Raw genomic sequence first — 72,089 nt, 5'->3', positions numbered from 1 at the left:
TCAGAGCCTCGGCGTCAGACTGCTCATAGTCATCATAATGATAATGCGCTGTTGTACACTCTTTCCAGCACCAACACTATTCAGGCTCCAGGATCTTAGGCTGTTTCCTTGGCCAGGCATTCGGAGACAGTCCTGCCTTGCTCCTCTTAAGTGGAGATCTGGCCGGACCGTTGCCACTGCAGTGGCAGGGCGGGGAGGATTGTGCGTCGCATCATGCATGACATCATTTTCAACACACAGAGAATTGGCATATCAGGACAGGTGACCTGGGGGCAGTGGGGGGTTACTGTAAGCAACACCCCCTTTTTGACCGTATACACTTCTGGTGAGCGGAGAGGGGTACAAAGTGCTCACTGGGTGCCGCGAGACCTTGTAACAATTCTGTGCAGTATTATTATACCCAATAGATGAACAATATCAAGTAAAACTCAAGATCTCCTACCAAAAGAAGTGGTCTGCGTTTTACAGTAGACAAATGCACATCAGGGGGATAGGGTCAAAACCAGTTTTTGATCAGCTTATCTGGATCCCTGCTCCACCTCCAGAATACTTCATCCAACCACTTTTCCCAGCATTTAAATATGTAACAAATGGAGAAAGCTCCAAAGAGTGTGAAACCGTATTTATTCCAAACAACTGCAATATAAAATCATACATAGTTAAGGGTGTATTGGACTCTCACCAGAGTTGTAGTCTACTAAGCAAACTGTAGACAATGGGCAGTGGTAAAATGGTAAAGTAATAAGCCAGGCATCCCCCGATAGAAGCATTTACCAGCTAGGTTGGCTTCAAATACATCCCAGAACGACCCTCCTCAAAGCATATGAATTTTAATAATGATAAAGGACGGACTGGAGAGGAAACAGACAGAGAAGGTGGGGATACCTCTCATGCGATGCACAGCATGGGAACAAAAAAGGGCCACTTCATCTCTGGCTCTTAGAAGCTTGGAGCATGCAAAGGTTACCATGATAAAGTGTCCAGGGATCCCAGACCTTATGGATCATCAGTGAGGTTCCTGTAGTCAGTGAGATTTACAGTTTAAGCACTGTCTAGCATGGTTGGGAATATCTGGAAAATGGAGTGCCTTAAAAAAAATTATTAAACTGGAATGGGATGGGGAAAAAGTAGGTAAAATGAGAAGAGCATAAACTTAAGATCAGAATCACTGCACAGCCAGGCATTCCCACCAGATACAATTAAAGAAACCTGTTTGCTAGCAATTTCTCCAGAAGATGGGGAATGAGGAAGGATACATTTCATGCAGTCTGGTAGGTATTAAGCAGTGACATGCGGTAAGGTCAGTAGCTGGAGAGGCACTGCTTGCATCAGTGACAAATTTAAGAATCACTATTCTCCCTGCATACCTGCAGCTGCATCCCTGACTCTCTGCACCTGTACTGCCTGGCTGCTTTCATGCTGGGTCTCACTTCAAGAGGCTGGAGCGCAATGAACCTCTGGCCAAGTGCCCTCAGCGAGTCTCTCTGAACAGCGGGTTGCTGACCACCCTAGCTCTCCTCTCAGCACTTCTCCCCAGCATCTACATGCCGGCTGCTGCCTGCTCCCCGCACAGCGTTTCTACCCAGCATCTACATGCCGGCTGCTGCCTGCTCCCCACACAGCGTTTCTACCCAGCATCTACATGCCGGCTGCTGCCTGCTCCCCACACAGCGCTTCTCCCCATCAACTACATGCCAGCTGCTGCCCGCTCCCTGCACAGCGTTTCTCCTCAGCATCTACATGCCGGCTGCTGCCTGCTCCCCACACAGCGCTTCTCCCCATCAACTACATGCCGGCTGCTGCCTGCTCCCCACACAGCGTTTCTGCCCAGCATCTACATGCCGGCTGCTGCCCGCTCCCCACACAGCGCTTCTCCCCATCAACTACATGCCGGCTGCTGCCCGCTCCCCACACAGCGCTTCTCCCCATCAACTACATGCCAGCTGCAGCCCACTCCCCGCTTCTCCCCAGCATCTACATGCCTGCTGTTACCCGCTCTCTGCACAACACTTCTCTCCAGCATCCACATACCGGCTGCTTCCCGCTCCCTGCACAGCGTTTCTCCTCAGCATCTACATGCCGGCTGCTGCCTGCTCCCCGCACAGCGTTTCTCCCCAGCATCTACATGCCGGCTGCTGCCCACTCCCCGCTTCTCCCCAGCATCTACATGCCTGCTGTTACCCGCTCTCCGCACAGCACTTCTTTCCAGCATCTACATAATGGCCACTGCCCGCTCCGCACTTCTCCCAGGGGCAAACACAGGAATTATAAGGGGGGGTTTTCCCATAAAAAAAAAGAATTAAAATTATATATATATATATATATATATATATATATACTGTGTGTATATATATATATATATATATACTGTGTATATATATATATATATATATATATACTGTATATATTTATATATATATATATATATATATATCCATTTGAGTTAGTTACCTCTATTGCGTACCTGTATTATGTGAGGGCATCCAGCTAAGTATTGTTTTTTAAGTGGTAGTTCCAGACCTATTGCATATATATATGTGATAACTATGACTACACCACTAACTGCTACACAATTTCTGCTTTCTGATACTACAGCCCATACCAGCAGTTATTAGTTTGTATTACCAAAGATAGATAGAGAGAGAGAGATACTGACCCTTCTTAGTAGGATCTCTGGAATTTCCCTGAGTCGGGTCTCTCCCACACGCTGCCTGCTCCTGCCTCTGAGTTGCATGCCATCTTTCTGCTCAGCGATTGTGATCAGCAGGCTCAGGGTTGACTCTGGCAGATGGGACAGCACAAATGGAGATGGGGGCACCCGGATGTACTGCACTCAGCAATGACACTGACGACAGCTCTGTTGTCTGCACCGAGCCATCTCATTAAGAATGTTATCTTCTGGTCGGAGCTGGGGATAGTATCTGCTAGCCAGCACTGATCGGGGGGGGCTGGGTACTCAGAAACCCCCCCTGCATGCGCTACTGTCTCCCCAGCATCTACATGCCTGCTGTTGCCCGCTCCTCGGCTCCCTGCACAGCGCTTCTCCCCAGCACCCACAAGTCAGCTGCTGCTTCCTCCGAGCATGAAGGACCCTGGAGACCATGTCCAGAGCCCACGGTGCCAGGGTCTACACACTACTGGCTGCACGGTCAGGGGGGTCCCAGGGGAAAGGGGACCAGTTTGTTGAATACAAGACCCTTAAAAGTCCCCACATTCTTAACTGGTGGGTATGAAGGGAGAGATAGTGAGAGTCCAAGCCGGCCGCCCTCTCCCCTCCTTCACCATGACCAGTACACTCGATCAGTGGGGCGATGGCGATTAGGCAGTGGAGATAATGATAATACCTTAGCCACATTCCCTCTGTGACTCTGGTCCAGTCCAGCCCAAGCCAGTGGGAATGGTTAGTACCAGGGGGAGGTAGCCATACATCTTCTACATCATTGAGGGAGCGTGCCTTGAACCCATGTCAAGGCACGCATGTCAGAGCTGCCTCCACTGTCCCTTTTTTCAATGCAGTGAAACTGCATGAGGTGCGACCCCGTCCCTAACTCCTTCCCCAACTCCGCCCCCAACTCTGGTTGCCGGAGGGAGGCAGAGATTTCACTGCCTCTCCTCTGTCTCTCTCTATGTGCAGGGGAAGTGCTGCTAATTCATACCCCAATGTAAATAGCTGTTTTTCCACTGATCTGTGTTATAACACAGATCAGCGGAAAAACAGCTATTTACATTGGAGAATGACAGGTGAGGTTCTGCCTTCCCTGACTGCACGTCCCTGGTATTAAGTAGCAACAAAAGAGAAGTTTATATACATTTTGTTTTGTACAAACACATGTGAAGGATATGACAACTCCTGACCATATGTTGGACCAGTCGTTCACATCTAGATACCCTCCCAGATTGAGCTCCCACCGTGAACGTAACAATTTAGAGAGTTGTGTACTTCCAACTATGTGGCAACAGTTTTGGTAAAGCCCCTTCCTGTTTCAGCAGGACAGTGCCCACATGCATGCAAGGGAGATCCATCAAAAAATGGTTTGCATGTTTAATGTGATAGAACTTGACTAACTTCAACTCAATATAACACTGAAGGTCCGTACACACTAGACGACGTCGCTCTATGAGCGGCGTCGACTAGTGTTTCCCGGGCCGGGCGGTCGGCGGCCGCCCATACACACTGAGCGATATGACCGCTCATATCGCTCAGTGACGTCAAGCAGCCACTGCCCGTGCATGCAGCTCCTGGACAACAGTCCAAATCGAGCATGCATGTACTGCCGACAGCGATGATCATTGCTGGCAGCATACACACTGGCTGAGAAAATGAGCAACGTTGCTCAGGAAGGGGGAAAATGAGCGACGTCGCTCATTTTATCGGCAAGTGTGTATGGGCCTTTAGGGATGAAGTGTAATGCCAACTGTGAGCAAGGCCTTCTCGCCTTTCACCAGTGGCTGACCTCATTAATGTTGTTGTGTCAAAATGCATTCCAATCCCAGAAGTCATGTTCCAAAACCTAATGGAAAGCCTTATCAGAAGAGTAGCAACTGTTATACAGTAGCATAAAAGGGGACACCAATGCCCATGGCTTTAAAACTAGGGGGATATTCAGTTAGCCACGTTAATTTACTGAGGTTAATTGATCCCCAGGAGCTATCCAATTAGCCCCAACAGCCAGCAGTATTGTGTTTTTTTTTCACCTACCCAAGGCAGGAGAAAAAAAATCCACTATAAATGACCCATCTTTGTGATCACGGCCACAAAAACTCATGGGTCTGGAAACTTATCCCTTAAATTATGTGCTGTCACCTGATAGCAGGACTTTTTTGGGGAGAAAAATTTATGGAATTACCCGACAATGACCATCGGTGCAATAAACCCCCTCTTTTTCCTCCTGAAAAATTATTGGGAACAATTGAATATCGCCCTTGATGATCAACAAGTACTTATAGGTGTGATGTCCACATATTTATGACCATGTAGTTTATATGCTTATTACCCAGCAACATCCAGCATGCATTTCCAGACCAGTTTTATTTTGATCCCAGAAAAAGCCCATGCTCTGATGCCCCTTCCCATATATACTGTACATTATACACACACACACACACACACACACACACACACACACACACACACACACACACACACACACACACACACACACACACACATTTATAGAACACTGCAAGAAAATGGATTTGGACACAAATCCTCTTTATACCACATTCATGCACTCAACCCGAGAGCTTGCTGCCATTCAGCCACAATACTCCTCATTAAATAACACATTTCAATTAGAGATGAGCGGGTTCGGTTCTCTGAGAACCGAACCCTACCGAACATCACGTCCTGAGCCCGGATCCGAGTCCGGCTCGGGTTTTCCCACCAGACAGGGAAACCAGAACGAGGCAAAACATCATCATCTCGCCGTCAGATTCTCGCGGGTTCTGGATTCCATATAAGGAGCTGTGCGTCGCCGCCATTTTCATTGTGGCACGTGGGGTGGCGACCTGCTCTTATGTGTCATTCCAGTGCTGTCTTGTTCTGCATCAATCCAGAGGTGTCTAGTGCTGCATCAGTTCAGTCACAGTGGTGGTGTCCTGTGCTGCCATAAGTCCAGTGCTGTTGTATAAGTCCAGTGCAGTGGTGCTGTGTTGTGCTACATCAGTCCAGTGGTGGTGTCCTGTGCTGCCATAAGCCCAGTGGTCATGTCCTGTGCTGCCATAAGTCAAGTGCTGCTGCTGTATAAGTCCAGTGCAGTGGTGCTGTGTATTGCTGCATCAGTCCAGTGGTGGTATCCTGTGCTGCCATAAGTCCAGTGGTGGTGTCCTGTGCTGACATAAGTCCAGTGCTGCTGCTGTATAAGTCCAGTGCAGTGGTGCTGTGTATTGCTGCATCAGTCCTGTGGTAGTGTCCTCATAAGTGCAGTGGTGGTGTTCTGTGCTGCCGTAAGTCCAGTGCTGCTGCCGTATTAGTCATGGGGTACAGCCGTATAAGTTCAGGGCTACTGCTGTATAAGTCCAGTGGTACTGCCGTATAAGTGCAGTCCAGTGGTGCAGCCGTATAAGTTCAGGGGTACTGCCATATAAGTCCAGTGGTACTGCCGTATAAATCCAGTCCAGTGGTGCAGCCGTATAAGTTCAGGGGTACTGCCGTATAAATCCAGGGGTACTGCCGTATCAGTCCAGTCCAGTGGTGCACAGAGCTGGATTAAGGGGGGGTCCAGGGGGTAAGTATCCCAGTGCCCCCTGGCTCAAGGGGCGCCCTGGCCAGAGCTACTTTGCGTCAGCTTTGATGGAGCTGCTTCCCCTCTCCAGCCTTCACTGGCAGCAGCGGAGGCTGGAGATTACACTATCATTCTGCGTGGCACGCTGCCCGAGAGGAGGGAGGGAGATGCTGCACGCCTGACAACACTGCTGCGGCGCCTGCATGTGAGTCACTACTCTCCTTCCCCCTGGCAGCCTGGAACCCTCCCTGCTGCCCGACAGCCTGCCCCAAAGTCTCTACCCCCCAGCGACCCCGCAGTCTGAACCCTCCCCCACCAACAGCCTGCCCCGAAATCTCCCTCAACCACCACACACCCTGTAGCATAAAACCCTCCCTTCCCGACAGTATGCCACAAAGTCGTGCCCCCCCCCCCCTGTGTTGGCTGCCCACCTACCCACCCGCATTCTGTTCCACCCTAGCGTGGAGACTCGCCAGCGGCCAGCCCCAGCAAATCTGTGAGTAGCAGGAAATAGTGCAGCTGCAGCGCCAGGGAGAGCCTGTTATAAAGGTGCGTTAAGTGATCAGCCTCACTCATTCTGTTGGAGGGAAGGGGGCGACACAGTAGGCACATCCAGGCGGTAGTTGCTGACAAGAAGGGGAGGGCCTCCCCTGCCTTGAGTGCCCTGAGTCCCCTGAATGCTTAATCCGGCCCTGGTGGTGCAGCCGTATAAGTTCAAGGGTACGGCCGTATAAGTTCAGGTGTACTACTGTATAAATCCACCAATATTGTGTGTGTATTACATCTAGGCAAATTCTAGCACGTTCCATGTTTTGCACATACATTTAATTTGGTGATGCAGAATTTTTTTTTAAATGACAGGGGCGTGCAGGAGATGCTGTCGGGGGCCTGAAAAATTGCTGGCCACTTTTGACACACTTGAGTCGATTAACTTAGCCATCCAGCTACCTCATTGCACCTCTATTTCTTCTTTGCATGATGTGCTGTTTGGGGCCTAGTTTTTAAAAGTGCCATTCTGTCTGCCACTGCATTGCCACTCCTAGATGGGCCATGTGTTTGTGCTGCACACTTTTGTCGCTTAGCTTAGCCATCCAGCTATGTCATTGCACCTATTTTACTTCTTTGCATGATGTGCTGTTTGGTTCCTAGTTTTTAAAAGTGCCCTCCTGTCTGACACTACAGTGCCACTCCTAGATGGACATCAATATTTGTATCCCGCACCAAACATATGGTAATCGTAAGTAGTATGTCATAAACTATTTGAAAGAACCAGCTCTATAAAATATACCCTAATTTGGGATTATATAATTCCAAAAATCTGGAGGTGCTCCTGCAACCATGAACAATACATTCATATAAACATTTGTTGGAAGAAGCCAACAAAAAAGAGTAGATTGCTTTTTTGGAGCACTCTTTTGAAATAAATTGTTTGATTAATTTGACAAGATTGTATTAATATAAAACATAACCTTTAATATACTTCCATAAAATAGAATAGGGTAATTAAACCACAATATTCATAGGTGAACATATTAAGATCAACGCATGATCTATGATGCACCCCATATCAAATATCAATTATCAAGAGAAAACCAAATAAACTTATGTGGTGAATTTGTTATACAGGTTGAGTATCCCTTATCCAAAATGCTTGGGACCAGAGGTATTTTGGATATGGGATTTTTCCGTATTTTGGAATAATTGCATACCATAATGAGATATCATGGTGATGGGACCCAAGTCTAAGCACAGAATGCATTTATGTTTCATATACACCTTATACACACAGCCTGAAGGTCATTTTAGCCAATATGTTTTATAACTTTGTGTATTAAACAAAGTGTGTGTACATTCACACAATTCATTTATGTTTCTTATACACCTTATACACACAGCCTGAAGGTCATTTAATACAATATTTTTAATAACTTTGTGTATTAAACAAGGTTTGTGTACATTGAGCCATCAAAAAACAAAAGTTTCACTATCTCACTCTCACTCAAAAAAGTCCGTATTTCGGAATATTCCGTATTTCGGATATTTGGATATGGGATACTCAACCTGTAACAAAATATTCCTCACATTATAACAACAAAATTGTTTAAACTTGACTATGAGTTAATTGCCAATGTTCCAACAAATTTCTTCAACATAGAAATTTCTATATGTGTTTCCGCTATTTGCATCCGCTACAGCACAGGTCTACTGCTATGCAATACCACGTCTGGTCTCAAACATATCACTCAATTAGCAATCAGAAAACCGTGATATTGCCTGTATGGAAATTCACCATATTAATTATGGCCACCGCATATATGTAAAAAATGTATTTCAGTACAAAGTGTACTGCTTAGTATGTTATTAGGCTAATTGAAACATTATTTTGTTTAGACATAATGAATATAGGGGGTGATTCCGAGTTGTTCGCTCGCTAGCTGCTTTTAGCAGCATTGCACATGCTAAGCCGCCGCCCTCTGGGAGTGTATCTTATCTTAGCAGAAGTGCGAACGAAAGATTAGCAGAATTGCGAATAGAAATTTCTTAGCAGTTTCTGAGTTGCTCCAGACTTACTCAGCCATTGCGACCAGCTCAGTCCTTTTCGTTCCTGGTTTGACGTCACAAACACACCCAGCGTTTGCCCAACCACTCCCCCGTTTCTCCAGCCACTCCTGCGTTTTGCAACTCGAACGCCTGCGTTTTTCTGCACACTCCCATAAAACGGCCAGTTTCCGCCCAGAAACACCCACTTCCTGTCAATCACACTACGATCAGCACAGCGTTGAAAAAACTTTGTTATGCCGTGAGTAAAATACCTAACTTTTGTGTAAAATAGCTAAGCGCATGCGCTCTGCGAACCTTGCGCATGCGCAGTAAGCAACTAATCGCAGTATAGCGAAAATCGGCAACGAGCGAACAACTCGGAATGACCCCAATAGATGGTATCGGAGAGTCCCCACAGGACATAATATGAAGTGTACAAAGTGCGCCGGCTGCTGTTAATATGATGGGATTCACGTCAGATTGTCCACTGAGTATTTTAGCTACAATATGTATGTGAGGGAGCTGTTCTATTTCTTGCAAGATGTATCACAAATGTAGCATATTCTTACAGTGCTTGGCATACTGCCATTACCACAGAAATGCCCGTGTTACAATATAACATCTTCAAATATCATGATCAGAATTCAACTTGAATCAAAATGTTGCGTTATTAATAGTGTATTGTAACACAATCATCTCTTTAAATATGGTGGACAAAGAGACATATTACAATCTAATGACAGAATATAGATGTGAATACTGTGCAACAGCAATCATATTATGCATCTGTGCTTATTACAGCCCATATTACAAGCATTACAAGTGCGAGTGCTATTCTGAAATCTTTAAAACACATCTCAACGAGTGCTCTTTAGGTATATAGTGTTATTAAAATGATTGATCACCAGTTGTACGAATTACATTTCCTATGCTCGACATGTGCCTAATACATATTACTTCAATATTTCCTATGCACGGCACATAACTAATACATTTCACTTCAATCTAAGATCAGGTTGCAATTGGGAGCCTTTTGTTAGGCTAATAAGAAAGCTATTGCCTAAAGAGGCTATTGCCTGTCTCATTACAACATCAATTATAATAATTGGTCACCAGCTATACAAATGACATTTCCTATACATGGCATGAGGTACCTAATACATTTTGCTTCAATCTAAAATCAGATTACAGTTGAGAGTCTTTTGTTAGGCTAATGAAGGAGCTATTGCCCAAAAATGAGTGTGACCACATTTGTTGCACTTAATTATATCATTTTAGGACATAATGTCCTGTTTGCTTTTCAGACATTAACACCTTCTGTGCATAACCATACAGAGGTCTGATCACAGTCAATCTGTGCAATCATATATATTTTTTTACAATATTGCCATAAATACATTTCATGACGTCATATATTTCATGATGCACATAATCCATGTGTGAAGAATAGTACAGTCCGTTACGCAATCACCGTCATCTGCTGCCCAATATCTTCCACGAGCGGATACTGGGTGAGAGTGGTAGCCGGGCCGTTTAGAAAAATAGGTATAGCATAACTATGTCATCCTGTATCTAGTGTTAGATTTATCCTGTTACCTAGGGCATTGCAGGATTCAAATGTGCCAGCAGGAGACAAGTAAATGCCTCAAGAATTTAGAGGGGAATATATCACCTGGCATTGATAAGGATATTAAATAGACTGAGAGCTAGTATAACTGTGGATATACTCTCAATTCTGTGCCACGGTTACCCAATATGCCTCATATACTGGTGTGATATAGAGCATGTATAAGGAAAGGTGCACCCCCCTCATCTGCTGCCCATCATCTTCATCCGAGCGGATGATGGGTGAGAGTGAGGGTGATTGCTGGGCTGTATGGAAAAAACACAGATAAAGCACCACTATGTCTTCCTGTTTCTGGCGTTAGGTGAACTCTGTTACCTATGGCATTGCAGGGCTCAAATTCGTCAGCAGGGGACAAGTGAATGCCTGAAGGAAGGATTGTATGCAGACAGAGCTGTTAATTACCAGACCATGGCTGACAGTGTTTCGAATGCCGGGGCGAGTGTGCAACGGCTGCGGGTAGCGGTTGATTTCACATATCGTGAGCGTCTTCCCCCTGCAGTGAGGAGCCAGGAAGCTGTTGGCTGAGATTCATAGACTGACTGAATGTACGTTTCACCACGTTAGGGCTTGATCACCAGTTCGCCACTCTTAGATGGGCCAGGTGTTTGTGCAGCACTCTTGTGTCGCTTAGCAAAGTCTTCCAACTCCCTCGGTGCAGAATAGACTGGAAATGAGTGGATATGAATAGACTGGAAATGAGTGGATATGAAGGTTATTGAGGATAATAATAACGTAGGATCAAAATTACCCCCAAATTCTGTGATTTTAGCTGTTTGTATTTTTTTTAAAAATCGAAAACCAAAACACGAAAGGGCGGTTTTTTGTTAAAACCAATCCAGATCCAAAACACGAGCGAGGATCCAGTTCCAAAACACGAAAAGTGCCCGCCGCACATCTCTAATTTCAATATACTGTCACACCCAGGACTCAAACCCACAACCTACTGCATCCCAGCCAAACATTCCATCCAACAAGCCTCTTGATCTTGCATAAAAACTATGAGATTTCTAATTATATGAAGCTACCTGTACCCCGTAAAAACCAAACCAGCACCATAATCAAGCAGCTCCATGAAGTGTGAAGCCACACATCTAATCCCTTGCAGTCACACACTACATTAGACCTGGGCAAAGTACGGCCCACGGGCCACATACGGCCCTTTGGCAATCCCTGTCTGGCCCGCGTAGGCTCTCTGCCCACAGGCTCCCTGCACCATGGATGCTCGGGTCCTGCAGGACGCGCTGTGAATCACAGTCCTGTGTGTGCCTCAGCCAATACTGAAATGCTATTGGCTGAGGCGTACACAGGATGAGTGACTCACAGCGCATCCTCCAGGACACAATCTTTCCCCATCGCCCGCTTCCCCTGTCAATCACCGCCAGCATGTTCCCAAGGCGCCTCCTGTTACAGCCGTCATCCTTCCTTGCCTGACACCGCGCCGCTCAGTCAGCACCATGCTGTGTGACAACTGCACACAGCAAGATATCACTGTCCGGGGCCGGCACATACTGTATGTAACAGGTTCGATTGTCTCTTAATTGTCTCCTATAAATACCCAGCGCTGGATCTGGTGCACTTAAGACCTTCTTAATTAGGTTGGCGTCTTCCCCTTATTCCCGTATCCACCATCAGGTAATGTGTGCAACTCAATTAAAAAGAAGGGGTGTGCACCACAGTGCATAAAACTACAAATTTATTAAGACAACCACATACAATTAAGTATAGAATCACGTACTAACAGTGGCGGTATAAACCACCGCAAGTAATATCAGCATCATTGGTTCGGCCCTCCAACACAGTTCAGATTTTTCATGTGGCCCCCTATAGAAATTAATTGCCCACCCCTGCACTACATAGATCTGCCCAGCCGCACACTATATAGATCCGTGCCATAATACCGACACCAGAATCTGGACAGCCACCAGAATACCGACGCGGGATCCCAAAGAGATCAGGATCCAGACTACTATATCCCGACAGCCAGGATCCCGAAGGTAAGTATGAACTGCCGGGTTAGGATTAGCGCGTGGGAGGGAAGGTTAAGGTTTAGGCTCACTCCGGGTGGGAGAGGGGGGGGCAGGGTAGGGTTAGGCTCTACTGGGAGACTGTTAGGGTTAACCACTAAGGGGGGAGGGTTAGGTGTAGGCTGCAGGAAGGGGGGTTGTAAGGTTTAGGCACCACCGGGTGAGGTTAGGCACTAATAGGGGAGGTTAGGGTTAGACTGCGGACAGGGAGGGTTAGGGGGTAAGGGAGGGTGGTTAGGGTATCCTGCGCACCCTTGTTGGCATCTGTATACTGACTGCTGGCATCCCGACGGCCGGCTTCTTGTACTGGATCCCTCACACTGATTTTGTGCTACTGTCCTTCAGGATTATTATACACAGACAGAAAAATATATCAATAAATAGAATAGATTATCCTTGTGCAAATAGCACTTTAATACCAAAAGACAAGTTTCAAAATTGCTGCTGCACACCTGGAGAGTATTGCCAATTCTCTCAAACAAACATAGTGGGGGGAAAATAGTAGTAGGTGGCACAGCACACAAAAGTACAAAAACCAATAAATATCAAATATCTTAATATATTAAAACACACACACACACACACACACACACACACACACACACACACACACACACACACACACATATACTGGTTGTTTGCGGACCGGCACTCCCTTACAAGGTCTCTGTGGCTCCGGTGCCCTCACTGGTAGACAAATGCAGGTTAGAACACGAGAAGTGGCACTCGGAGACTTAAATGGTCAAAAATTGTATTCACTACAACTCCATCATTTCGTGGGATCCTATGTCCCCTTTTCACCTTGACAAAGGGGACATAGGATCCCCGAAACGTTGGAGTTGTAATGAATACAATTTTTGACCATTTAAGTCTCCGAGTGCCGCTTCTCGTGTTTTAACCTGTATATATATATATATATATATATATATATAGCTCTGAATACGACCGGCACTCCTACGGCAAAGGATAATTACCAGGGTGCCTTCCCGTGGCACCACAAGGCCCAGCAGACAAAAGTAAAGTAAAGGGCGGCACTCCAATGGTTTTGGAAAAAAACAGCTCACCAAGCCAGCTTCAATTCAATCAACATTTCAGGTGTCTTTATTAACACCTTTCGTCACGAAAGGTGTTAATAAAGACACCTGAAACGTTGATTGAATTGAAGCTGGCTTGGTGAGCTGTTTTTTTCCAAAACCATTGGAGTGCCGCCCTTTACTTTACTTTTATATATATATATATATATATATATATACAGGTTGAGTATCCCTTATCCAAAATGCTTGGGACCAGAAGTATTTTGGATATCGGATTTTTCCGTATTTTGGAATAATTGCATACCATAATGAGATATCATGGTGATGGGGCCTAAGTCTAAGCACAGAATGCATTTATGTTTCGTATACACCTTATACACACAGCCTGAAGGTCATTTTACCCAATATTTTTAATAACTTTGTGCATTAAACAAAGTGTGTGTACATTCACACAATTCATTTATGTTTCATATACACATTATAAACACAGCCTGAAGGTCATTTAATACAATATTTTTAATAATATTTAATTTAATACAATATTTTTAATAACTTTGTGTATTAAACAAAGTGTGTGTACATTGAGCCATCAGAAAACAAAGGTTTCACTATCTCACTCTCACTCAAAAAATTCAGTATTTCGGAATATTCCGTATTTCGGAATATTTGTATATGGGATACTCAACCTGTATATATATATATATATATATATATATATATATATATATATATACATACATACACACACACACACACACACACACACACACACACACACACACACACATATACTGGTTGTTTGCGGACCGGCACTCCCTTACAAGGTCTCTGTGGCTCCGGTGCCCTCACTGGTAGACAAATGCAGGTTAGAACACGAGAAGTGGCACTCGGAGACTTAAATGGTCAAAAATTGTATTCACTACAACTCCATCATTTCGTGGGATCCTATGTCCCCTTTTCACCTTGACAAAGGGGACATAGGATCCCCGAAACGTTGGAGTTGTAATGAATACAATTTTTGACCATTTAAGTCTCCGAGTGCCGCTTCTCGTGTTTTAACCTGTATATATATATATATATATATATATATATATAGCTCTGAATACGACCGGCACTCCTACGGCAAAGGATAATTACCAGGGTGCCTTCCCGTGGCACCACAAGGCCCAGCAGACAAAAGTAAAGTAAAGGGCGGCACTCCAATGGTTTTGGAAAAAAACAGCTCACCAAGCCAGCTTCAATTCAATCAACATTTCAGGTGTCTTTATTAACACCTTTCGTCACGAAAGGTGTTAATAAAGACACCTGAAACGTTGATTGAATTGAAGCTGGCTTGGTGAGCTGTTTTTTTCCAAAACCATTGGAGTGCCGCCCTTTACTTTACTTTTATATATATATATATATATATATATATACAGGTTGAGTATCCCTTATCCAAAATGCTTGGGACCAGAAGTATTTTGGATATCGGATTTTTCCGTATTTTGGAATAATTGCATACCATAATGAGATATCATGGTGATGGGGCCTAAGTCTAAGCACAGAATGCATTTATGTTTCGTATACACCTTATACACACAGCCTGAAGGTCATTTTACCCAATATTTTTAATAACTTTGTGCATTAAACAAAGTGTGTGTACATTCACACAATTCATTTATGTTTCATATACACATTATAAACACAGCCTGAAGGTCATTTAATACAATATTTTTAATAATATTTAATTTAATACAATATTTTTAATAACTTTGTGTATTAAACAAAGTGTGTGTACATTGAGCCATCAGAAAACAAAGGTTTCACTATCTCACTCTCACTCAAAAAATTCAGTATTTCGGAATATTCCGTATTTCGGAATATTTGTATATGGGATACTCAACCTGTATATATATATATATATATATATATATATATACATACATACACACACACACACACACACACACACACACACACACACACACACACACACACACACACACACACACACACATATTATGGTGAGAGGGCTTGTGTCTCACCACAATTGCCCACATTCTGGTGAAATCAGCTCCCTCCATGGGTGAAGGAGAAAACAAGGCCTGCACATTCTGCACCTGTAATGGAGATTTATAATTCCATGCCTTCTAAATTGCACAGATGTAGCTGGAGAAACATGAGGTATGGGTTTTCCAGCTCACCCAGAGACAGCAGGAAGTCAGGTGAAAGAGAAGGGTTTAAAAATCCCTCTTACCCACAATGCATTGCACTGGTGCCTGTTACAGGCCAGTGAGCAGGGCTGAGTGTATAGTGCCAGGGACTGTGGACATTGGTCGTGCCAAGAGAGCATGGCATGTACATTTAGCTCTACATTTCTCTAACTGTCTAACTATACATTTTTCTATCTATACATTTCCCTATCTTTCTACTAGTGATGAGCGGGTTCGGTTCCTCGGAAACCGAACCCCCCCGAACATCACCCATTTTACACGGGTCCGAGGCATACTCGGATTCTCCCGTATGGCTCGGTTAACCCGAGCGCGCCCGAACATCATCATCCCGCTGTAGGATTCTCGCGAGATTCGGGTTCTATATAAGCAGCCGCGCATCGCCGCCATTTTCACTCGTGCATTGGAAATGTTAGGGAGAGGACGTGGCTGGCGTCCTCTCCGTTTATTGTTGATGCAAATAATTGTGCTTGCTTATTGCTTAATTGTGGGGACTGGGGAGCAGCTGTATAATATACGAGGAGTACAGTGCAGAGTTTTGCTGATCAGTGACCACCAGTTTTATCCGTTCTCTGCCTGAAAAAAACGCTCCTTATCTGTGCTCAGTGTACTACATATATCTGTGCTCACACTGCTTAATTGTGGGGACTGGGGAGCAGCTGTATTATATAGGAGGAGTACAGTGCAGAGTTTTGCTGACAGTGACCACCAGTATACGTTGTCTGCCTGAAAAACACTCCATATCTGTGCTCAGTGTGCTGCATATATCTGTGCTCACACTGCTTTATTGTGGGGACTGGGGACCACCAGTATATTATATAGGAGGAGTACAGTGCAGAGTTTTGCTGACAGTGACCACCAGTATACGTTGTCTGCCTGAAAAACACTCCATATCTGTGCTCAGTGTGCTGCATATATCTGTGCTCACACTGCTTTATTGTGGGGACTGGGGACCACCAGTATAATATATAGGAGGAGTACAGTGCAGAGTTTTGCTGACCAGTGACCACCAGTATACGTTGTCTGCCTGAAAAACACTCCATATCTGTGCTGCATTGTAGTATATAGTAGGAGTACAGTGCATAATTTTGCTGACCACCACTATATAATATATAGGAGTACGGTACAGAAGACCACTGCTGTACCTACCTCTGTGTCGTCAAGTATACTATCCATCTATACCTGTGGTGCATTTAAGTTTTGCACAGTTTGCTTACCACCAGTATATAATATATAGCATTAAGGTACAGTAGGCCACTGCTGTACCTACCTCTGTGTTGTCAAGTATACTATCCATCCATACCTGTGGTGCATTTAAGTTTTGCACGGTTTGCTGACCACCAGTATATAATATATAGCATTACGGTACAGTAGGCCACTGCTGTACCTACCTCTGTGTCGTCAAGTATACTATCCATCCATACCTGTGGTGCATTTAAGTTTTGCACAGTTTGCTGACCACCAGTATATAATATATAGCATTACGGTACAGTAGGCCACTGCTGTACCTACCTCTGTGTCGTCAAGTATACTATCCATCCATACCTGTGGTGCATTTAAGTTTTGCACAGTTTGCTGACCACCAGTATATAATATATAGCATTACGGTACAGTAGGCCACTGCTGTACCTACCTCTGTGTCGTCAAGTATACTATCCATCCATACCTGTGGTGCATTTAAGTTTTGCACAGTTTGCTGACCACCAGTATATAATATATAGCAGTACGGTACAGTAGGCCACTGCTCTACCTACCTCTGTGTCGTCAAGTATACTATCCATCCATACCTGTGGTGCATTTCAGTTGTGCGCAGTATATATAGTAGTAGGCCATTGCTATTGATACTGGCATATAATTCCACACATTAAAAAATGGAGAACAAAAATGTGGAGGTTAAAATAGTGAAAGATCAAGATCCACTTCCACCTCGTGCTGAAGCTGCTGCCACTAGTCATGGCCGAGATGATGAAATGCCATCAACGTCGTCTGCCAAGGCCGATGCCCAATGTCATAGTAGAGAGCATGTAAAATCCAAAAAACAAAAGTTCAGTAAAATGACCCAAAAATCAAAATTGAAAGCGTCTGATGAGAAGCGTAAACTTGCCAATATGCCATTTACCACACGGAGTGGCAAGGAACGGCTGAGGCCCTGGCCTATGTTCATGGCTAGTGGTTCAGATTCACATGAGGATGGAAGCACTCATCCTCTCGCTAGAAAAATGAAAAGACTTAAGCTGGTAAAAGCACAGCAAAGAACTGTGCGTTCTTCTAAATCACAAATCCCCAAGGAGAGTCCAATTGTGTCGGTTGCGATGCCTGACCTTCCCAATACTGGACGGGAAAAGCTTGCGCCTTCCACTATTTGCACGCCCCCTGCAAGTGCTGGAAGGAGCACCCGCAGTCCAGTTCCTGATAGTCAAATTGAAGATGTCACTGTTGAAGTACACCTGGATGAGGATATGGGTGTTGCTGGCGCTGGGGAGGAAATTGACAAGGAGGATTCTGATGGTGAGGTGGTTTGTTTAAGTCAGGCACCCGGGGAGACACCTGTTGTCCGTGGGACGAATATGGCCATTGACATGCCTGGTCAAAATACAAAAAAAATCAACTCTTCGTTGTGGAATTATTTCAACACAAATGCGGACAACAGGTGTCAAGCCATGTGTTGCCTTTGTCAAGCTGTAATAAGTAGGGGTAAGGACGTTAACCACCTCGGAACATGCTCCCTTATACGTCACCTGCAGCGCATTCATCATAAGTCAGTGACAAGTTCAAAAACTTTGGATGACAGCGGAAGCAGTCCACTGACCACTAAATCCCTTCCTCTTGTAACCAAGCTCCTGCAAACCATACCACCAACTCCCTCAGTGTCAATTTCCACCTTACACAGGAAAGCCAATAGTCCTGCAGGCCATGTCACTGGCAAGTCTGACGAGTCCTCTCCTGCCTGGGATTCCTCCGATGCATCCTTGAGTGTAACGCCTACTGCTGCTGGCGCTGCTGTTGTTGCTGCTGGGAGTCAATCGGCATCCCAGAGGGGAAGTCGGAAGACCACTTGTACTACTTCCAGTAAGCAATTGACTGTCCAACAGTCCTTTGCGAGGAAGATGAAATATCACAGCAGTCATCCTGCTGCAAAGCGGATAACTCAGGGTCTTGTCAGCCTTGGTGGTGAGAAACGTGGTTCCGGTATCCACCGTTAATTCAGAGGCAACTAGAGACTTGACTGAGGTACTGTGTCCCCGGTACCAAATACCATCTAGGTTCCATTTCTCTAAGCAGGCGATACCGGAAATGTACACAGACGTCAGAAAAAGAGTCACCAGTGTCCTAAAAAATGCAGTTGTACCCAATGTCCATTTAACCACGGACATGTGGACAAGTGGAGCAGGGCAGACTCAGGACTATATGACTGTGACAGCCCACTGAGTAGATGTATTGCCTCCCGCAGCAAGAACAGCAGCGGCGGCACCAGTAGCAGCATCTAGCAAACGCCAACTCGTTCCTAGGCAGGCTACGCTTTGTATCACCGCTTTCCATAAGAGGCACACACCTGACAACCTCTTACGGAAACTGAGGAACATCATCGCAGAATGGCTTACCCCAATTGGACTCTTCTGGGGATTTGTGACATCGGACAACCCCAGCAATATTGTGCGTGCATTACATCTGGGCAAATTCCAGCACGTCCCACGTTTTGCACATACATTGAATTTGGTGGTGCAGAATTATTTAAAAAAACGTCAGGGGCGTGCAAGAGATGCTGTCGGTGGCCCGAAGAATTGCGGGCCACTTTCGGCATTCAGCCACCGCATGCCGAAGACTGGAGCACCACCAAACAGTCCTGAACCTGCCCTGCCATCATCTGAAGCAAGACGTGGTAATGAGGTGGAATTCAACCCTCTATATGCTTCAGAGGATGAAGGAGCAGCAAAAGGCCATTCAAGCCTATACATCTGCCCACGATATAGGCAAAGGAGGAGGAATGCACCTGACTCAAGCGCAGTGGAGAATGATTTCAACGTTATGCAAGGTTCTGCAACCCTTTGAACTTGCCACACGTGAAGTCAGTTCAGACACTGCCAGCCTGAGTCAGGTCATTCCCCTCATCAGGCTTTTGCAGAAGAAGCTGGAGACATTGAAGGAGGAGCTAAAACAGAGCGATTCCGCTAGGCATGTGGGATTTGTGGATGGAGCCCTTAATTCGCTTAACCAGGATTCACGGGTGGTCAATCTATTGAAATCAGAGCACTACATTTTGGCCACCGTGCTCGATCCTTAATTTAAAACCTACGTTGTATCTCTCTTTCCAGCAGACACAAGTCTGCAGAGGTTCAAAGACCTGCTGGTGAGAAAATTGTCAAGTCAAGCGGAACGTGACCTGTCAACAGCTCCTCCTTCACATTCTCCCGCAACTGGGGGTGCGAGGAAAAGGCTAAGAATTCTGAGCCCACCCGCTGGCGGTGATGCAGGGCAGTCTGGAGCGAGTGCTGACATCTGGTCCGGACTGAAGGACCTGGCAACGATTACTGACATGTCGTCTACTGTCACTGCATATGATTCTGTCACCATTGAAAGAATGGTGGAGGATTATATGAGTGGCCGCATCCAAGTAGGCACGTCAGACAGTCCGTACGTATACTGGCAGGAAAAAGAGGCAATTTGGAGGCACTTGCACAAACTGGCTGTATTTTACCTAAGTTGCCCACGCTCCAGTGTATACTCCGAAAGAGTGTTTAGTGCAGCCGCTCACCTTGTCAGCAATCGGCGTACGAGGTTACTTCCAGAAAATGTGGAGAAGATGATGTTCATCAAAATGAATTATAATCAATTCCTCCGTGGAGACATTCACCAGCAATTGCTTCCAGAAAGTACACAGGGACCTGAGATGGTGGATTCCAGTGGGGACGAATTAATAATCTGTGAGGAGGGGGATGTACACAGTGAAAGGGGTGAGGAATCGGAGGATGATGATGAGGTGGACATCTTGCCTCTGTAGAGCCAGTTTGTGCAAGGAGAGATTGATTGCTTCTTTTTTGGTGGGGGCCCAAACCAACCAGTCATTTCAGTCACAGTCGTGTGGCAGACCCTGTCGCTGAAATGATGGGTTTGTTAAAGTGTGCATGTCCTGTTTATACAACATAAGGGTGGGTGGGAGGGCCCAAGGACAATTCCATCTTGCACCTCTTTTTTCTTTCATTTTTCTTTGCATCATGTGCTGTTTGGGGACAATTTTTTTGAAGTGCCATCCTGCCTGACACTGCAGTGCCACTCCTAGATGGGCCAGGTGTTTGTGTCGGCCACCTGTGTCGCTTAGCTTAGCCATCCAGCGACCTTGGTGCGCCTCTTTTTTTCTTTGCATCATATGCTGTTTGGGGACAATTTTTTTGAAGTGCCATCCTGCCTGACACTGCAGTGCCACTCCTAGATGGGCCAGGTGTTTGTGTCGGCCACTTGTGTCGCTTAGTTTAGCCATCCAGCGACCTTGGTGCACCTCTTTTTTTCTTTGCATCATGTGCTGTTTGGGGACAATTTTTTTGAAGTGCCATCCTGCCTGACACTGCAGTGCCACTCCTAGATGGGCCAAGTGTTTGTGTCGGCCACTTGTGTCGCTTAGCTTAGTTACACAGCGACCTTGGTGCGCCTCTTTTTTTCTTTGCATCATGTGCTGTTTTGGGACAATTTTTTTGAAGTGCCATCCTGCCTGACACTGCAGTGCCACTCCTAGATGGGCCAGGTGTTTGTGTCGGCCACTTGTGTCGCTTAGCTTAGTCACAGCGACCTTGGTGCGCCTCTTTGTTTCTTTGCATGATGTGCTGTTTGGGGACTATTTTTTTGAAGTGCCATCCTGCCTGACACTGCAGTGCCACTCCTAGATGGGCCAGGTGTTTGTGTCGGCCACTTGTGTCGCTTAGCTTAGCCATCCAGCGACCTTGGTGCACCTCTTTTTTTCTTTGCATCATGTGCTGTTTGGGGACTATTTTTTTGAAGTGCCATCCTGTCTGACACTGCAGTGCCACTCCTAGATGGGCCAGGTGTTTGTGTCGGCCACTTGTGTCGCTTAGCTTAGCCATCCAGCGACCTTGGTGCACCTCTTTTTTTTTCTTTGCATCATGTGCTGTTTGGGGACTATTTTTTTGAAGTGCCATCCTGTCTGACACTGCAGTGCCACTCCTAGATGGGCCAGGTGTTTGTGTCGGCCACTTGTGAGGTGTGAGATGTTCAGAATAGACTGAAAATGAGTGGAAATTATGGTTATTGAGGTTAATAATACTATGGGATCAAAATGACCCCCAAATTCTATGATTTAAGCTGTTTTTGAGGGTTTTTTGTAAAAAAAAACACCCGAATCCAAAACACACCCGAATCCGACAAAAATTTTTCAAGGAGGTTTTGCCAAAACGCGTCCGAATCCAAAACACGGCCGCGGACCCGAATCCAAAAACAAAACCCGAAAAATTTCCAGTGCACATCACTACTTTCTACTATCTATCTCTCTAATCATTATCCTACCTATACATTTATCTAGACATTTCACTTACTATACATTTTCATAACTATGCATTTCTCTATCTACCTATGCATTACTCTATCTCTACATTTCTCTAACTCTCTGCCTATTCATTTTTCTTTCTTTATGTACATTTTTATATAAATACATTTGTCCATCTTTCTATCTGTACATTTCGCTATGTATACATTTCCCTATCTCTCTATGTATACATTTCTCTATCTCTCTGCCTTTACATTACTCTATCTCTACATTTCTCTTACTCTCTACCTATACATTTTTCTTTCTATCTGTAAATTTCTATCTAAACATATCTGTCTATCTTTCTCTCTACACATTATATATATATATATATATATATATATATATATATATATATAGATACAGAGAACACGGCACTCCTGGTGTCTCAATCAATTGCTTTTTTAGGCTGGTAGTAGACAACGTTTCAATGACATTTATTAAGTCATTTTCCTCAGGTCAAGATAAACAAGTGAACAAGTCTTACCTTATAAAGTGTACCATCACCCATGTGCAAATGCGTGCTGCGGGCTGCGGGACGCCGCCCGCCCCGTCCAGCGCGCCTGGGGATGACGTAGCGCTACGTCATCATCCCTTACCGTGCTCCCCGTCACCATGGTTACAATGTGCAATAAAAACAACGGACGTACAGCTGGAAATACAAGAAGTAGCGGGCATGATATAAATACATACTACAAGCATCTGTGCAAGCATCACATAATGGGAGCAGGCATATAAGCATGATTAGAAGCAGTCATATACACATTACTAGCATATCAACGTTGTACCTACTATTATAGTGTAGTAAAAAACATACTATGTTGCATGTAATACATCATAAGTGAGCCATACATGTTGACCATAATGAGTGCAAACATGCACCAATATATAGACTGCATGCTAAAGTTATGACATACTCAACCAGGTGGTATACTACCTAGCATCCAATGCGGACTATTATTCTGTAAGAGGTAGCAGCATAAAACGGATTCAGCACTAAAAGATAATACTTAAAAATAACAGATGCCTTGCAATATGCAAACTTTAGCATAATCCACACAAATTTATAACACAAATTTAAGTGCCTGCTAGCATGATGACAACAATTACTATAAGAAACAGTGCAGCATCATACTAAGACCCTCTACAGGAAACTATTGAAGCCATGCGACTCATTCAGACCTCGTGGATGAACCGTGTGTAAACGGCAAATCCATCGGGCCTCTAGGCGAAGTAACTTGGCACCCCGGTCCCCGCCACGTATAGTAGCCGGCACATGATCGATGATGCGATATCTAAGCGTGGTTAGTGGATGCCGCTGAGTGGCAAAGTGTCTCGCCACGGGTTGTTCACTGGTGCCCTTAGTGATGGCCAACTTAATAGCTGACCTGTGGGCACCAGTGAACAACCCGTGATCAGCAGTGATCAGCAGCACAGCAACACTGTGAGGAGGGTGCACGGAGGCAGAGCAACCTTCCAGTCCCTCTGACAGCAGTAGCGGAAGGAAGGTTCCCTGCACTGCTGCTGCTAACACTGTTTATCTCACTGGTCGCATCCTGTGCGACCAGGTCAGATAAAACACTGCCTGGTGTGGTCGCATCTGATGCGACCATGCCAGGCAAGTGGTTAGGGATGAAGAAGGGTGAAGTGCTAAGATTCTGGTCATAGTAATCATTGGTTTGTTGCCCACAGATCTATCACTTTGCATTATTTAATCCGGGAGCCCAGCAACCGTATTACAACTAAATTCGAGAGATGGACAGACAAAGCCAGAGTGGAGAGGAAATATCACTCGATGATGTGGAATTGTAAGTAACTCTACTATAACCATTGTATCTCCTCTCCTCTTTACTCTCCTGTCTCACATGTTGTTTGTATGTCATCTCCTTGTTCTCACCTGTCTGTGTATCTCTTATCCCTTGTGCTTTGCTGTAGGTGTATCTCATCTCTTCTGTGCTCACCCCTGTATGCATCTCCATTCCTCTGCACTCACCTGTGTAAGTTGATTACTCTGCACTCTGTGCATGTTTTATACTGTTTTCTCTGTGGTCACATCAGTGTTCTGACCTCCTTTGTGCTTACTCTTCTATATATGTCAGCTCATCTTTTATCACCTATCCCATGTAGCTCATTTTTTCTCTATTCACCTGTTTGTGTATATCATCTCCTCTGTACTCACCTGTCTGTATGTCTTTGACTTTGTACTCATCTATCTGTGTATCTGTTACCATGTTAGAGGATCTCATCTCTTCTGTGCTTACACTTCTATCTGTATGTTCATCACTGCTCACCTGTCTGTGATCACATTACTGTGTGTCTCCTCTGCACTTACATGCTTGTGCATTTCATTTCTTCCATGTTCTCCTGTCTATATAACTCATCTCATCTCTTCTCTATACATCTGCCAGTGTACAGTATGTGTTATTCTCTGGAGTCAATCCAAATAGGTTGGAGTTGACTTGTGTGAGCCGTATTCATAGAAAATTGACACTACACATTGCTTTTGTACTCCAATTCCAAACCCGCATTGCTTTTTCAAAGGAAATTCACATTTTCTCTTGTGTCCTAGAGGATGCTGGGGACTCCGTAAGGACCATGGGGTATAGACGGGCTCCGCAGGAGACATGGGCACTTTAAGACCTTTTAATGGGCGTGAGCTGGCTCCTCCCTCTATGCCCCTCCTCCAGACCTCAGTTAGATTCTGTGCCCAGAGGAGACTGGTCACAAACTGGGGAGCTCTACTGAGTTTCTCTAGAAAATACTTTTGTTAGGTTTTTTATTTTCAGGGAGCACTGCTGGCAACAGGCTCCCTGCTTCGTGGGACTGAGGGGAGAGAAGCGGACCTACTTTACTGATAGGCTCTGCTTCTTAGGCTACTGGACACCATTAGCTCCAGAGGGTCGGAACACAGGTGTCGTCCTCGCTGTTCGTCCCAGAGCTGCGCCGCCGTCCTCCTCGCAGAGCCGGAAGATAGAAGCCGGGTGAGTATAGGGAGCAAGAAGACTTCAAAGGTGGCAGAAGACTTCAGATCTTCGTGAGGTACCGCGCAGCGGTCGCGCTGCGCGCCATTGCTCCCACACACACACAAAAGCACAGCAAGGGTGCAGGGCGCAGGGGGGGCGCCCTGGGCAGCAATTTTTACCTCATATATAGGCTGGCACAAGTATAGATACTGCTGAGGCAGTATATAAAGCCCCACCAGGATAAAGAAACAGCGGGACCGAAGCCCGCCATCGAGGGGGCGGAGCTTGTTCCCTCAGCTCTAACCAGCGCCATTTTCTCCATACAGAGAAGCTGCTCCCGGACTCTTCCCCTGCTGTACAAAAGTAACAGGGTGCAAAACGAGGGGAAGGGGGGGAGCACATTAATTTGGTACAAAATTTATTATTATAAAAGTGCTTACTAGTCTGGGACTTTGTTTCAGAACCACAGGGCGCTGGGTGTGAGCTGGCAAACTTTCTCTCTGTCTCTCCAAAGGGCCTTGTTTTGGGTCTGTCCCCATATCCATATATCCCAGTGTGTGTGGGGTGTCAGTACGTGTGTGTCGACATGTCTGAAGCGGAAGGCTCTTCTAGGGAGGATGCAGAGCAGATGGTAGTGTTGTCTCCGGAGGCACCGCCGATGGCTAATTGGGTTGACATGTGGAATGTTTTGAATGCAAATGTGGCTTTATTACATAAGAGATTGGACAAAGCAGAGTCCAATGCCAACCAGGGAGTCACTCCATGGCTCTTACTGTGTCACAAGACCCTTCAGGGTCCCAAAAACGTCCCTTTACCCAGATAGCAGACACTGATACCGACACGGATTCCGACTCCAGCGTCGACTATAATGAGGCAAAGTTGCACCCAAGGGTGGCAAAGAGTATTCAATACATGATTATTGCAATAACAGATGTATTACATATCACAGAGGACCCGTCAGTCCCGGACACACGGGTCTGTATGTTTAAGGGGAAGAAACCTGAGGTAACATTTCCCCCATCACATGAGCTGAACGCTTTGTTTGAAAAGGCTTGGGAAACTCCAGACAAGAGGCTTCAGATTCCCAAGAGAATTATAATGGCGTATCCTTTCCCCTCACAGGACAGGTTACGGTGGGAACCCTCTCCCGCAGTGGACAAGGCCCTGATAAAATCAATTTATGCGACTACGGGAGCCCTGCTCAGACCGGCGGTAGCGTCGGCATGGGTGGGGAGCGCAATTGCAGCATGGGCAGATAACTTGTCATCTGACATGGACACCCTCGATAAAGACAGTGTTTTGTTGACATTAGGTCACATAAAAGATGCAGCGTTATATATGAGGGAGGCTGCGAGAGATATTAGGCTCTTGGGTTCAAGAGCAAATGCCATGGCAATTTCAGCTAGGAGGTCACTGTGGACCCGCCAATGGACTGGGGATGCTGACTCCAAGAGACTTATGGAGGCTTTGCCTTACAAGGGTGAAGTTCTGTTTGGGGAAGGCCTCACGGACCTGGTTTCCACAGCTACCGCTGGTAAGTCTTCTTTTCTTCCTTACAGTCAAATAAAACACCTCAATACCAGATGCAGTCCTTTCAGTCTCATAAATTTAGAAAGGGGCGCGGTTCATCCTTTCTCGCCAGAGGTAGAGGTAGGGGGAAAAGTACACCAGCTTCGGCTAGTTCCCAGGAGCAAAAGTCCTCCCCGACCTCTACCAAATCCACCGCATGACGCTGGGGCCCCGCTGTGGGAGTCCGCACCGGTGGGGGCACGTCTTCAGCTCTTCAGCCAGGTCTGGGTTCATTCGGACTTGGATCCTTTGGTGATAGGAATTGTGTCCCAAGGCTACAAACTGGAGTTCGAAGATGTGCCCCCACGCCGATTTTTCAAATCAGCCTTGCCAGCTTCTCTCCCAGAGAGAGCAATAGTTTCGGCGGCTATACAAAAGCTGTGTCAACAGCAAGTGATTATCAAAGTTCCCCAGTTGCAACAGGGAAAGGGGTTCTATTCAACCCCGTTTGTGGTCCTAAAGCCGGACGGCTCGCTCAGACCGATTCTGAACCTAAAATCCCTAAATCTATATTTGAAAAGATTCAAATTCAAAATGGAATCTCTCCGGGCAGTGATCTCCAGCCTGGAAGGGGGGGATTTTATGGTGTCACTAGACATAAAGGATGCATACCTTCATGTCCCCATATATCCTCCTCATCAGACGTTCCTGAGATTCACTGTACAGGATTGTCATTACCAGTTTCAGACGTTGCCGTTTGGGCTTTCCACGGCCCCGAGGATTTTCACCAAGGTAATGGCAGAAATGATGGTGCTCCTGCGCAAGCAGGGTGTCAAAAATATCCCGTACTTGGAATATCTCCTGGAGATCAAGAGAACAATTACTGAAGAGAGTGGCTCTCTCTCTGAGGGTGCTACAAAACCACGGCTGGCTTTTAAATTTGCCAAAGTCGCAATTGGTCCTGACAACTCGGCTGTCGTTTTTGGGCATGATTCTGGACACGGAACGGCAGAGGGTTTTTCTCCGAGTGGAAAAAGCTCTGGAACTCCAGAACATGGTCAGGGTTCTGCTGAAACCAAAAAGAGTGTCGATTCATCAATGCACTAGAGTGTTGGGAAGATGGTGGTGGCCTACGAGGCCATTCCGTTTGGCAGGTTCCATGCAAGAACTTTTCAGTGGGACCTACTGAGCAAGTGGTCAGGGTCCCATCTCCAAATGCATCAGATGAAAAGCCTGTCCCCCAGGGCCAGGATATCTCTCCTGTGGTGGCTCCAGAGTGTTCACCTTCTAGAGGATCGTAGGTTTGGAATTCAAGATTGGGTTCTCGTGACCACGGACGCGAGACTCCGAGGTTGGGGAGCAGTCACACAGGGAAAAACTTTCAGGGAATATGGTCAAGCCATTAGGCTTGTCTGCACATAAACGTGCTCGAACTAAGGGCCATATACAACGGCCTGGGACAGGCGGAGCATCTCCTTCGCAACCTACCCGTTCTGATCCAGTCAGACAATATCACGGCCGTGGCGCATGTAAATCGCCAGGGCGGAACAAGGAGCAGAGCAGCAATGGCGGAGGCCATCAGGATTCTTCGCTGGGCGGAAAATCATGTAAGCGCTCTGTCCGCTGTATTCATTCCAGGAGTGGACAACTGGGAAGCAGACTTCCTCAGCAGACACGATCTCCATCCAGGAGAGTGTGGACTTCATCAAGAGGTCTTGCAGAAGTGACAAGTTGTTGGGGACTCCCTCAAATAGACATGATGGTGTCACGCCTCAACAAGAAGCTTCGGACATATTGTTCCAGGGCAAGGGATCCTCAGGCAATAGCAGTGGACGTGCTAGTAACACCGTGGGTATATCAAGCGGTCTATGTGTTCCCTCCGCTTCCGCTCATCTCAAAAATATTGAGAATTATAAGAAGAACAAAAGTTCAGACGATACTCATTGTCCCAGATTGGCCTCGAAGGGCCTGGTATCCAGAATTACAGGAAATGATCACAGAAGATCCTTGGCCGCTTCCTCTCAGAGAGGACCTGTTACAACAGGGGCCCTGTGTGTTCCAAGACTTACCGCGATTACGTTTGACGGCTTGGCGGTTGAACACCAGATCCTAGCTAGGAAAGGTATTCCAGGGGAAGTCATCCCTACTCTACTTAAAGCTAGGAAGGAAGTAACGGTGAAACACTATCACCGTATCTGGAGGAAGTATGTGTCTTGGTGTGAATCCAAGAATGCTCCTACGGAAGAATTCCAGCTGGGTCGTTTTCTCAATTTTCTACAGACAGGAGTGGATATGGGCCTAAAGTTAGGTTCCATTAAAGTGCAGATTTTGGCCTTATCAATATTCTTACAGAAGGAATTGGCCTCTCTTCCAGAAGTACAGACTTTTGTGAAAGGAGTACTGCACATCCAACCTCCTTTTGTGCCCTCTGTGGCACCGTGGGACCTGAACGTGGTGTTGCAGTTCCTTAAATCACATTGGTTTGAACCACTTCAAACTGTTGAGTTAAAATTTCTCACGTGGAAAGTGGTCATGTTATTGGCCTTGGCATCTGCAAGGCGGGTGTCAGAATTGTCGGCCTTGTCCCACAAGAGCCCCTATGTGGATAGAGCGGAATTGAGAACTCGTACACAATTTCTACCTAAGGTGGTTTCGTCGTTTCACATGAACCAACCTATTGTAGTGGCCGGTGGCTACGGATGTCTTGGAGGATTGTAGTTAGGGCTTTAAAAATCTATGTAGCCAGACCGGCTCGTATTAGGAAAACAGAGGCTCTGTTTGTCCTATATGCAGCCAACAAGGTTGGCGCTCCTGCTTCCAAGCAGACTATTGCACGCTGGATCTGTAACACGATTCAGCAGGCTCATTCTACGGCAGGATTGCCGTTACCAAAATCGGTGAAGGCCCATTCCACTAGGCAGGTGGGCTCTTCTTGGGCGGCTGCCCGGGGTGTCTCGGCATTACAGCTTTGCCGAGCAGCTACTTGGTCGGGTTCAAACACTTTTGCAAAATTCTATAAGTTTGATACCCTGGCTGATGAGGATCTCCTGTTTGCTCAATCGGTGCTGCAGAGTCATCCGCACTTTCCCGCCCGGTCTGGAGCTTTGGTATAAACCCCATGGTCCTTACGGAGTCCCCAGCATCCTCTAGGACATAAGAGAAAATAAGATTTTAAACCTACCGGTAAATCTTTTTCTCCTAGTCCGTAGAGGATGCTGGGCGCCCGTCCCAGTGGGGAATAAATCTGCAGTACTTGTACATAGTTACTGATATAGTTTCACATGAGTTGTGTACGGTTGAAATCAGACTGTTGCTGATTTCTGTTGTTCATGCTGTTAACTGGTTTAGTTATATACCATGTTATACGGTGTGTTTGTGGTGTGAGCTGGTATGTATCTCACCCTTAATTAACAAAATCCTTTTCCTCGAAATGTCCGTCTCCTCTGGGCACAGTTCTATAACTGAGGTCTGGAGGAGAGGCATAGAGGGAGGAGCCAGCTCACGCCCATTAAAAGGTCTTAGAGTGCCCATGTCTCCTGCGGAGCCCGTCTATACCCCATGGTCCTTACGGAGTGCCCAGCATCCTCTAAGGACTAGGAGAAAAAGATTTACCGGTAGGTTTAAAATCTTATTTTCTTGTGCACACCTCTGGAAAGGTATGAAATATAGATTGGAAAAATCTTTATTTCTTTTTAGTGTTCCATAGGTTCCACTGGGGAGACAATGGGGTGTAGCAGGGCACCAAATAGTTAAGCTTTTAGGTATCTCAAGATGTTCCGGTCCTTCCCCTCTATACCTCACCTCCATGCTCAGGCAGATCAGTTTTTAGTTTGGTGATGGCAGGAGCCGGTTCACCGTTTAAAGTTTAAGCAGCACCAAGCTTTTCTTTTATGAGGTATTTATTTTCTGTTTTTACAGTGCCAGGCTGTCATGTGGACGCCAGCACTGCTGCTCCATTCCCCCCTGGCCAGTGGTGGTACTTCCGGAGAGGCACGGGAAGCAACAGCTTGCACAATTCACATTGAGGACCCCAGGATTGCGAGCCAGCACCCGGGGAGGGGAGGGGGGTGGGGGTGGAGGGGGGCAGGTAATGTGCCCTGTCTTGTTAGCTCTCATTCCTCCGGTCCTGGGAGATGGACTGTAGGAGCTGGTGTGGACCCTGGTTCGTCCAAGTCTCCACTAGACCACCAGGGATTTTTACTGGCACAGACACTACCCCATGGTACTAAATGGTACCCCAGAATCCTCTAGGACGTAAGAGAAAATAGGATTTTAATTACTTACCAGTAAATCTTTTTCTCTTAGGGGGTAATTCCAAGTTGATCGCAGTAGGAAAATTTTTAGCAGTTGGGCAAAACCATGTGCACTGCAGGGGAGGCAGATATAACATTTACAGAGAGAGTTAGATTTGGGTGGGTTATTTTATTTCTGTGCAGGGTAAATACTGGCTGCTTTATTTTTACACTGCAAATTAGATTGCAGATTGAATACACCACACCCAAATCTAACTCTCTCTGCACATGTTATATCTGCCTCCCCTGCAGTGCACATGGGCCCTCATTCCGAGTTGTTCGCTCGCAAGCTGCTTTTAGCTGCTTTGCACACGCTAAGCCGCCGCCTACTGGGAGTGAATCTTAGCATAGTAGATTTGCGAACGAAAGATTAGCAGATTTGCGAATAGACAGTTCTTAGCAGTTTCTGAGCAGCTCCAGACTTACTCAGCCACTGCGATCAGTTCAGTCAGTTTCGTTTCTGGTTTGACGTCACAAACACACCCAGCGTTCACCCAGACACCCCCCCCCCCCCCCCGTTTATTCAGACACTCCCGCGTTTTTCCCAGAAACGGCAGCGTTTTTTCGCACACACCCATAAAACGGCCAGTTTCCGCCCAGAAACACCCACTTCCTGTCAATCACACTACGATCACCAGAACGAAAAAAAAACCTCATAATGCCGTGAGTAAAATACCTAACTTAATAGCAAATTTACTTGGCGCAGTCGCACTGCGGACATTGCGCATGCGCATTAGCGACTAATCGCTCCGTTGCGAAAAAAATGTAACGAGCAATCAACTCGGAATGACCACCATGGTTTTGCCCAATTGCTAACAGAATTCCTGCTGCGATCAACTTGGAATTACCCCCTTAGTCCGTAGAGGATGCTGGGCACCCGCCCAGTGCTCGTTTTCCTGCATTGTTGCTTTGTTAAGTATTGGTTCAGTTGTTGCTGTTCCTATTTCACGCTGGATTGAATAGCATCAGTTCTGTACCAAAAGCAATTTTGTTTATAAACTGAGTCACTTAGAATCCTCTAGAACTGGTATAACAATCACTGCAGTAATCAAGAGATCACTGGCTTATCTTAATGCAAAACATTTTGTTTTGTCCACAGGAAGACGGCGATGGAAAATTATATGGGCAGATGCTTTAGGAGATCTGTGATGTAACCTCAATTTAAATTTTCTGTCACCCATGTATTTATTGTGGAATATTATCGCTGGTACCAAAAGATAAGCAGGCAGGCCCAACTAAAACAGATACCAGGCTTAAGGCCTGTCCATCATGCTACCTTGTTGTTTACAAGCTTGGAAACTGGCCAAGCCCGTTTTTCCTCTCTGTTGATCTCCATGAGGATCGCAAAACTATCCAATGGCCATCTGACTTCCTACCTTCCTTGTGGGATGAAAAGAGTAAAATCTGGGGCCTTCATCCTGTGGCCATTAATAGGGAGAAAATAATTAATTCCCCCATGGTCATGGACATCCCCAGAGACTCAGAAGTCATTTTTGGACTCTACATCTGCCTCCCAAATCCAAAGCTGGAGAACATGGTGAATGCTGAGGCTGGAATTCTACTCCCAATGAGCCCCACAAACTGTAGATGGTGATATCTTTTATAAATACTGTTTAGGCACAGTTTGTAAACTGGTAATTGCACTGGCCCCTAATTGCTCTGGCCATCGCTCCACTTCCTTAGAGTCCCAAGTAGGAAGTGGCTCTTCCTGTTTAGTTAATACAAGGTTAGCAAATTGCAATAATTTTGTTTCTCTTTCATCTAACACACATTTTTCAAGAGAATATTATTGATTATTTTATGTTACATTTATTACATGCAAGAGTAGGGAAATTGTGTGACAACTGTACTAAACATTATTGTCTCCTTTAAATAATAACTTTATAATTTTTCCTCTGCAGTAATGCTACTTTCACTCAGAAGCAAGCTCTGCCTATTGCGTGTGTACAGTGAGCAGATAGAACTGTCCGAGGTTCCATATCCTGGGAGCAACTCCAAGATTTCTCGATACCTCATGAAAAAAAAAAATACCATCCAGGACTCAGGCAAAATGTCTGGAGGCACAGATTCCATGATTATACAGTGTTATATGTTGGTGTTATAGAAATAAATGATACAACTAATAATTATTGTAAATAGTAAAAGTTTTAAAGGAGTGCTTTATACATCTGAAAACATACTCGCCTTTTGTATAGTCTGAGCGAGATACGTTTAATTTACCGGCTGTCAGGATCCTGGTGGTCAGGATACCAATGCTGGAATCCCGACAGCCAACATTGCCTTCAGACGGAATCCCGGCGCAACAGGTCTATTCCCACTTGTGGGTGTCCATGACACCCATAGGGGTAAATTTACTAGGACGGGAGTTCCATTTAAGATGGGATGTTGCACATAGCAACCAATCAGATTCTTATTTATTTAGCACCTTCTAGAAGATAATACCTGGAATCAGTTCAATCACGAATGACATCGAAAGTGTAAAATTGCTGTCCCCCCCATCTGCCGCCCTTGGATGGGGGGGACAGCCTCGGGCTTCACCCCTGGTCCTTGGGTGGCTGGAGGGGGGGGACCCCTTGATTGAAGGGGCCCCCACTCCTCCAGGGTACCCAGCCCAGGGGTGACTAGTTGGGTATGTAATGCCAGGGCCGCAGGGACCAATATAAAAGTGTCCCACGGCTGTGGCATTATGTATCTGGCTAGTGGAGCCCGGTGCTGGTTTCAGAAATACGGGGGACCCCTACGCTTTTTGTCCCCCGTATTTTTGGAACCAGGACCAGGCGCAGAGCCCGGTGCTGGTTGATTAAATATGGGGGAACCCCGGTCAATTTCCCCCCCCATATTTTTTCAACCAGGACAGGCTCAAAGAGCCCGAGGCTGGTTTTGCTTAGGAGGGGGGACCCTACGCATTTTTTTTTTGCAAATTTAACTCTTTCCCACCCCTTCCCACTAATAAACATGCACAGATCTCATGGATCCGTGCATGCCTATCAGAACACGGTAAAAAAAAGCAGGTCTGTTTTATTTTAGCACTTTTTCACGATTGGTATTTTTTCACGGCAGTGTTTGGCTATTGTCGGCAGTGTTTGTGAATTACACTTTTTAGTAAATGACCGTGTTCTACCAAATTACAGGCGAATTTGACCGATGGTGTATTCATTCGTATTTTTTTACTTGGACTTCCAAAAAAATACGAATGCCCTCATCACTGCCGTGATTTGAGTTTAGTAAATTCCCGAGATGACACTTTGAAGAAAAAACACCATCTCGGTCAAAATCGGGACCTTAGTAAATATACCCCATAGAGTGGGAACATATCCTGTGGCGAGCCACCGGGCCCGCAGCGAGCCTGTAAGGAGACTCTTAGCGCTCGCGCCACTTCCAGCATTCTGGGGGGTAGGATGAGGCTGTCGGGATATTGACAGCCGGCATCCTGTCCGAAGGTAATCCATACCAAACCTATCTGAGCAGCTGTGTAATTGAGGAATCAGTTTGGTGTAAACAGATGTATTCCCCTCTGTTGGGGGTGTTGGTTTACACTTCCCCAGCGGCTGCTATTGTCTGCTGCCACTGTAGGGGAGGATCCTGCCATGCTGACCAATCAGCAGTGATCAGCAGCACAGCAACACTGTGAGGAGGGTGCACGGAGGAAGAGCAACCTTCCGGTCCCTCTGACAGCAGTAGCGGAAGGAAGGTTCCCTGCCCTGCTGCTGCTAACACTGTTTATCTCACTGGTCGGATCCTGTGTGACCAGGTCAGATAAAACACTGCCTGGTGTGGTCGCATCTGATGCGACCACGCCAGACAAGTGGTTAAGGATGAAGAAGGGTGAAGTGCTAAGATTCTGGTCATAGTAATCATTGGTTTGTTGCCCACAGATCTATCACTTTGCATTATTTAATCCGGGAGCCCAGCAACCGTATTACAACTAAATTCGAGAGATGGACAGACAAAGCCAGAGTGGAGAGGAAATATCACTCGATGATGTGGAATTGTAAGTAACTCTACTATAACCATTGTATCTCCTCTCCTCTTTACTCTCCTGTCTCACATGTTGTTTGTATGTCATCTCCTTGTTCTCACCTGTCTGTGTATCTCTTATCCCTTGTGCTTTGCTGTAGGTGTATCTCATCTCTTCTGTGCTCACCCCTGTATGCATCTCCATTCCTCTGCACTCACCTGTGTAAGTTGATTACTCTGCACTCTGTGCATGTTTTATACTGTTTTCTCTGTGGTCACATCAGTGTTCTGACCTCCTTTGTGCTTACTCTTCTATATATGTCAGCTCATCTTTATCACCTATCCCATGTAGCTCATTTTTTCTCTATTCACCTGTTTGTGTATATCATCTCCTCTGTACTCACCTGTCTGTATGTCTTATTCTTTGTGCTCATCTATCTGTGTATCTGTTACCATGTTAGAGGATCTCATCTCTTCTGTGCTTACACTTCTATCTGTATGTTCATCACTGCTCACCTGTCTGTGATCACATTACTGTGTGTCTCCTCTGCACTTACATGCTTGTGCATTTCATTTCTTCCATGTTCTCCTGTCTATATAACTCATCTCATCTCTTCTCTATACATCTGTCAGTGTACAGTATGTGTTATTCTCTGGAGTCAATCCAAATAGGTTGGAGTTGACTTGTGTGAGCCGTATTCATAGCAAATTGACACTACACATTGCTTTTGTACTCCAATTCCAAACCCGCATTGCTTTTTCAAAGGAAATTCACATTTTCTTGTGCAAAGTCCTGGAAAGGTATGAAATATAGATTTGAAAAATCTTTATTTCTTTTTAGTGTTCCATAGGTTCCACTGGGGGAGACAATGGGGTGAAGGCAGGGCACCAAATAGTTAAGCTTTTAGGTATCCCAAGATGTTCCAGTCCTTCCCCTCTATACCTCACCTCCATGCTCAGGCAGATCAGTTTTTAGTTTGGTGATGGCAGGAGCCAGTTCACCGTTTAAGTTTAAGCAGCCCCAAGCTTTTGTTTTATGAGATATTTATTTTATCTGTTTACAAACTCTGAGCAGCAGCACCAGGCTGTCTTGTGGACGCCAGCACTGCTGCTCCGTTCCCCGCTGGCCAGTGGTGGTTCTTCCGGAGTGGCACGGGAAGCAACAGCTAGCACAGTTCACATTGAGGACCCCAGGATTGTGAGCCAGCACCGGGGGGAGGGCAGGTAATGTGCCCTGTCTTGTTAGCTCTCATTACTCCTTTCCTGGGAAATGGACTGGAGGAGCTGGTGTGGACCCTGATTCGTCCAAGACTCCACTAGACCACCAGGGATTTTCACTGGCACAGACACTACTTTAACGGGGCCATAGTACCATTGGGTAATGCCAGCGTAGAGGAGGTTAGCACTGTGCCTGTGGCCCCTCCCCCAGCTCGGGGCACCATTCCATGCAGTCTTCCTGCCGCTGAGCTGCTCCTCCTCTACCCCCCTCCTCTTCCGAGACCCAGGGCAGCTATCTTCAGTGCAGCTTCAGGTTTTTGGGAACGCTGGGTCCACTCTCCCTGGATAACACTCAAAGGAGCCAGGATATACAGTGCTAATATCCTACAAGCTACTGCTACTGTGTAGTTGATTTAGTGACCACTGCAGTGTATGTTAATTGTATTCTGCATTGTCTGTGATTAGTGCTAGCACTGCTGTCTGTTCTTTGTTCATATTCACTGTCAGCATATAACTGTCCCTTCTGTTTCATTCTTTCACCCTGAGACCAGGTGTTTAAGGCGTTCTAAATTCTTCACTGTTGGTGAAGTTAGTCACAGCACTGTGTTTGTTGCACACTACCTGTTGCCATATTAGGGGTCATTCCAACCCGTTTGCATGCAGCGGTTCTTCGCTGCGTTGCGAACGGGTCTGGAATGCGCATGCACGGTGTGCGCATTGCACACACGTGTCGTTGCCCGGCGACAGGGTGCGCCGGGCAATGGCGCTGGATATGAAGAAAGCGGTCACAGCCGCGACCTCAAGAAGATTGAAAGAAGGAAGGCATTTCGGGGCATCACCAGTCCGTTGGTGGCCATTTTCGGGGGGTGGTAAGGAAAACACAGGCGTGTCCAGGCAAACGTAGGGCGGATGTCTGAAGTCAAAGCCGGGAGGAACGTCGCTGGATCTGTCGCACAGGGTAAGTAGATCCAGCCTTACTCCTAGGTTGCTGGAAACTTTTTTAGCTTAGCAGGGCTGCACAAGCGATCGCAGCCCTGCTAAGCTAAAATACACTCCCCCATAGGTGTGGATTAGTTGATCGCACCAGCAGCAAAAAGTTGTGTGCTGAAATTCCTTTTCCTTGCTAGACATAGCTGCAGAGTCATAAAGAGGCTAAGGCACCTCTGTTAGTCTCATGTAAGTAAGATATGAAAATAATTAAAAGCAGTACACAGTTCCACAAGATGCAGCAATAGATGGAATGTCCTTAGGTGTGGTATCCACAACAAGGCAAGCTTGGGAATTAGGAGATGGAAAGTCCTATTACCAACACCTGTTTGCTGAGTAATGAAATGGAGGCAGGAACTGACCAGCAGATGTTGTACAGAGGCTGAATGTACTGTAGAGTAAATGGTATACGTAGACTGCCCGTTTGTGGTCCTAAAGCCGGACGGCTCGCTCAGACCGATTCTGAACCTAAAATCCCTAAATCTATATTTGAAAAGATTCAAATTCAAAATGGAATCTCTCCGGGCAGTGATCTCCAGCCTGGAAGGGGGGGATTTTATGGTGTCACTAGACATAAAGGATGCATACCTTCATGTCCCCATATATCCTCCTCATCAGACGTTCCTGAGATTCACTGTACAGGATTGTCATTACCAGTTTCAGACGTTGCCGTTTGGGCTTTCCACGGCCCCGAGGATTTTCACCAAGGTAATGGCAGAAATGATGGTGCTCCTGCGCAAGCAGGGTGTCAAAAATATCCCGTACTTGGAATATCTCCTGGAGATCAAGAGAACAATTACTGAAGAGAGTGGCTCTCTCTCTGAGGGTGCTACAAAACCACGGCTGGCTTCTAAATTTGCCAAAGTCGCAATTGGTCCTGACAACTCGGCTGTCGTTTTTGGGCATGATTCTGGACACGGAACGGCAGAGGGTTTTTCTCCGAGTGGAAAAAGCTCTGGAACTCCAGAACATGGTCAGGGTTCTGCTGAAACCAAAAAGAGTGTCGATTCATCAATGCACTAGAGTGTTGGGAAGATGGTGGTGGCCTACGAGGCCATTCCGTTTGGCAGGTTCCATGCAAGAACTTTTCAGTGGGACCTACTGAGCAAGTGGTCAGGGTCCCATCTCCAAATGCATCAGATGAAAAGCCTGTCCCCCAGGGCCAGGATATCTCTCCTGTGGTGGCTCCAGAGTGTTCACCTTCTAGAGGATCGTAGGTTTGGAATTCAAGATTGGGTTCTCGTGACCACGGACGCGAGACTCCGAGGTTGGGGAGCAGTCACACAGGGAAAAACTTTCAGGGAATATGGTCAAGCCATTAGGCTTGTCTGCACATAAACGTGCTCGAACTAAGGGCCATATACAACGGCCTGGGACAGGCGGAGCATCTCCTTCGCAACCTACCCGTTCTGATCCAGTCAGACAATATCACGGCCGTGGCGCATGTAAATCGCCAGGGCGGAACAAGGAGCAGAGCAGCAATGGCGGAGGCCACCAGGATTCTTCGCTGGGCGGAAAATCATGTAAGCGCTCTGTCCGCTGTATTCATTCCAGGAGTGGACAACTGGGAAGCAGACTTCCTCAGCAGACACGATCTCCATCCAGGAGAGTGTGGACTTCATCAAGAGGTCTTGCAGAAGTGACAAGTTGTTGGGGACTCCCTCAAATAGACATGATGGTGTCACGCCTCAACAAGAAGCTTCGGACATATTGTTCCAGGGCAAAGGATCCTCAGGCAATAGCAGTGGACGTGCTAGTAACACCGTGGGTATATCAAGCGGTCTATGTGTTCCCTCCGCTCCCGCTCATCTCAAAAATATTGAGAATTATAAGAAGAACAAAAGTTCAGACGATACTCATTGTCCCAGATTGGCCTCGAAGGGCCTGGTATCCAGAATTACAGGAAATGATCACAGAAGATCCTTGGCCGCTTCCTCTCAGAGAGGACCTGTTACAACAGGGGCCCTGTGTGTTCCAAGACTTACCGCGATTACGTTTGACGGCTTGGCGGTTGAACACCAGATCCTAGCTAGGAAAGATATTCCAGGGGAAGTCATCCCTACTCTACTTAAAGCTAGGAAGGAAGTAACGGTGAAACACTATCACCGTATCTGGAGGAAGTATGTGTCTTGGTGTGAATCCAAGAATGCTCCTACGGAAGAATTCCAGCTGGGTCGTTTTCTCAATTTTCTACAGACAGGAGTGGATATGGGCCTAAAGTTAGGTTCCATTAAAGTGCAGATTTTGGCCTTATCAATATTCTTACAGAAGGAATTGGCCTCTCTTCCAGAAGTACAGACTTTTGTGAAAGGAGTACTGCACATCCAACCTCCTTTTGTGCCCTCTGTGGCACCGTGGGACCTGAACGTGGTGTTGCAGTTCCTTAAATCACATTGGTTTGAACCACTTCAAACTGTTGAGTTAAAATTTCTCACGTGGAAAGTGGTCATGTTATTGGCCTTGGCATCTGCAAGGCGGGTGTCAGAATTGTCGGCCTTGTCCCACAAGAGCCCCTATGTGGATAGAGCGGAATTGAGAACTCGTACACAATTTCTACCTAAGGTGGTTTCGTCGTTTCACATGAACCAACCTATTGTAGTGGCCGGTGGCTACGGATGTCTTGAGGGATTGTAGTTAGGGCTTTAAAAATCTATGTAGCCAGACCGGCTCGTATTAGGAAAACAGAGGCTCTGTTTGTCCTATATGCAGCCAACAAGGTTGGCGCTCCTGCTTCCAAGCAGACTATTGCACGCTGGATCTGTAACACGATTCAGCAGGCTCATTCTACGGCAGGATTGCCGTTACCAAAATCGGTGAAGGCCCATTCCACTAGGCAGGTGGGCTCTTCTTGGGCGGCTGCCCGGGGTGTCTCGGCATTACAGCTTTGCCGAGCAGCTACTTGGTCGGGTTCAAACACTTTTGCAAAATTCTATAAGTTTGATACCCTGGCTGATGAGGATCTCCTGTTTGCTCAATCGGTGCTGCAGAGTCATCCGCACTTTCCCGCCCGGTCTGGAGCTTTGGTATAAACCCCATGGTCCTTACGGAGTCCCCAGCATCCTCTAGGACATAAGAGAAAATAAGATTTTAAACCTACCGGTAAATCTTTTTCTCCTAGTCCGTAGAGGATGCTGGGCGCCCGTCCCAGTGGGGAATAAATCTGCAGTACTTGTACATAGTTACTGATATAGTTTCACATGAGTTGTGTACGGTTGAAATCATACTGTTGCTGATTTCTGTTGTTCATGCTGTTAACTGGTTTAGTTATATACCATGTTATACGGTGTGTTTGTGGTGTGAGCTGGTATGTATCTCACCCTTAATTAACAAAATCCTTTTCCTCGAAATGTCCGTCTCCTCTGGGCACAGTTCTATAACTGAGGTCTGGAGGAGAGGCATAGAGGGAGGAGCCAGCTCACGCCCATTAAAAGGTCTTAGAGTGCCCATGTCTCCTGCGGAGCCCGTCTATACCCCATGGTCCTTACGGAGTCCCCAGCATCCTCTAAGGACTAGGAGAAAAAGATTTACCGGTAGGTTTAAAATCTTATTTTCTTGTGCACACCTCTGGGAAGGTATGAAATATAGATTGGAAAAATCTTTATTTCTTTTTAGTGTTCCATAGGTTCCACTGGGGAGACAATGGGGTGTAGCAGGGCACCAAATAGTTAAGCTTTTAGGTATCTCAAGATGTTCCGGTCCTTCCCCTCTATACCTCACCTCCATGCTCAGGCAGATCAGTTTTTAGTTTGGTGATGGCAGGAGCCGGTTCACCGTTTAAAGTTTAAGCAGCACCAAGCTTTTCTTTTATGAGGTATTTATTTTCTCTTTTTACAGTGCCAGGCTGTCATGTGGACGCCAGCACTGCTGCTCCATTCCCCCCTGGCCAGTGGTGGTACTTCCGGAGAGGCACGGGAAGCAACAGCTTGCACAATTCACATTGAGGACCCCAGGATTGCGAGCCAGCACCCGGGGAGGGGAGGGGGGTGGGGGTGGAGGGGGGCAGGTAATGTGCCCTGTCTTGTTAGCTCTCATTCCTCCGGTCCTGGGAGATGGACTGGAGGAGCTGGTGTGGACCCTGGTTCGTCCAAGTCTCCACTAGACCACCAGGGATTTTTACTGGCACAGACACTACCCCATGGTACTAAATGGTACCCCAGAATCCTCTAGGACGTAAGAGAAAATAGGATTTTAATTACTTACCAGTAAATCTTTTTCTCTTAGGGGGTAATTCCAAGTTGATCGCAGTAGGAAAATTTTTAGCAGTTGGGCAAAACCATGTGCACTGCAGGGGAGGCAGATATAACATTTACAGAGAGAGTTAGATTTGGGTGGGTTATTTTATTTCTGTGCAGGGTAAATACTGGCTGCTTTATTTTTACACTGCAAATTAGATTGCAGATTGAACACACCACACCCAAATCTAACTCTCTCTGCACATGTTATATCTGCCTCCCCTGCAGTGCACATGGGCCCTCATTCCGAGTTGTTCGCTCGCAAGCTGCTTTTAGCTGCTTTGCACACGCTAAGCCACCGCCTACTGGGAGTGAATCTTAGCATAGTAGATTTGCGAACGAAAGATTAGCAGATTTGCGAATAGACAGTTCTTAGCAGTTTCTGAGTAGCTCCAGACTTACTCAGCCACTGCGATCAGTTCAGTCAGTTTCGTTTCTGGTTTGACGTCACAAACACACCCAGCGTTCACCCAGACACCCCCCCCCCCCCCCGTTTATTCAGACACTCCCGCGTTTTTCCCAGAAACGGCAGCGTTTTTTCGCACACACCCATAAAACGGCCAGTTTCCGCCCAGAAACACCCACTTCCTGTCAATCACACTACGATCACCAGAACGAAAAAAAAACCTCATAATGCCGTGAGTAAAATACCTAACTTAATAGCAAATTTACTTGGCGCAGTCGCACTGCGGACATTGCGCATGCGCATTAGCGACTAATCGCTCCGTTGCGAAAAAAATGTAACGAGCAATCAACTCGGAATGACCACCATGGTTTTGCCCAATTGCTAACAGAATTCCTGCTGCGATCAACTTGGAATTACCCCCTTAGTCCATAGAGGATGCTGGGCACCCGCCCAGTGCTCGTTTTCCTGCATTGTTGCTTTGTTAAGTATTGGTTCAGTTGTTGCTGTTCCTATTTCACGCTGGATTGAATAGCATCAGTTCTGTACCAAAAGCAATTTTGTTTATAAACTGAGTCACTTAGAATCCTCTAGAACTGGTATAACAATCACTGCAGTAATCAAGAGATCACTGGCTTATCTTAATGCAAAACATTTTGTTTTGTCCACAGGAAGACGGCGATGGAAAATTATATGGGCAGATGCTTTAGGAGATCTGTGATGTAACCTCAATTTAAATTTTCTGTCACCCATGTATTTATTGTGGAATATTATCGCTGGTACCAAAAGATAAGCAGGCAGGCCCAACTAAAACAGATACCAGGCTTAAGGCCTGTCCATCATGCTACCTTGTTGTTTACAAGCTTGGAAACTGGCCAAGCCCGTTTTTCCTCTCTGTTGATCTCCATGAGGATCGCAAAACTATCCAATGGCCATCTGACTTCCTACCTTCCTTGTGGGATGAAAAGAGTAAAATCTGGGGCCTTCATCCTGTGGCCATTAATAGGGAGAAAATAATTAATTCCCCCATGGTCATGGACATCCCCACAGACTCAGAAGTCATTTTTGGACTCTACATCTGCCTCCCAAATCCAAAGCTGGAGAACATGGTGAATGCTGAGGCTGGAATTCTACTCCCAATGAGCCCCACATACTGTAGATGGTGATATCCTTTATAAATACTGTTTAGGCACAGTTTGTAAACTGGTAATTGCACTGGCCCCTAATTGCTCTGGCCATCGCTCCACTTCCTTAGAGTCCCAAGTAGGAAGTGGCTCTTCCTGTTTAGTTAATACAAGGTTAGCAAATTGCAATAATTTTGTTTCTCTTTCATCTAACACACATTTTTCAAGAGAATATTATTGATTATTTTATGTTACATTTATTACATGCAAGAGTAGGGAAATTGTGTGACAACTGTACTAAACATTATTGTCTCCTTTAAATAATAACTTTATAATTTTTCCTCTGCAGTAATGCTACTTTCACTCAGAAGCAAGCTCTGCCTATTGCGTGTGTACAGTGAGCAGATAGAACTGTCCGAGGTTCCATATCCTGGGAGCAACTCCAAGATTTCTCGATACCTCATGAAAAAAAAAATACCATCCAGGACTCAGGCAAAATGTCTGGAGGCACAGATTCCATGATTATACAGTGTTATATGTTGGTGTTATAGAAATAAATGATACAACTAATAATTATTGTAAATAGTAAAAGTTTTAAAGGAGTGCTTTATACATCTGAAAACATACTCGCCTTTTGTATAGTCTGAGCGAGATACGTTTAATTTACCGGCTGTCAGGATCCTGGTGGTCAGGATACCAATGCTGGAATCCCGACAGCCAACATTGCCTTCAGACGGAATCCCGGCGCAACAGGTCTATTCCCACTTGTGGGTGTCCATGACACCCATAGGGGTAAATTTACTAGGACGGGAGTTCCATTTAAGATGGGATGTTGCACATAGCAACCAATCAGATTCTTATTTATTTAGCACCTTCTAGAAGATAATACCTGGAATCAGTTCAATCACGAATGACATCGAAAGTGTAAAATTGCTGTCCCCCCCATCTGCCGCCCTTGGATGGGGGGGACAGCCTCGGGCTTCACCCCTGGTCCTTGGGTGGCTGGAGGGGGGGGACCCCTTGATTGAAGGGGCCCCCACTCCTCCAGGGTACCCAGCCCAGGGGTGACTAGTTGGGTATGTAATGCCAGGGCCGCAGGGACCAATATAAAAGTGTCCCACGGCTGTGGCATTATGTATCTGGCTAGTGGAGCCCGGTGCTGGTTTCAGAAATACGGGGGACCCCTACGCTTTTTGTCCCCCGTATTTTTGGAACCAGGACCAGGCGCAGAGCCCGGTGCTGGTTGATTAAATATGGGGGAACCCCGGTCAATTTCCCCCCCATATTTTTTCAACCAGGACAGGCTCAAAGAGCCCGAGGCTGGTTTTGCTTAGGAGGGGGGACCCTACGCATTTTTTTTTTTGCAAATTTAACTCTTTCCCACCCCTTCCCACTAATAAACATGCACAGATCTCATGGATCCGTGCATGCCTATCAGAACACGGTAAAAAAAAGCAGGTCTGTTTTATTTTAGCACTTTTTCACGATTGGTATTTTTTCACGGCAGTGTTTGGCTATTGTCGGCAGTGTTTGTGAATTACACTTTTTAGTAAATGACCGTGTTCTACCAAATTACAGGCGAATTTGACCGATGGTGTATTCATTCGTATTTTTTTACTTGGACTTCCAAAAAAATACGAATGCCCTCATCACTGCCGTGATTTGAGTTTAGTAAATTCCCGAGATGACACTTTGAAGAAAAAACACCATCTCGGTCAAAATCGGGACCTTAGTAAATATACCCCATAGAGTGGGAACATATCCTGTGGCGAGCCACCGGGCCCGCAGCGAGCCTGTAAGGAGACTCTTAGCGCTCGCGCCACTGCCAGCATTCTGGGGGGTGGGATGAGGCTGTCGGGATATTGACAGCCGGCATCCTGTCCGAAGGTAATCCATACCAAACCTATCTGAGCAGCTGTGTAATTGAGGAATCAGTTTGGTGTATACAGATGTATTCCCCTCTGTTGGGGGTGTTGGTTTACACTTCCCCAGCAGCTGCTATTGTCTGCTGCCACTGTAGGGGAGGATCCTGCCATGCTGACCAATCAGCAGTGATCAGCAGCACAGCAACACTGTGAGGAGGGTGCACGGAGGAAGAGCAACCTTCCGGTCCCTCTGACAGCAGTAGCGGAAGGATGGTTCCCTGCCCTGCTGCTGCTAACACTGTTTATCTCACTGGTCGGATCCTGTGTGACCAGGTCAGATAAAACACTGCCTGGTGTGGTCGCATCTGATGCGACCACGCCAGACAAGTGGTTAAGGATGAAGAAGGGTGAAGTGCTAAGATTCTGGTCATAGTAATCATTGGTTTGTTGCCCACAGATCTATCACTTTGCATTATTTAATCCGGGAGCCCAGCAACCGTATTACAACTAAATTCGAGAGATGGACAGACAAAGCCAGAGTGGAGAGGAAATATCACTCGATGATGTGGAATTGTAAGTAACTCTACTATAACCATTGTATCTCCTCTCCTCTTTACTCTCCTGTCTCACATGTTGTTTGTATGTCATCTCCTTGTTCTCACCTGTCTGTGTATCTCTTATCCCTTGTGCTTTGCTGTAGGTGTATCTCATCTCTTCTGTGCTCACCCCTGTATGCATCTCCATTCCTCTGCACTCACCTGTGTAAGTTGATTACTCTGCACTCTGTGCATGTTTTATACTGTTTTCTCTGTGGTCACATCAGTGTTCTGACCTCCTTTGTGCTTACTCTTCTATATATGTCAGCTCATCTTTATCACCTATCCCATGTAGCTCATTTTTTCTCTATTCACCTGTTTGTGTATATCATCTCCTCTGTACTCACCTGTCTGTATGTCTTATACTTTGTGCTCATCTATCTGTGTATCTGTTACCATGTTAGAGGATCTCATCTCTTCTGTGCTTACACTTCTATCTGTATGTTCATCACTGCTCACCTGTCTGTGATCACATTACTGTGTGTCTCCTCTGCACTTACATGCTTGTGCATTTCATTTCTTCCATGTTCTCCTGTCTATATAACTCATCTCATCTCTTCTCTATACATCTGTCAGTGTACAGTATGTGTTATTCTCTGGAGTCAATCCAAATAGGTTGGAGTTGACTTGTGTGAGCCGTATTCATAGCAAATTGACACTACACATTGCTTTTGTACTCCAATTCCAAACCCGCATTGCTTTTTCAAAGGAAATTCACATTTTCTTGTGCAAAGTCCTGGAAAGGTATGAAATATAGATTTGAAAAATCTTTATTTCTTTTTAGTGTTCCATAGGTTCCACTGGGGGAGACAATGGGGTGAAGGCAGGGCACCAAATAGTTAAGCTTTTAGGTATCCCAAGATGTTCCAGTCCTTCCCCTCTATACCTCACCTCCATGCTCAGGCAGATCAGTTTTTAGTTTGGTGATGGCAGGAGCCAGTTCACCGTTTAAGTTTAAGCAGCCCCAAGCTTTTGTTTTATGAGATATTTATTTTATCTGTTTACAAACTCTGAGCAGCAGCACCAGGCTGTCTTGTGGACGCCAGCACTGCTGCTCCGTTCCCCGCTGGCCAGTGGTGGTTCTTCCGGAGTGGCACGGGAAGCAACAGCTAGCACAGTTCACATTGAGGACCCCAGGATTGTGAGCCAGCACCGGGGGGAGGGCAGGTAATGTGCCCTGTCTTGTTAGCTCTCATTACTCCTTTCCTGGGAAATGGACTGGAGGAGCTGGTGTGGACCCTGATTCGTCCAAGACTCCACTAGACCACCAGGGATTTTCACTGGCACAGACACTACTTTAACGGGGCCATAGTACCATTGGGTAATGCCAGCGTAGAGGAGGTTAGCACTGTGCCTGTGGCCCCTCCCCCAGCTCGGGGCACCATTCCATGCAGTCTTCCTGCCGCTGAGCTGCTCCTCCTCTACCCCCCTCCTCTTCCGAGACCCAGGGCAGCTATCTTCAGTGCAGCTTCAGGTTTTTGGGAACGCTGGGTCCACTCTCCCTGGATAACACTCAAAGGAGCCAGGATATACAGTGCTAATATCCTACAAGCTACTGCTACTGTGTAGTTGATTTAGTGACCACTGCAGTGTATGTTAATTGTATTCTGCATTGTCTGTGATTAGTGCTAGCACTGCTGTCTGTTCTTTGTTCATATTCACTGTCAGCATATAACTGTCCCTTCTGTTTCATTCTTTCACCCTGAGACCAGGTGTTTAAGGCGTTCTAAATTCTTCACTGTTGGTGAAGTTAGTCACAGCACTGTGTTTGTTGCACACTACCTGTTGCCATATTAGGGGTCATTCCAACCCGTTTGCATGCAGCGGTTCTTCGCTGCGTTGCGAACGGGTCTGGAATGCGCATGCACGGTGTGCGCATTGCACACACGTGTCGTTGCCCGGCGACAGGGTGCACACTCCCCCATAGGTGTGGATTAGTTGATCGCACCAGCAGCAAAAAGTTGTGTGCTGAAATTCCTTTTCCTTGCTAGACATAGCTGCAGAGTCATAAAGAGGCTGAGGCACCTCTGTTAGTCTCATGTAAGTCCTGTTCTGCAGGGTTATCACCTTAGGACATTATACAGGATGATTTGTGTACTGCTTGTTATGCATTTCTCAATCCAGCACCACCAGCCCCTGTGCAAGAACCCTACTGGACTTTTTTACAATTACTGGGTCAGATTGCTGACCGTCTGTAAATCCCTGCAATAACACCCGAATGGGTTTTCCTCAACAGGTGCATCCTCTCATACCAATGCCTAAAGTTATGCCAGCCCCAACCCCATGGCTGGGTGGATGTGCTTTCTACCTCTGTACAGAGCCTGGCTCAGACAACAGATGTCACAGGGCGACTGTCACAACTGAGGGCTGGTGCTGACCAGAAGACGTCTCAGTTGTAGGGGCTGGTGTATATGTAAACTTTGGCGGCAGTATAGGACTTCTAGACATGCAGATGGATTTGTACCACCAATGCCCGAAGGCGTGACCATGACAACAGGGATAAAATGTATGAGTATTTATTTAGCACATTTCAGATGGTACATCGGCAGTTGCAGTAAGATATGAAAATAATTAAAAGCAGTACACAGTTCCACAAGATGCAGCAATAGATGGAATGTCCTTAGGTGTGGTATCCACAACAAGGCAAGCTTGGGAATTAGGAGATGGAAAGTCCTTTTACCAACACCTGTTTGCTGAGTAATGAAATGGAGGCAGGAACTGACCAGCAGATGTTGTACAGAGGCTGAATGTACTGTAGAGTAAATGGTATACGTAGACTGCCGGGTTTGCCGGGTGGAACCGGTAATGAAGAACTGTTGAAGAAGTGCAGATGAACTAGTGTAACAGGAGGAGAGTAGAATGACACTGGTGACGCTAGAGATCGGTGGTATTGAAGAATAGATGACAAAGCACCGATGGTATCAGGAAAACCGATGGCGGAGCACTGATAATATCATGAAGCTGAACACCGCTGAAAGCCAGACGCTGGAAGCCGGTGTTTAGAGCACTGCCAGTCGCAGAGAGCAATGAGGACACTGTAGAGTCAGGCTGCACCGCAAGGTGGTGATTGTTGCGGGTCTCTGGTGGAATGAAGACACAGGAGCTGGAATACCTGGAACAAATAATCAACCACAAGGAGCAGAGACAGGATACACTGAAAATGACAACCAAAGCACTGACTACTTCCTGTTTCAGGAACAGGCCCTTTATACCCACAGCAGTGCAGGGATTGGATGAGCAATCAGGCAGAGTTCAGCGATGCTGTAGATTGGTGGAAACAGCGTCATGTGATTAGAATCAACATGGCTGCGCCCATACAGGCATTTGGAGGGAAATCTACTTTGTAGTACCATGTGAAGATTTACAGTAATGGTGGCAGCAGCCGCGGAGGACAGTGGACGCCAACTTGCACACTTGGCACACGGAGCTGGCGGCAGAGGCCGCAACGGGTGAGAAGCGCCATGCAGACCTGTTTGTGCATTTGAAATACAATGATGGCGGCAGAGGCCGCAGCTGACAGGAGATGCCATGCAGAGCCATCTGAGTACTAGAAGTGCAGCAATGGTGGCGGAGGCCGCGGAGGGCTAGAAATGCCATTCTAACTAGAAGAGTTCCTTGTGACAGCGTCTGCGCACTGGCAGAGAGGAGATGTGAAGTGAGGATGTTATTTAGCATGATTGAAATCCGGGCCTGGAACGCTAAGCCAACCTCAGGAGACACCTGAAAGGTAGGTAATGGCGTCCAGTAACCCGGATTGTGACAGCGACAGGCCCTTGCCCTCTAAGACCACTAGGCGTCATGTCCCCTGTTCTCAGTCTACACATACTGATTCAGAGGCATCTTCTGGTGAAGATGTTTCTCTCTCTGTGTCTCTCTCCAGGGTGGGGAGGAACGGCAGTCCATTGGATTTGTCTACCCTGGTAAGAGCTGTAAAATATGTCCTTCAAATAGAGGAAGAGGAGCCTGCTCCTGAATCTAAACATTCTCAGCTATTTAAGCAAAAAGCAGACATGGATTCTAAGTAGGCTTTGGAATTCTTACCTTTCACAGGGGATACCCTGTTTGGAGCAGAACTGCTCAAAATTGTGGCTACACTGGCAGCCGCCAAGATGGCTTTCCTGCCCTCTGCCTCTGTTCCACAGGCTTGGACCTCCAACTTTCGCTCCTTTTGCCTACAAGGTAAAGCTAAAGGTCAGTCCTTCCCCAGACAAATTACTTTCTTAAAGACTACCAAACCCAAACATGCCAAGGCTGCAAAACGTCCACCTACCAAGCGTGATGACAAGCCCTCAGCCTGACAGGACGGGCCTCCCCCTGGGGGGCCGCAGGGTGGGAGGCCGACTTCTTCAGTTCACACAAGTCTGGTGCGTGGCTACTACAGACGCCTGGGTGCAAGAAGTGGTCTCCCAACAATTCTTCTGAACAGGACTCCCTTCAGATCCCTGGAAGGCTGCAGCTCTCCAAGAGGTTATTCAATCTCTCTTGAAGTCAGGAGTGATAGTACCATTTCCTTGGTCACAATGCGGGACCAGTTTTTATCCCACCCTGGTTTTGGTTCAGAAACCCAACGGGTCTCATTGACCTTTCCTCAATCTCAAATCTCTCAACAGGTTTGTCAGAGTACCCAAGTTTTCTATGGAAACCCTCCGCTCTATTGTCCTGGCTATGAAGCCTGGAGACTTTCTAGTGTCCCTGGACATCCAGGATGCCTATCTACATGTCCCTCTTATCAATGATTCCTGTGGTTTGCTATACTTCAACAACACTACCAGTTTCAGGCCCTGCCCTTTGGGTTGTCTACTGCGCCCAGGGTCTTTATCAAAGTAATGGCAGTTATGGCAGCATAGCTATGTCGTCAGGGGGTCAGACTACTCCCTTATATGGACATCTTGCTCCTTCTGGCTCACTCCCCAGAGATCCTACAACACCATCTCCAGTTGATTATTGCCTTCATACAGCAACATGGTTCACTCATCAACTGGAAAAACTCATCCCTCAAGCCTTCACAATGATTGCCACAACTGGGAGCTCTTCTAGAGTCTCGGGTCCAGAGGCTTTTTCTGCCTGCAGACAAGATTTTAACACTATAGCACTGTATGCTTAGATTGCTGCAAAGTCATCAGGTGTCCATCCACTTGGCCATGCAAGTCCTGGGGTCCAGTCTCCACCTTTGGCATGGTATAGCACACCCAGTTCCATTGCAGGCCCCAGTAACACTTGATCCTGTTCCGGTGGAATGGGCAACCCCATCTGATCAGGTCACAGATGATGGTTCTCTCCCCGGAGGTCTGACTGTCCCTCACCTCATGGCTCCGGACAGACTGCCACAACCAAGGGCGACCCTTCTGGATACTGGATTGGGTTCTTCTCACCATGGAAACCAGCCTCCACGGATGGAGCACAGTGACCAGACAGCACTCCTTTCATGGCCTTTGGACTCCTGCAGAAAGCTGTCTTCCAATCAATGTTCTAGAGCTTTGAGCGGTATACAGAGCCCACACTCTGGCTGAGGAACTGCTTCGGAGAAAACTGGTTCAGATTCAATTCAACGATGCCACAGCAGTGGGATACCTCAACCATCTGAGCGGCACTCGCAGTTGGTTGGCAATGCAGAAGGTAGCTCACATTCTTTGGTTGGCCAAATGCCATCTTCCGGCTATCTCAGCAGTCTTCAACCCAGGGATACTCTACTGCGAGGCGGACTTCCTCAGCCAGCAGGACGTACACACCGGCGAGTGGTCTCTACACCAAGAGGTACTCCAACTCCTGGTGCACAAGTGAGGGCAACCAGACGTGGACCTCATGTCTTCCAAAGACAACTGCAAGGTTCCCGTGTATGGATCCAGAGCAGGGCCGTTTCTAGACAATTTGGCTCCCAGTGCGAGATTTCAAAATGCGCCCCCCCCCCAATTGCTCTAAAAAAAAAAAGCGTGCCCCCCCCCCCCATGTAGCCATAAAAATAAAAAGCATGCGGGCGCTTCCGACAAGGGTGTGTGGCCTGATTAAAATGGGCGTGGCCTCATTAAAGTGGGCATGGCCTCATCTGATATCACACCCACCACAGGGGGGAAAAAATAAAAATAAAAAAGTCCCCTTTTTAGACATTACAGCAGGCAAGTGTCCCCATATTACACAGCGCGGCAGGCAGGTGTCCCCATTTTACACAGCGCGGCAGGCAGGTGTCCCCATTTTACAAAGTGCGGCAGGCAGGTGTCCCCATTTTACACAGAACGGAAGGCAGGTATCCCCATTTTACACAGTACGGAAGGCAGGTATCCCCATTTTACACAGTACGGAAGGCAGGTATCCCCATTTTACACAGTACGGTAGGCAGGTATCCCCATTTTACACAGTACGCAGGTAGGTGCCCCCATTTTACAAAGTGCAGCAGGCAGGTATCCCCATTTTACACAGTGCGGCAGGCAGGTATCCCCATTTTACACAGTGCGGCAGGCAGGTATCCCCATTTTACACAGCGCGGCAGGCAGATATCCCCATTTTACACAGTACGCAGGCAGGTGCCCCCATATTACACAGTACGCAGGCAGGTGCCCCCATATTACACAGTATGCAGGCAGATGCCCCCATATTACACAGTACGCAGGCAGGTGCCCCCATATTACACAGTACGCAGGCAGGTGCCCCCATATTACACAGTACGCAGGCAGGTGCCTCCATATTACACAGTACGCAGGCAGGTGCCCCCATATTACACAGCACGCAGGCAGATGCCCCCATATTACACAGTACGCAGGCAGGTGCCCCCATATTACACAGTACGCAGGCAGGTGCCCCCATATTACACAGTACGCAGGCAGGTGCCCCCATATTACACAGTACGCAGGCAGGTGCCCCCATATTACACAGTACGCAGGCAGGTGCCCCCATATTACACAGTACGCAGGCAGGTGCCCCCATATTACACAGTACGCAGGCAGATGCCCCCATATTACACAGTACGCAGGCAGATGCCCCCATATTACACAGTACGCAGGCAGGTGCACCCATATTACACAGTACGCAGGCAGGTGCCCCCATATTCCACAGTACGCAGGCAGGTGCCCCCATATTACACAGTACGCAGGCAGATGCCCCCATATTACACAGTACGCAGGCAGGTGCCCCCATATTACACAGTACGCAGGCAGGTGCCCCCATTTTACACAGTGCGGCAGGCAGGTATCCCCATAGGCAGGTGTCCCCATTTTACACAGTGCGGCAGCGGCAGGCAGGTTTCAAGTTGAGGGGAAGGAAGGGGGAGAGGGGGGGAGAGAGAGAGAGAATACTTACGTCTTCCCGCTCTTCAGTCCCGCCGCCTCACGTCCCTCGCGCCGGCCGCCTCCTCCTTCATGCTTATCGCCTCTCCCGAGCGCTCCTGCTCGGGGGGCGGAGTTTTGCGGAATTACGCGTTTGCGTCGTGACGTCACGACGCAACGCGTCATTCCGCGAAACTCCGCCCCCCGAGCAGGAGCGCTCGGGAGAGGCGATAAGGAGTAACAAAGTGCCGCGGCGGGCGCCCCGTGCGGTTGCACGCTCGCCCGCCGCTAGAAACGGCACTGGTCCAGAGCTAGAGATTCCAAAGCAGCCTTCATGGACACCCTGGCCACATGGTGGCACTTTCGTCTGCCATGTCTTTCCTCAAGTCACCCTTCTGCCGCAAGTTATTTGGAAGTTCAAATAGGAAGGAGGCACCGTTCTCCTGGTAGCTCCAGCATGACCCATCCATCATTGGTTCTCTGAGCTTCAGAGTCTCTCCATAGAAGCACCCTTTACACTTCCTCTAGGTCCAGACCTGCTGTCTCATGGTCCCTTTCTCCACCTGCACCTAGCCTGTCTGTCTTTGATGGTGTGGCTCTTGAGTCATCCATCCTAAGGTGCAAAGGATTCTCTACCTCTTTTGGTCAGGCCATGCTCAGAGCGCGAAAACCAGTCTCTGCCCGTATCTATTATTGGGTGTGGCATACCTCCATCCAGTTGTGCGATGCCCGACACTACAACCCTCTGGTGTTTAGAGTTTACCGGATCTTTGCCATTCTTCAAGCTGGATTGGATCTCAGACTCTGTCTGGCCTCTTTCAAAGTGCACATACCTGCTCTGTCAGTCTGGTTCCAGCGCAGGATTGCTCCACTCCCAGATGTTTGCACTTTTCTCCAGGGTGTAATCCGTGTTCATCTTCCCTATGTTTCTGCAGTGGCTCCTTGGGATTTGTCAGTGGTTCTCAATGCACTTCTGGAGCCTCCCTTTGAATCTCTGGAATCAATATATCTCAAGTGGCAAAGACTCTATTCCTTCTGGCTATTGCATCTGCCCGCCAGGTGTCATATTGCTCTCCCTTTCTGATTTTTCATTGGGACAGGGTGGTTTTTCGAACCCGGTCTGGTTACCTTCCTAAGGCAATGTCCCATTTCCACCTTAATGAAGATATTGTGGTACCAGACTTTCTTTCCCTGGATCTCTCGGCAGGGGAGGCCTCTCTTGATGTGGTCCATGTTCTCAGGATGTACGTGGAACATACAGTTCCATCAGGAAATCGGATTCCCTCTTTGTACTCTACAGATTCCACAAAGGGGCTGGCCAGCTGACAATCAGACTCTGGGCAGATGGCTTTGCATGACTATCTCACAGGCATACATGCAGGTTGAACATCCTGTGTCGGCTACAGTATCTGCTCATTCTACCCGCTCTGTGGGTCCTTCGTGGGCAGCACGCCATGGTGCATCCACCAAGCAATTGTGCAAGACGGCCATGTGGTCTTCTGTCCACACCTCTCCCAGGTTCAAAAATGTCAGGACTTGGTACAGTTCCCCTTGTCAACCCCACTAATGACTAATTAGCTTCACTGGGTCAATAATTACATGTCATTTCTGGGGTTAAGAAAATCAACTATGGCCTCAAATTACCCCCAAAACAACTTTTCCATTAGATCATGCACCCCAAATGTAATTACAGTAGTTATTTCAACAAAAAATTACTTTTGAAAAATATTTTGCATTATTTTTATTTAGTCACTACAAGTAGCACCAAAAGAACTTTTTCTACTTTTCTTGCGTTTTTTATTCATTTGTATAGTAATTAAATGAAGTTAGAAAGCTCTCAAAAGAATATGTACAAATAGGCTATTTGACACCTTTTTCAAATTATTTCTTTAGTGAGCTCACAGAAATGTACATAATAAAAAAAAGAGTACAGGGAGCAACGCAGGTGAGCCATTTTTCATAGAATGAATACAACAAGAAATACTATACATACTGTAAATCAAATAAGAGAGGGCACACAGGAAAAAGGGACAGGGGAAAGAATAGGAGCATGAGGGAAGAAAGACTACAGAAAAAGGAAAGGTTGCAAGACGACTATTAAATGGTGGACAGAAAAGATCAGAGAGAAAAGGGATACCATGCGTCATTTAACACCTTTTTAAAAATGTCCAATATTTTCCTTATGCCACTAAAAGCTTTCTTATACTATTCTTTTAACAAAAATATCACTTTTTTGGGGTCCAGGAAGGTCTCCCTACTTGTTTCATGAAACAAACTGGTATTTGCACACATGAACCTAATAATATTGAGTCTGCTGTGTTTTCCTATCTGTGTATCTCTTATTCACTCTGATCTTCTTTGATCTAATCTCTGATATCTCATCTGTTCTCTCCTTTTGTACCTAGAGTTTTCTAGGCTGTCTGCATACTTCATCTCCTCTGTTCTCGGCTGTCTGATATCTCGTTTCCTCTGTGCTCTACTTACTGATATCTAGTGATGAGCTGGTTCGGTTTCTCGGAAACCGAACCCCCCCGAACTTCACCCTTTTTACACGGGTCCGAGGCAGGTTCGAACCTTCCCGCCTTGCTCGGCTAACCCAAGCGCGCCCGAACGTCATCATCCCGCTGTCGGATTCTCACGAGATTCGGATTCTATATAAGCAGCCGCGCGTCGCCGCCATTTTCACACGTGCATTGAGATTGATAGGGAGAGGACGTGGCTGGCGTCCTCTCCGTTTATATACGAGACAGTTGATCTGATTGCTTTGCTTGTTTATTTTACAATTGTGGGGAGGATTGGGGAGCAGCTGTTAGGAGGAGTACAGTGCAGAGTTTTGCTGATAATGACCACCAGTTTTTTATCCGTTCTCTTCTCTGCCTGAAAAAAACGCTCCATACCATATCTGTGCTCAGTGTGCTGCATGATATATCTGTGCTGAGTGCTCACACTGCTTAATTGTGGGGACTGGGGAGCAGCTATAGCAGGAGTACAGTGCAGAGTTTTGCTGACAGTGACCACCAGTATACGTTTGTCTGCCTGAAAAACACTCCTGTGGCTTTTTTTTTATATACTAGTAGTTTAGCAGTTTGCTGACAGTGTCCACCAGGTCCATTATACTGTATATAGCAGTACGGTAGGCCACTGCTGTACCTACCTCTGTGTCGTCACTCGTCATCCATAAAGTATACTATCCATCCATCTACATTGTATACCTGTGGTGGCTTTTTTTATACTAGTAGTTTAGCAGTCTGCTGACAGTGTCCACCAGGTCCATTATACTGTAAATAGCAGTACGGTAGGCCACTGCTGTACCTACCTCTGTGTCGTCACTTGTCATCCATAAAGTATACTATCCATCCATCTACATTGTATACCTGTGGTGGCTTTTTTTATACTAGTAGTTTAGCAGTCTGCTGAGTGTCCACCAGGTCCATTATACTGTATATAGCAGTACGGTAGGCCACTACTGTACCTACCTCTGTGTCGTCACTCGTCATCCATTAAGTATACTATCCATCCATCTGCATTGTATACCTGTGGTGGCTTTTTTTTATACTAGTAGTTTAGCAGTCTGCTGACAGTGTCCACCAGGTCCATTATACTGTATATAGCAGTACGGTAGGCCACTGCTGTACCTACCTCTGTGTCGTCACTCGTCATCCATAAAGTATACTATCCATCCATCTACATTGTATACCTGTGGTGGCTTTTTTTTTATACTAGTAGTTTAGCAGTCTGCTGACAGTGTCCACCAGGTCCATTATACTGTATATAGCAGTACGGTAGGCCACTGCTGTACCTACCTCTGTGTCGTCACTCGTCATCCATTAAGTATACTATCCATCCATCTACATTGTATACCTGTGGTGGCTTTTTTTTAATACTAGTAGTTTAGCAGTCTGCTGATAGTGTCCACCAGGTCCATTATACTGTATATAGCAGTATGGTAGGCCACTGCTGTACCTACCTCTGTGTCGTCACTCGTCATCCATTAAGTATACTATCCATCCATCTACATTGTATACCTGTGGTGGCTTTTTTTTTAATACTAGTAGTTTAGCAGTCTGCTGACAGTGTCCACCAGGTCCATTATACTGTATATAGCAGTACGGTAGGCCACTGCTGTACCTACCTCTGTGTCGTCACTCGTCATCCATAAAGTATACTATCCATCCATCTACATTGTATACCTGTGGTGGCTTTTTTTTATACTAGTAGTTTAGCAGTCTGCTGAATGTGTTTACCAGGTCCATTATACTGTATATAGCAGTACGGTAGGCCACTGCTGTACCTACCTCTGTGTCGTCACTCGTCATCCATAAAGTATACTATCCATCCATCTACATTGTATACCTGTGGTGGCTTTTTTTTTTATACTAGTAGTTTAGCAGTCTGCTGAGTGTCCGCCAGGTCCATTATACTGTATATAGCAGTACGGTAGGCCACTGCTGTACCTACCTCTGTGTCGTCACTCGTCATCCATAAAGTATACTATCTATCCATCTACATTGTATACCTGTGGTGGCTTTTTTTTATACTAGTAGTTTAGCAGTCTGCTGACAGTGTCCACCAGGTCCATTATACTGTATATAGCAGTACGGTAGGCCACTGCTGTACCTACCTCTGTGTCGTCACTCGTCATCCATAAAGTATACCATCCATCCATCTACATTGTATACCTGTGGTGGCTTTTTTTATACTAGTAGTTTAGCAGTCTGCTGAATGTCCACCAGGTCCATTATACTGTATATAGCAGTACGGTAGGCCACTGCTGTACCTACCTCTGTGTCGTCACTCGTCATCCACAAAGTATACTATCCATCCATCTACATTGTATACCTGTGGTGGCTTTTTTTTATACTAGTAGTTTAGCAGTCTGCTGATAGTGTCCACCAGGTCCATTATACTGTATATAGCAGTACGGTAGGCCACTGCTGTACCTACCTCTGTGTCGTCACTCGTCATCCATTAAGTATACTATCCATCCATCTACATTGTATACCTGTGGTGGCTTTTTTTTTTATACTAGTAGTTTAGCAGTCTGCTGACAGTGTCCACCAGGTCCATTATACTGTATATAGCAGTACGGTAGGCCACTGCTGTACCTACCTCTGTGTCGTCACTCGTCATCCATAAAGTATACTATCCATCCATCTACATTGTATACCTGTGGTGGCTTTTTTTTTTATACTAGTAGTTTAGCAGTTTGCTGAGTGTCCACCAGGTCCATTATACTGTATATAGCAGTACGGTAGGCCACTGCTGTACCTACCTCTGTGTCGTCACTCGTCATCCATTAAGTATACTATCCATCCATCTACATTGTATACCTGTGGTGCCTTTTAGTTGTGCACATTAAAATATGGAGAACAAAAATGTGGAGGTTAAAAAAATAGGGAAAGATCAAGATCCACTTCCACCTCGTGCTGAAGCTGCTGCCACTAGTCATGGCCGAGACGATGAAATGCCATCAACGTCGTCTGCCAAGGCCGATGCCCAATGTCATAGTACAGAGCATGTAAAATCCAAAACACAAAAGATCAGTAAAATGCCTCAAAAATCAAAATTAAAAGCTTCTGAGGAGAAGCGTAAATTTGCCAATATGCCATTTACGACACGGAGTGGCAAGGAACGGCTGAGGCCCTGGCCTATGTTCATGGCTAGTGGTTCAGCTTCACATGAGGATGGAAGCACTCATCCTCTCGCTAGAAAAAAGAAAAGACTTAAGCTGGCAAAAGCACAGCAAAGAACTGTGCGTTCTTCGAAATCACAAATCCCCAAGGAGAGTCCAATTGTGTCGGTTGCGATGCCTGACCTTCCCAACACTTGACGGGAAGAGCTTGCGCCTTCCACCATTTGCACGCCCCCTGCAAGTGCTGGAAGGAGCACCCGCAGTCCAGTTCCTGATAGTCAAATTGAAGATGTCACTGTTGAAGTACACCAGGATGAGGATACGGGTGTTGCTGGCGCTGGGGAGGAAATTGACAAGGAGGATTCTGATGGTGAGGTGGTTTGTTTAAGTCAGGCACCCGGGGAGACACCTGTTGTCCGTGGGAACAATATGGCCATTGACATGCCTGGTCAAAATACAAAAAAAATCAGCTCTTCGGTGTGGAATTATTTCAACACAAATGCGGACAACAGGTGTCAAGCCGTGTGTTGCCTTTGTCAAGCTGTAATAAGTAGGGGTAAGGACGTTAACCACCTCGGAACATCCTCCCTTATACGTCACCTGCAGCGCATTCATCATAAGTCAGTGACAAGTTCAAAAACTTTGGGCGACAGCGGAAGCAGTCCACTGACCAGTAAATCCCTTCCTCTTGTAACCAAGCTCCTGCAAACAACATCACCAACTCCCTCAGTGTCAATTTCCTCCTTACCCAGGAAAGCGAATAGTCCTGCAGGCCATGTCACTGGCAAGTCTGACAAGTCCTCTCCTGCCTGGGATTCCTCCGATGCATCCTTGAGTGTAACGCCTACTGCTGCTGGCGCTGCTGTTGCTGCTGGGAGTCGATCGTCATCCCAGAGGGGAAGTCAGAAGACCACTTGTACTACTTCCAGTAAGCAATTGACTGTACAACAGTCCTTTGCGAGGAAGATGAAATATCACAGCAGTCATCCTGCTGCAAAGCAGATAACTCAGGCCTTGGCAGCCTGGGCGGTGAGAAACGTGGTTCCGGTATCCATCGTTAATTCAGAGGCAACTATAGACTTGATTGAGGTACTGTGTCCCCGGTACCAAATACCATCTAGGTTCCGTTTCTCTAGGCAGGCGATACCGAAAATGTGCACAGACCTCAGAAAAAGACTCACCAGTGTCCTAAAAAATGCAGTTGTACCCAATGTCCACTTAACCACGGACATGTGGACAAGTGGAGCAGGGCAGACTCAGGACTATATGACTGTGACAGCCCACTGGGTATATGTATTGCCTCCCGCTGCAAGAACAGCAGCGGCGGCACCAGTAGCAGCATCTCGCAAACGCCAACTCGTTCCTAGGCAGGCTACGCTTTGTATCACCGCTTTCCAGAATACGCACACAGCTGAAAACCTCTTACGGCAACTGAGGAAGATCATCGCAGAATGGCTTACCCCAATTGGACTCTCCTGGGGATTTGTAACATCGGACAACGCCAGCAATATTGTGCGTGCATTACATCTGGGCAAATTCCAGCACGTCCCATGTTTTGCACATACCTTGAATTTGGTGGTGCAGAATTATTTAAAAAACGACAGGGGCGTGCAAGAGATGCTGTCGGTGGCCCGAAGAATTGCGGGCCACTTTCGGCGTTCAGGCACCGCGTACAGAAGACTGGAGCACCACCAAAAATTTATACAAAAGAGAAAAAAACAAAGTTGCCTTTTTGTGATGCACACTACTAATAATAAAAATTAACTTTTAATTTGTATCAATAAAACCGTTGCGAAATATAGGGTAAAATATAAAGAGATGAAAAGATAGAAAGAGTATTTTAAAATATGTGACTTCTTGCGCACAGGGCGTCCGCTAGACTGCAGGTTCTGTATGCCTATATAATATGCAAATATCTATACGTCTCTCCGTATTTATTAGTAGACGTTATATAATCTCCAGCAGTGATTCGTATCTTATTCCGTATTGATAAGCAAATGTACAAATACTAGCAGTTCATATCTTATTCTCTATTGCCTTTATTGGCATTTTGTGTGATTTTTGAGGTTATTTATATGTTACACAATAAAAGATGGTATCTGTCTATGTACAGGGCGCATATGAAAATGTTTATAGCATGGAATACATCCCTGTTATAGTTGAGAAGATGGTATATCCTTCTTATAACAGCTTGATGGTCTCCCTGATTTCTCCTTCCTCCTCTCGTAGAGTCATACACAGATCCCAATGTTCATAAAAAACAGAATTAAAGAGAAAGATGTGTAGAACAGTTTTTCACCAATAAGTTATTTCCACAACCTAAGGAGACAAAAGGGCGTACCCCACTCACACAGAAACAAGTGAGTGGAAACCCATAAAGGTATCTTTTGACCAAAAGTATATTCTTTCAGAGTATTGGAGTTTAAATTTCGGGAGCGTACCCAAGACTCACAATAGTTGAATAACGAGAAATCACATAAGGGTATCTTTCAAATCTTTTGTTCTGTCAGATGCGTACCCCAACTTACACAATTTGCAGTTGGCATATGTATATAAAGGTATCTTTAAAATTTTCTACCACCGAGGAAAAAATGCGTACCACAACTCACTGGATCTGGAGATGTTCTAATCCTATCATGGTATCTTTACCCACGGTCTCAGGAAATTATTCAATACAGGAAACACGAAGAAAACAATGGAAGGGTTCCTCTTTGTTTGGTTAAAACGAAGGGTTTATTTCCCAAAAGCATTAAAAAGTCAAAGACATTCTTCTTAAAAAGACAAATGCCGGAATACAAGTGGCAAAAATTAAAAATTAAAAAATAAAAATGAATCCAATTCTGGTTGTCCCAGGCTACTCACAGTACTATTCGTTCAACGCATTTCGGTCTTTAGCAGGACCTTTATCAAGAACTGTTCGTGTAAAATTGGTGATTTTTACTCTGGTATCTGTAGTGGACGGGCTGCATTGCGCCATACGGGCGAATAATTCAGAATAAACCCCTTTCTTTGTATTTATATGTTGTTTGTTACTCTTTATTTTCAGTGTAGCTGTTATAGATCGTATATAGCAGGATAAGCTGCCACTCAGTCCATGTGTAAGAGAAGCATTATATTGATCTCTGAGAAGTCAGTCTGCACATGAAAAGAGCCCTAAAGTATCGGTCTCTTTAATTGTAGCACTGGAGGATCACAGTGGTTAAATGTTTTATGACCTTCACAGTTTAACTGTGACTCATATGTTGCCCCTCATTGTAATCAATTCTATTGGATTAGTTCCCTTCTATACAGATACCTATTAACAGATATAATCACACAGAATGTGTGTCCTTTATTGACAGTAAGAGGGGGTACTCACGGCGCGATATTCTAAGCAATCTGACTAGATTGCTTAGAATATCGGGATGATCGCTCCGTGTGTAGCCCCCTCGGCGATAGCGATGCGCGGCCCCGCACATCGCTATCGCCGCTGCTAGATTGGCCTGCATGCAGGCCAATCTAGCGGATCGCTCACTTCACCCGCTGGGTGAAGTGAGCGGCCCCCCCGTCTCCCCCCGCACGCTCAGCACAGATCGCGCTGTGCTGAGCGGCAGGAGAGATGTGTGCTGAGCGCTTCGCTCAGCACACATCTCTCCTATATCGGCCCGTGGGTACTGGGCTTAAGAGGTGACACAGTCTAATTGTAGCTTATGTATAGCTCGAAAAGTTTCAATAATGTAGCTGTTTCTCACAGAAATGACTTCTATTAGCACACACAGTTGTTAATTGATGTTGTTATACTGTATCCATTCCCTTCATTGGTAACCCAGTTGCAGAGTCTTGCTATGACTCATGTAGTGCTGTGTGTATTACAATTCTGTAACAGTTTCAAATAGGAATACTTTTCATGCAAACAGCTATTATGACATGAGACACAGTGCGCATTCTTCTCTAGTTATATATAAGATGTTATATTGAGTTTATATCACGTGTTAAATCTCATACTATAGTGTGCTGACAGTAATAGGTAGTAAGAGTCACTATTATTCCGTCTCTCTATACACTGATTATATTCTTATAGTACTGCAGGTCTAATGGATGTTATTATTTTACGTATCTGTTCTTCGTCTGCAATACTTTCACATAGGCTGGTTGTGACTTGTGTATTCCCGCATGTGTTTCACTGTTGTAATTAATTCGATGAGATTGATTCCTGTCAGCACAGACAGCCTCCTATGAATGTGATTGCACAGCGTTTATCTTTTATTATCAGCACAGGTCACACACACTCTGGCCGTAGCTCAGTAGTCAGTATTGTTACTGTCTCTAAACAGCTCGGCTCCTATTAATGGATGTGATTACACAGCATTTATCCTTTATTATCAGCACAGGTCATAAGCGCTGACATTAGTCAGTATTATTACTGTCTCTAATGAACTAGGCTCCTATTAATGGATGTGATTACATAGAATTTATCCTTTATTTTCAGCACAGGTCACACACACTCTGACCGTAGCTCAGTGGTCAGTATTGTTACTGTCTCTCATGTGCTCGGCTACTATTAATGGATGTGATTACATAGCATTTGTCCTTTATTATCAACACAGGTCATACAAGCTGATCGTAGCTCAGTAGTCAGTATTGTTGCTATCTCCAATAAGCTCGTCTCCTATTAATAGATGTGATTACACAGCGTTTATCCTCTAATATCAGCACAGGTCATACACACTAATCGTAGCTCAGTAGTCAGTATCGTTGCTGTCTTTAGTGAGCTCGGCTTTCGTTAATACAGACAGCTGTTAGTTACTGTTATTACACTGTATTTAGGACATATTTCACCTGAATAAATATGTTATATGCTGAATTGGCTGTTTAAACACACTTTCTATCTGTGTAATAATACTCTTCAAGGGGTGTGATATCTCAGTATCAGCCTAAAGCACTGGTATACTAAATCACTGACATAGCTGTCTAAGCACACTTTCTGTCTGTGTGAGTACACCCTTCGAGGGGTGTGATGTCTCAATATCCACCTAAATCACTATCTTGATAGATTGCTGTATTGCACATTGCTATCTACATACACATTTATCTGTCTAAATAATCTCTCCCCTCCGGGAGTGTGTTCAATGTTTAGTTCACTGCCCCGGCATTAAGTAATAGAGGACTCCGTTGTGCACAGGGAGGCCTGACGCACGTTTCGCAAATGCTTCTTCTGAGGCACCACCAAAAATACCTGAACCTGCCCTGCCATCATCTGAAGCAAGAGGTGGTAACGAGGTGGAATTCAATCCTCTATATGCTTCAGAGGATGGAGGAGCAGCAAAGGGCCATTCAAGCCTATACATCTGGCCACGATATAGGCAAAGGAGGTGGAATGCACCTGTCTCAAGCGCAGTGGAGAATGATTTCAACGTTGTGCAAGGTTCTGCAACCCTTTGAACTTGCCACACGTGAAGTCAGTTCAGACACTGCCAGCCTGAGTCAGGTCATTCCCCTCATCAGGCTTTTGCAGAAGAAGCTGGAGACATTGAAGGAGGAGCTAAAACAGAGCGATTCCGCTAGGCATGTGGGACTTGTAGATGGAGCCCTTCATTCGCTTAACCAGGATTCACGGGTGGTCAATCTGTTGAAATCAGAGCACTACATTTTGGCCACCGTGCTCGATCCTAGATTTAAAACCTACGTTGTATCTCTCTTTCCGGCAGACACAAGTCTGCAGGGGTTCAAAGACCTGCTGGTGAGAAAATTGTCAAGTCAAGCGGAATGTGACCCGTCAACAGCTCCTCCTTCACATTCTCCCGCAACTGGGGGTGCGAGGAAAAGGCTAAGAATTCCGAGCCCACCCGCTGGCGGTGATGCAGGGCAGTCTGGAGCGAGTGCCGACATCTGGTCCGGACTGAAGGACCTGGCAACGATTACTGACATGTCGTCTACTGTCACTGCATATGATTCTCTCACCATTGAAAGAATGGTGGAGGATTATATGAGTGACCGCATCCAAGTAGTCACATCAGACAGTCCGTACGTATACTGGCAGGAAAAAGAGGCAATTTGGAGGCCCTTGCAGAAACTGGCTTTATTCTACCTAAGTTGCCCTCCCTCCAGTGTGTACTCCGAAAGAGTGTTTAGTGCAGCCGCTCACCTTGTCAGCAATCGGCGTACGAGGTTACTTCCAGAAAATGTGGAGAAGATGATGTTCATTAAAATGAATTATAATCAATTCCTCCGTGGAGACATTCACCAGCAGCAATTGCCTCCAGAAAGTACACGGGGACCTGAGATGGTGGATTCCAGTGGGGACGAATTAATAATCTGTGAGGAGGGGGATGTACACAGTGAAAGGGGTGATAAATCGGACGATGATGATGAGGTGGACATCTTGCCTCTGTAGAGCCAGTTTGTGCAAGGAGAGATTGATTGCTTCTTTTTTGGTGGGGGCCCAAACCAACCAGTCATTTCAGTCACAGTCGTGTGGCAGACCCTGTCGCTGAAATGATGGGTTCGTTAAAGTGTGCATGTCCTGTTTATACAACAAAAGGGTGGGTGGGAGGGCCCAAGGACAATTCCATCTTGCACCTCTTTTTTCTTTCATTTTTCTTTGCATCATGTGCTGTTTGGGGAGTATTTTTTTGAAGGGCCATCCTGCCTGACACTGCAGTGTCACTCCTAGATGGGCCAGGTGTTTGTGTCGGCCACTTGTGTCGCTTAGCTTAGTCACACAGCGACCTTGGTGCGCCTCTTTTTTTCTTTGCATCATGTGCTGTTTGGGGACAATTTTTTTGAAGTGCCTTCCTGTCTGACACTGCAGTGCCACTCCTAGATGGGCCAGGTGTTTGTGTCGGCCACTAGGGTCGCTTATCTTAGTCACACAGCTACCTCATTGCGCCTCTTTTTTTCTTTGCATCATGTGCTGTTTGGGGACTATTTTTTTCAAGTGCTATCCTGTCTGACACTGCAGTGCCACTCCTAGATGGGCCAGGTATTTGTGTCGGCCACTAGGGTTGCTTAGCTTAGTCACACAGCTACCTCATTGCACCTCTTTTTTTTTGCAACATGTGCTGTTTGGGGACTATTTTTTTCAAGTGCCATCCTGTCTGACACTGCAGTGCCACTCCTAGATGGGCCAGGTGTTTGTGTCGGCCACTAGGGTCGCTTAGCTTAGTCACACAGCTACCTCATTGCACCTCTTTTTTTTTTGCATCATGTGCTGTTTGGGGACTATTTTTTTCAAGTGCCATCCTGTCTGACACAGCAGTGCCACTCCTAGATGGGCCAGGTGTTTGTGTCGGCCACTTGGGTCGCTGAGCTTAGTCACACAGCTACCTCATTGCGCCTCTTTTTTTCTTTGCATCATGTGATGTTTGGGGACTATTTTTTTCAAGTGCCATCCTGTCTGACACTGCATTACCACTCCTAGATGGGCCAGGTGTTTGTGTCGGCCACTAGGGTCGCTTAGCTTAGTCACACAGCTACCTCATTGCGCCTCTTTTTTTCTTTGCATCATGTGCTGTTTGGGGACTATTTTTTTCAAGTGCCATCCTGTCTGACACTGCAGTGCCACTCCTAGATGGGCCAGGTGTTTGTGTCGGCCACTAGGGTCGCTTAGCTTAGTCACACAGCTACCTCATTGCGCCTCTTTTTTTCTTTGCATCATGTGCTGTTTGGGGACTGTTTTTTTCAAGGGCCATCCTGTCTGACACTGCAGTGCCACTCCTAGATGGGCCAGGTGTTTGTGTCGGCCACTTGTGTCACTTAGCTTAGCCATCCAGCGACCTCGGTGCAAATCTTAGGACTAAAAATAATATTGTGAGGTGTGAGGTGTTCAGAATAGACTGAAAATGAGTGGAAATTATGGTTATTGAGGTTAATAATACTATGGGATCAAAATGACCCCCAAATTCTACGATTTAAGCTGTTTTTTAGTGTTTTTTGAAAAAAACACCCGAATCCAAAACACACCCGAATCCGACAAAAAATTTACGGTGAGGTTTTGCCAAAACGCGTCCGAACCTAAAACACGGCCGCGGAACCGAACCCAAAACCAAAACACAAAACCCGAAAAATTTCCGGTGCAAATCACTACTGATATCTCATCTCATATATTCTCTGCTTTCTGCTTATTTCATCTGTTCTGTGTTCTCTTTGGTGCATATTTCAGCTCCTCTCTTCTTATCAGTCTGTGTATCTCATTTCTTCTGAGCTTTCCTCTTTGATTTCTGGTCTATCTGCGAATCTGATCTTGTCTGTGGTCTCTTTTCATGCCTGTCTCATCTACTCTGTTCTCGGCTGTCTATGTATATCCTCTGCTGTGTGCATATCTCATCTTCTCTGTGTTCTCCTTTTTATGTATGTCTTCTCTGTTCTTGGCTGTCGGCATATCTCCTCTTTGCTCTCCTGTCGTTCCTTGCTCATCTCTGCTGTTCTTGGCTGTCTGCGTATCTCATCCCTTCTTTCCTCTTCTGGCTGCAAAACGCATCGCTCTGTTCTCAGCTGTCTGCATATCTCCTGTATGCATGTAACCTCTATGCTCTCCTTTTTTCCTATCTCATCTCCTCTGTTCTCTGCTGTCTGCGTATCTCATCTCCTCTGTTCTCGACTGTGTATCTCATCTCCTCTGTGCTCTCCTTTCTGCATATCTCATCTCCTCTGTGCTCTCCTGTCTGCATGTCTCATCTCCTCTGTTCTCTGCTGTCTGAGTATCTCATATCTTCTGTGCTCTCCTTTCTGCGTATCTCATCTCCTCTGTGGTCTCCTGTCTGCATATCTCATTTCCTCTTTTCTCTGCTGTCTGCGTATCTCATCTCCTCTGTTCTCGGCTGTCTGTGTATCTCGTCTCCTCTGTGCTCTTCTATCTGAATATCTCATCTCCTCTGTTCTCAGCTATCTGATATTTCATCTCCTCTGTGCTCTACTCTCTCATTTCTCATTTCTTATGTTCTCTGATGTTTGGATATTTCATCTTTTGTGTGCTCTCTTATCTGTTTATCTAATCTCCTCTGTTTTCATAAGTATATCTGTCTATACATTTTTCTATCTGTACAATTACCTATACATTTTTCTATCTATCTATACATTTCTCCATTTATCTACCTATTCCTTTCTGTATTTGTCTCTATCTCTCATTCTTTCCATTTCTATATCTCTTTCTACAATTGAAAATGTGTAGCTTTTTTCTATCTATACATTTCCCTATCTATCTATATATTTTTCTATCTATACAATTATCTATACATTTCTCTATCGATACATTTCTCCTTTTCTCTACCTAGTCATTTCTATATTTGTCTATCTATACTTGTTTCTTTCTCTCTGTCTTTACATTTTTATATCTTTCCATTTTTCTATGCTATGAGTGCCAACTGTCGTCTTGAGCTTACAAAACCCACATGCCGAGGGAGAGCATGTGGGTTTTACCTACTGTATAACAACCCCCTATCCCGGAACTACAATCGTTCACTGGTAATCGGCTGCCATCAAGAATCAACTCTAAGTGGAGTAAGCTCAAGATTATAGACACATTAAATTAAAGGGAACAGGACACCTAAGAGACTATTAAAACTATATAGAAAAGAGCGTACCAGATCTCTAGTCTCTCTGAATGTAGATTTCTATCTAAATACAATTATCTATCTGTACAATTCTCTTACGTCCTAGAGGATGCTGGGGTCCATATTAGTACCATGGGGTATAGACATGTCCACCAGGAGCCATTGGCACTTTAAGAGTTTAACAGTGTGGGCTGGCTCCTCCCTCTATGCCCCTCCTACCAGACTCAGTTTAGAAAATGTGCCCGGAGGTGCCAGTCACAGCTAGGGGAGCTCTACAGAGCTTAAGGGGTATATGCAATTGTCGAAAAACTGGACTTTTTCGCCAAAAAAAAAAAAAAATCGACAATGCAATTCAGTACTTTCCGTCAAAAAAACGGACTTTCAAAATTCGACTTTTTGAAATTCGACATTTGTCAAATTCGACTTTTCTGCAATGGTACAAATGCGGCAATTCGACAAAAGTATTCTCAATTGAAGTTTGGAAATTCGACAACAGTGCTTTTAGACAGTAAATTTTCAATCCGCCACACTTTGGTGGGTGAATCTAATAAAAAAAAATTAAAACATGTTTTTTTGGGTGTTTTTTTTATTGGTAATAGCATATCTATTTATATTAGAAGGGATTAGGTACTTGGTTTGTCTTTTTGGGAGGCACAAGTATTATTTATATATTTTTTAAAATATATATATTTTTTAGATGGAATGGTAAAATCCCGGAAAAAAATGGCGTGGGGTCCCCCCTCCAAAGCATAACCAGCCTCGGGCTCTTCGAGCCGTTCCTGGTTCTAAAAATCCGGGGGGGAAATGGACAGGGGATCCCCCGTATTTTTAAAACCAGCACCGGGCTCTGCGCCTGGTGCTGGTGCAAAAAATACGGGGGACAAAAAGAGTAGGGGTCCCCCGTATTTTTTACACCAGCATCGGGCTCCACTAGCTGGACAGATAATGCCACAGCCGGGGGTCACTTTTATACAGCGCTCTGCGGCCGTGGCATTAAATATCCAACTAGTCACCCCTGGCCGGGGTGCCCTGGGGGAGTGGAGACCCCTTCAATCAAGGGGTCCCCCCCCAGCCACCCAAGGGCCAGGGGTGAAGCCCGAGGCCGTTCCCCCCATCCAAGGGCTGCGGATGGGAGGCTGATAGCCTTGAGAAAATGTAAAGAATATTGGGTTTTCCTGTAGTACTACAAGTCCCAGCAAGCCTCCCCCGCAAGCTGGTACTTGGAGAACCACAAGTACCAGCATGCGGGAGAAAAACGGACCCGCTGGTACCTGTAGTACTACTGGAAAAAAAATACCCAAATAAAAACAGGAGACACACACCTTGAGAGTAAAACTTTATTGCACACTTGCCGACACACATACTTACCTATGTTGACCCGCCGACTGCCACGTCTCCTGATCCGACGATCCGGGGTACCTGTGAATCAAATTATACTCACCTCAATCCAGTGTCCAGATATAAATCCTCGTACTTGGCAAAAAAAGAAAACGAACACCCGAACCAGCGGACTGAAAGGGGTCCCATGTTTACACATGAGACCCCTTTCCCCGAATGCCTGGACCCCACGTGACTGCTGTCACCGAGGTCCCTTCTGCCACTCAGCGAGCGCAACGTCCTGGCACTCTGCTGATTGGCTGCACGTCTGAGCTGTCAGACAGCGCCTCGCAAAGCCTCTCCATTATACTCAATGGTGGGAACTTTGCGTCAGCGGTGAGGTCACCCCACCGCTACCCGCAAAGTTCCCACCATTGAAAGTAATGGAGAGGCTTTGCGATGTGCTGTCTGAGGTCACACGCACATACAGCCAATCAGGTGAGTGCAATGAAGTAGCGCTTCCTGATTGGCTGAAGGGACCTTGGTGACAGGAGTCACGTGGTGTCCCGGCATTCGGGGAAAGGGGTCTCGTGTGTAAACATGGGACCCCTTTGAGTCCGCTGGTTCGGGTGTTCGTTTTCTTTTTTTGCCAAGTACGAGGATTTATATCTGGACACTGGATTGAGGTGAGTATAATTTGATTCACAGGTACCCCGGATCGTCGGATCAGGAGACGTGGCAGTCGGCGGGTCAACATAGGTAAGTATGTGTGTGTCGGCAGGTGTGCAATAAAGTTTTACTCTCAAGGTGTGTGTCTCCTGTTTTTATTTGGGTATTATTTTTCCAGTAGTACTACAGGTACCAGCGGGTCCGTTTTTCTCCCGCATGCTGGTACTTGTGGTTCTCCAAGTACCAGCTTGTGGGGGAGGCTTGCTGGGACTTGTAGTACTACAGGAAAAAACAATATTCTTTACATTTTCTCAAGGCTATCAGCCTCCCATCCGCAGCCCTTGGATGGGGGGGACAGCCTCAGGCTTCACCCTTGGCCCTTGGGTGGCTGGGGGGGGGACCCCTTGATTGAAGGGGTCCCCACTCCCCCAGGGTACCCCGGCCAGGGGTGACTAGTTGGATATTTAATGCCACGGCCGCAGGGCACTGTATAAAAGTGACCCCCGGCTGTGGCATTATCTGTCCAGCTAGTGGAGCCCGATGCTGGTGTAAAAAATACGGGGGACCCCTACTCTTTTTGTCCCCCGTATTTTTTGCACCAGCACCAGGCGCAGAGCCCGGTGCTGGTTTTAAAAATATGGGGGATCCCCTGTCCATTTTTCCCCCGGATTTTTAGAACCAGGACCAGCTCGAAGAGCCCGAGGCTGGTTATGCTTTGGAGGGGGGACCCCACGCCATTTTTTTCCGAGTTTTTTCCCGTTTTTACCCGTTTAAAAAAAAAAATGGAACAAAATCCGTAAAATCGGCCGTTTTTCGTCAGCGGGACTGTCAAATCCGTTTTTTATTGCATATGGTCAATTTCGGCACCCACTTGCCGAAATTAGACTGTCGAATTGTGTCGAATTGAAAAATGGCCGAAAAATTGCCGCGATTCGCCGCTAATTGCATATACCCCATAATAGTAAAAGTTTATTTTAGAGTTTTTATTTTACAGGGAGGCTGCTGGCAACAGCCTTCCTGCATCGAGGGACTGAGGGGGGGAGCAGTGTCCGCCCTGCGGGCTCTGAGCCACTGTCTCCGCTGACTGGACACTGAGCTCCAGAGTGGATAGATCGCTCCCCGCTGCAGGGGAACGCTCACCCCAGCAGCATGCCGCCCCTTGCAGAGCTGAAGTTTGTGGCGAGTGAGTCACCGACCCCCCTAGCAAGCGTGCGGGGGGGCAGTGTGAAGATGGCGGCTACAGGGTAGGAGCGCAGTATTAACTGCACTCCTAGAGGCTCAGCGGTACTTAGATGTGGCGCTGTGAGGGGCGCCCTGAGCCAGCGCCTTAACCCTACACTGACCAGAAAGCCTGTCGGGGTCTGCGGATCTCAGCCAACACAAAATCCTCAGGCCAGTATAATCATGGAAGGGCGGGAAGACAGCGCCATTAAGGGGGCAGAGCTTCTCCTTAGAGCAGACCCAGCAGCGTTCAGCGCCATTTTCCTGCCTGCAGACATGCTGCCAGTGGAAGAGCAGTCCCTTCAGAGCACCTCCAGCTATTTGTATGGTACCAGGGGGTTGTAGAAGGGAGGGGAGGCTGTGTAGAGACTGTGTCACCTATTAAGGGACACAGTCAGTGCTGGTTAAGGGTCTCCCTATACCTATATAGCGTTGTGTGTGGGTTGGCTCCAATCTCTGTGTCTCTCTGCCATTCTTGGGGGGGGGAAAACTTTGTCTGCCCTGTACCCTGTGTGTATGTGGGGTGTACAAGCAAACATGTCTAGAGACTCTGTCTCATATGCTGCAGAGGGTTTATCTTCTCAGGAAGATCCCATCCCATGTAATCAGTATTGCACTGTTGTAGCGCAGTTCCCAGCTAGAGTACCGGAGTGGTTAGCCTCTCTTAGGGGGGCTATTTCTCAGATTTGTGAAAGGGTTGCAAGGACTGAGCATGCAACTCAGGTATTGCAATCCTCTATGGCAGTATGGCCCAATACTGCTCCCTCGGGGGCCCCTGCGGTACATTCTCACAAACGTGCTCTTGCCCAAATTATGCAGGATGACACGGATACCGATTCTGACACAGCAGACAGTGATGGGCATGTGTCGAGGGGGACGGCATCACTTGCTAAGGGGGTTCAGTTGATGATTGAGGCCATGCGGGACATGTTACATATTTCTGACGCCTCCTGAGAAGGTGGAGGAGTCTTTTTTCATAGATAGTAAGAAAGCCCCTCTCATTTTCCCGGCATCTAAGGAATTAAATGCTATATTTTAAAAAGCCTGGGAAAACCTGGAGAAAAAATTCCAGATCCCTAAAAGAGTTCTGGTTGCTTTTCCCTTCCCTGAGGAAGATAGAAAAAAA

General features: G+C 46.3%; 2 long non-coding RNA genes across 2 annotated transcripts; both read left to right on the top strand.

Moving 5' to 3' along the window:
- The first annotated feature begins 23,819 nt into the window (after positions 1 to 23,819).
- On the top strand, positions 23,820 to 33,152 carry LOC134970116 (uncharacterized). Its single transcript, XR_010189673.1, has 3 exons — positions 23,820 to 24,000; positions 32,056 to 32,106; positions 32,858 to 33,152. It is a non-coding gene; the product is annotated as an uncharacterized LOC134970116 (long non-coding RNA).
- Positions 33,153 to 34,834: 1,682 nt separating this feature from the next.
- On the top strand, positions 34,835 to 43,520 carry LOC134970114 (uncharacterized). Its single transcript, XR_010189672.1, has 3 exons — positions 34,835 to 34,947; positions 42,425 to 42,475; positions 43,227 to 43,520. It is a non-coding gene; the product is annotated as an uncharacterized LOC134970114 (long non-coding RNA).
- The last annotated feature ends 28,569 nt before the right edge of the window (positions 43,521 to 72,089 follow it).

Source organism: Pseudophryne corroboree, chromosome 11 (assembly GCF_028390025.1).
Source record: "Pseudophryne corroboree isolate aPseCor3 chromosome 11, aPseCor3.hap2, whole genome shotgun sequence".
Lineage (NCBI taxonomy): Eukaryota > Metazoa > Chordata > Amphibia > Anura > Myobatrachidae > Pseudophryne > Pseudophryne corroboree.
The sequence above is the reverse complement of the archived record's forward strand: the minus strand, read 5'-3'. Positions and strand labels throughout refer to the sequence as shown.